The following is a 72,089-nucleotide window of genomic DNA, read 5'->3' on the forward strand; positions in this document are numbered from 1 at the left end:
AATTAAATAGCACAAGAAGAGTCATGTTACAAGGCAAATGTTAATAAAAAAGAGAATTCAAAATTACAGATAAGCATTATCATGATGATCCTGATTTTATAAACTAAAATATGAAAGAAACAAAACAGGAAGAAAAATGTTGTTTAACACCTACGATTCTTTGAATCTATGGCTTTTTACCACCTATATTCAAGTATGTTCTGTTTGCTTATATGTGCTTAGCTTTTGCTTGAATATAAATTATATTAAGGGAGGGGAAAAGAACTGATACTAATTTTTGGATATCCTAGTGGACTTATAGAATTTGGGTGCACTGTTTTATTGATTCTAATGAAAGTAGGATCAATATCTTAACCATAGACTAAGTAAGCTCTTTTTTTTTTTTTTAATAAATTTATTTATTTTAGTTGGGGGCTAATTACTTTACAATATTGTAGTGGTTTTTGCCATACATTGACATGAATCAGCCATGGGTTTACATGTGTTCCCCATCCTGAACCCCCCTCCCACCTCCCTCCCCATCCCATCCCTCTGGGTCATCCTGTTGCCCCAGCCCTGAGCATTTGTCTCATGCACTGAATCTGGAATGGTGTTCTGTTTCACACATGATAATATACATGTTTCAATGCTATTCTCCCAGAACGTCCCACCCTCTCTTTAAAGGGCAACGGACATGAGTTTGAGCAAACTCCTGAAGACAGTGAAGGTCAGGGAAGCCCGGGGTGCTGCAGTCCATGGGGTTGCAAAGAGTCGGACATAACTGAGCAACTGAACAACAACAAAAATGGCAAGCACAATCTCTATTCTCCATAGATAATTGATGTCCAAAAATTAAGCATCTTTATTTGACCTCTCCATGAATAAAATTCAATTATGCCTGGAGAAATATATATATATATGTGTGTGTGTGTATATATATATATATGTGTGTATATATATATGTGTGTATATATATATATGTGTGTGTGTGTATATATATGTGTGTATATATATACATATATATATATGAGGCTGTGCTCACACACTGTTTAGAAGGAATCATCCTAGAACTCAAATAATGCTGTCATGCCTTAACTGCAGTGTTCAGAAACAGGAAGGCATTTTTAACATAATAAAGGAAATTTTCTTTTTTCTTCTACAAGAAAATTCCTTTTAGCACTAATTGTAATGGAATATGGATCCCTTTGGGCTTCCCAGCTGGCTCAGCTGGTAAAGAACACACTTGTCAATGCAGGAGACCTAAAAACTGTGGGTTCGATCCCTGGATTGGGAAGGTCCCCTGAAGAAGGGCATGGCTCCCCACTCCAGTATTCTTGCCTGGAGAATCCCATGGACAGAGAGGGAGCCTGGCAGGTTACAGGTCGCAAAGAGTCAGACACAACTGGGGCAACTTAGCATGTGAATGTGCATGGTAGCACCTTGTTTTATGGAAAACTATTTGGTCAAATATTCTAGGCTACAAGATAACTATAATTATTCTAAAAGTAAGATTTCTCAGTCAGCAATGTTAAATTCTTCATTCTAATCTAATGACCCAATTTTCTATATTCTGCTTCCTATACTGTGTTATGCTTCCCATGAAACAAAAATGTCTCCCACTAATGAGAAAATAGGAAATAAAATGGGTGTATGTTATTTGCTTTTGATTTACAGGATTATAATCTCCAGGTCAGTGACTAATTCTTTTGTGACTTCTCAAAAATGGACAGGACATTTCAGAGCTCTTAGTAAATCTGTAATCATAGAACAGATATTTGACAAGACCTGCTCTGTACAGCCAAGCTCTTACACAGGGACAAGATAAACTTATAAATCATTTATCCAAGCACCAAGGATGATAACCATCTCCAAATTCTCATTTTCCAGATCTGAGGGACATAACTAGAACCTACAGGGAAGCCTTGAGGAAAATGTTCATTTTCTAAGGAAGAATGACAGATGCTGAGGGCAGAGGTTGCAAGGAGAGAAACACCATCAATCTAACTTTCTGTACCATATATCTTGACTAAAACATTAAGGTGTTACAAGATGTTTAATGACTTTCTATTCCCGAGGACACAAGGAAAGCATTTGTTTTTCACACTTAACAAGATATGACTTGAGCAATTATGATGTAAGTAACACCCTGACAAAGTGATATACTAAGTTCTGGAACCAAGTAAATGTGTTTGGCTTTCTGCCCATCTTCAGGGAAACATCATGTTGGTTCCAGTTACAAATGAAGCACATTTTCTGTGGTGTAAACACTTAAGTCCATGGCAAATCTGCTGTGGTACTTAAAAAAAAAAAAGAGGGCCAGTGTGGTTCACTAGATTATACATAGTCCTCCAATAGAATGCTTATTATGCCAAGTGAAAAATGCCTAATCAAAACAAAGCAATGATGAGACACATTTAAAATGATTATTATATGCTAAATATACCCATTTTATTGTTTCAATTAATTATAACTTCACTGAAGGCCGAATTATAATAATACCCATTTTACAGATCAAGATAGAAAAAGTTGAAAGCAGCTTTTCACAATTTGTCTTAACAGAGTCAAGACAGATGTCTAAGTCAACGGTGCTCTTAACCACTTCTCTACCACCCCCAGTCAGCAGAAACTTCCTGAGGCAGGCTAGCCAACTTATCTAAAATATTCTCTTTGGACATTCAATTAGACTAAATTGTTGTATTAGACATTGCATAAGAACATGTTAAATAAGCATTTTTGTTCTTGTACACTGAGTAAAAATTACAAAGGAAGTTTTCTTAAAAAACAAAACTCCAATATTTTGCAGTTATTAAAAAATTGAAATTACTGGGCTTCCCAGGTGGCTCAGTGGTAAAGAATCCACCTGCCAATGCAGGAGACTCTGGTTTGTTTCTTAATCCAGGAAGACCCCACATGCCGCAGAGCAAATAAGCCCAAGTGCCACAATTACTGAGCCTGTGCTCTGAAGCCTGGGAGCCAAAACCAATTAAGACCTCATGTCCAAGAGCCTGAGCTCTGTAAAAGAGGAGCCTTTGCAATGAGAAGCCCACACTGCAACTACAGAGTAGCCTGCTTCAACTAGAGAAAAACAGAAACAAAGACCTTGCACAGCCAAAAAAAAAAAAAAAAGATTACTATGGGCTTCAGTTTTATGTATACATACATACATACATATATATATGTATATATATTCTTTTTCAGACTCTTTGCCATTATGTGTTATTACAAGATATTGAGTAGAATTGTTGTTGTTAAGTTGCTAAGTCATGTTCAACTCTTTGCAACCCTGTAGACTGTAGTCAGCCAGGCTCCTCTGTCCATGGAATTTCCCAGGCAGGAATACTGTAGTGGGTTGCCATTTCCTTCTCCAGGAGATCTTCCCAACCCAGGGATCAAACCTTTGTCTCCTGCATTGGCAGGTGGATTCTTTACTGCTGAGTCACCAGGGAAGTCTATTGAGTAGAATACCCTGTGCTACATAGTAGGCCTCTGTTATTCATATATTTTATATCTAGCATCTTGCATATGTCAATCCCAAACTCCTAATTTATCCCCTCCCCCACCTCCCACCCTGCTATTTGATGGTGTTCTTTGATGCACAAAGGTTTTAGTTTTGATGAAGTCTAAGTTATCTACTTTTACTTTATGGCTTGTGCTTTTGGTACTATATATAAGAATCCATTGCCAGATATGAGGTCATAAGAATTTAACCCTATATTTTCTTCTTAAAGTTTTATGGTTTGGTGGTTTAGTCACTAAGTCATGTCTGACTCTTGTGACTCCGTGGACTATAACCTGCCAAGCTCCTCTGTTCACGGAATTCTCCAGGCAAGAATACTGGAGTGGGTTGCCACTTCTTTCTCCAAAAGTTTTATAGTTTTACCTTTTTAGTTTAGGTCTTTGATCAATTTTGAATTAATTGTATATGGTGAGAGGTGAGGGTCCAGCTTCATTCTTTTGCATGTGACTATCTAGGTGTTCCAGTACCATTGTTTGAAAAGATTATTCTTTCTTTTTGAATTGTTTTGACATCCTTGTCAAAAATAAGTTGACAACAGACACATTGGTTTATTTCTCAACTCTCAATTCTATTCCATTGATTTATATATATGTCTGTCTCTATACAATGCCAGTACTGAAGTTTTTCAAAGAATAAAATTTTATAAATATTCATGATTGTCACAGTCCAGGACCTCACAATTTCAACATTTTTAATAAAAAAAAATTACCTAGCCTTGAGATTGGCAAGTTATTTGGCTCAAATAATCCAACTACCTATCAAGACTTACACTATATCAGTGGTGAACTGTTAAGAAGTTGCCTGCTATCTACTCTGTTTAGGATGAAAATTTATATGACAAAAATAAGTCACGTTTTCTGATCTGACTGTGCGTTTTGAAGATGAAAATCTCAAAATATATTACACAATTTTGGAACTGAAAAAACAGACCAATCTAGGCCAATCTATTTGTGTTTGTTTTACAGATTAAAAATTAAACCTTGGCTCTTTTCATAATAAAGATGTCACCTTTCCCTAACTGTGACCTATAAAGCATCTCCTTCATTAAATTTATTTGCAAACTAGAAATAATTCAGGTGTTTTGACAGACTGTGTACCTCTGCAAAGGGAACAAACAATTATTGGTGTGCACAGAGCTTAATCAACATCACTTTTATAGTCAAGACTCATCACACAGCGGTTGTGTCAGTAAATATTTAGATGAAAGACTTTTGCATTTGCCTTCTGGATACTTGGCATTATGTAGACTCAGAAAAAAAAATCGTATTAGTAAAGATTATTTTAAAATGGAAACACTGAAAGAACAACATCATGTTTTGAAACAAAATGCTGAAGAAATCAACTAATAAATCACGGAATGATTGATTCAGAAATAGTTTTGTATCCTACATATCTTATATATTTAAATTTTGTTAATATAATTAATATAGATTCATAGTGTGTTACTTTACAGGAATGTGGCTTTATTGATGTTTGATAAAAGTTCAAGCACTCTGTTAAGGACTGAATTGTGCCTCCCCAAAATCCATGTGTTGAAGCCATAACCTGCAATGTGACTATATCTGATGACGGGGCTTGTGAGAAGGTGACTGATACAGGTTAAATGTCCTAGTCCAGTAAGGCTGGTGTCCTTATAAGAAAAAGAACAGACACCAGAGCTCTCTTTCCACCATGTGACGACACAGCAAAAAGACACCCATCAGCGAGACAGGAAGAGAGTCCTCACCAGAAACTAAATCAGCCAGCAACAAGATATGGACTTCCCTGCCTCCCGATTGGGAGAAATACATTCCTGTTGTTAAAGTCACTCGGTCTGTGGCAGTTTGCTGTGGCAGTCCAAGCTGACTAACACGTGCTCTTACTGCTGAAAACCAGTCTATACAATTTCTTGGGACTGGACCCTAGCATAGCAGTTCACGCTGTATATACAATTGTTTTTCACTGAAGTTACATGTAAAAGGATTATAAGAAGATGTAAGAGGAATAAATCTGAAAGGAAGTCTCCCATTCACTATAGAAAATCATCACGTCACTTAGAGAATAAATGCTTTCACATTAGATGAATACCAAACTTGATCTCTAAGATGAATAAAGAGATTCAATCCATACCACATTTTTAATAGCAAAGAAACAGATTATTCTCTAGTTGAAATCTTTCTGGAAGAAGGAGAGGAATAAGAATAAGATTAAGGAAAAGAAGACTAGGAAGAAGTAGAAGAGAGGGAGGAGACCAAGAGAGAAAGAGAAAACAAATAAAGCAAATAACTGTGTTTCTTGTTTGTTTGTTTGTAAATATCAGAGGGCTATACTTTGGAAAAAGTTTAAAAATACATTGAATATTTAAGCAGAAATATAGAAAAGCTGATTCAATTAATATTAATGCTGTGTATACACTTAGGCTGAGAACTTAAATGTTTCACATGAGATCATGCATGGTTGAAATAAAAGAGCTCCAAGATTGGATATTTTTAAAGAAATTTAATCAATACCAAGAAAAATAATTTTAATCTTAAAAAAGGATACTATTTCTGGAACTACAACAATGTACTTGAATGAGTGTAAACCCAGCAAGAATCTTAATAATCAAAACTCTGGGAGCTAAACGCCATTTAAAAGTTCTTTAAAATATTAAACATTTTAAATTCTCAGCCAAGTTGTCCTTAAAAGGAGTTTAAGACTGTACAGGCCAGTTGAATAAAGCTATCCTATATACATTCCTTAAAAGCTTAATTCATTCATGTGTTAATCCATCTGCTTACCAATTGTTCTGGGGGACTTTGGTTAAACTCCCCCTCAGAGACCTGACTCCCCTAATACCCAATGAGTGAGAAACATTATCTTCCTCTGTGAGAAACAATCAGGATTAACAAATGGGATCGTGTGTAATTGCATTAAAGTTTCATTAACACATTTCCGGAGGACATTGAAACGTATGCTACTTGTGATAGAACTTATGGTCCTTTAAAATTCCCACTAAAACTCTTCCGGTGTCCAAGAGAAGGGCTTGCTCCTTGAGCTCATCTCCAAGGAGCCTAGAGAATTCTGACTGGTTGACTTAGAGCTCATCATTCTGCCAAGAAGAGGTAATCAGTGTTGACAATACCTTTCTTTTTTGAAGTAGTTTCTAGCTGTTCCTTGTGAGCATGACTCTATGGCTTTAGGACAAACCATTCTGTTTGCCCCATTTCCCCCGAAAATTACAAAATGGAAAGTGCAAAAAGTCACAGACATTGAAGGAGGAGAGGAGAATGGGAAGTTGGAAGAAACCACAACAGCAGAGGCCAGAATCTAGAGCAGATATCACCAGAAAGTGGTTTAATATTGGTTTTGGTGGAGAATAAAGGAGTACTGTGGGCTTGCCAGATGGTGCTTGTGGTAAAGAACCCTCTTGCCAGTGCAGGAGACGTAAGACACGGGTTTGATCCCTGGGTTGGGAAGATCCCCTGGAGGGAGGGCATAGCAACCCTCTCTAGTATTTTTGCTGGAGAATCCCATGGACAGAGGAGCCTGGTGGGCTACAGTCCATGGGGTCGCAGAGTCGGACACGACTGAAGCAACTCAGTACACACACAGACACAAAGGAGCATTAGAAGAAGACCTGATTCCCTGATTCTTTGTCTGAAAATTCCTCTATCATTATTATACAGATTTCAAATTAAGCCTAATCCAGAGAAGTTTGACCCCCTTGATTTTCACAAGGTCTTAACACTTATATTGTATACTAATACAAACACATATTGATAATCTACTTGCCAGGCTTTACTATGCTCCTTAAAATACCTAAACTGGTAACATCATATTATATTTAGATCACAGGGATTGAGATTTGGACTGACTTATTGTGCAGTATTTCTTCTTTATTATTTTTGAAGATGATATCAACTTTATAGTAATTTAAACAGTATTACAGTTTTCACTTGCACAGTCTAAGGTCCCAAACCTTCCTCCCACCTGTATCTTCAGACTCTGTGATCATACTTTGCTTAATGAACTTCAGGAACCATGAAAGAAGATTCTCTTAAAACTTGCAGGGTCTTGGAGTAAGATGCTCACAATGGAAAGCCAGATGCTGGTATGATCCAGCTCTTAAAGGTTTACCCTCAGGCCCGTTGCTTGGTGGCAGTTTCTGGTAATAGGCGCCTCCATTCCTGCTGTACCTGGTGGGCTGGGTGGCAACGACCTTAAGCCTTCTGAGATAAGAACATTTGCTTTTTCCTTGAGAAAGTTCTACGGGTCAAGTGATGGCAGGAGTAGAATGGAGGCAGCCTCTGCTAATCCAGGGCAACATAATCTTGAGCTGGAATCAAGGTCTGTGCATATATCCTAAGGGCCCAACAGATGTATTCCCAGGGTTAATGTTCTCTGTCTCTTATTCAGTGTGCTAAGGAGACAGAATGGAGTCTAGAGAAAGCTGCATGTCCAGCTTTGTTGCACTAGACTGTAATTACCTGAAAAGCTTGTCTAGATCTCTGCTTCTAAGTCAGATGCCGCCTGTGGAGGCAGAGGGCCTTAGTGTGAATCTAAGTTCATCACTTACTATTGGGTTGGCCAAAAAGTTCCTTTGGGTTTTTCTACATGAACTTATGGAAAAGCCCAAATGAGCTTTTTGGCTGACCCAATAATTATCTGGGCCTCAGTTCTGTTTGTGTCAACTGGAGGAGATTAGCATCTGCCTCCCAGGTTTGCTATGAACATAAAATGGTAGAAGACAAGCCTCAAAGGTAACAGTATGTGGTGGGTGCTCAGGAAGGCATGCTAAATCTGAAATTTGGTAGCTGTTCTTTCCACCGAAGAGTATCCCTCTCTTTATTTTGGCTTTGTGTCTCTTCTTACCTCCAGCAAATCTTCAGTAAATTATTAAAGTCTCAAGCTTAGTTTTTTCCCTTGTAATTGGAATCACAGGAGAAGACAGAATTATACAAACACACAAAGGGCTTTCTCTGTGTGATTCTCAAAATAAAATAAATGACTCTCAAAAGCACACTCTTAAAAAAAATTCCACTTTTAACTATCCTTTGAGCACGTGCATTTCCTCTGCCTACACGTCCCACAAATTTCTGACGCCAACTAGAAGGTAGTTCAAATCTGGTAAAAGTTGACTGAAGCCTTCCAATCTTTCTCCTTATTTTGGGGGGTTGGGATCAGGGTCACGACAGGACATGAGGTAGGAAGTGTTACCAGCCTGGATTAGTACAATGAAAAGGATAAAAGCTGAGTGAACAATCATATACGGACAAATCTTGGTGTACTCACTTCTAAATTAGGGGTAAAATGCCTAATTATATGAGGGATGTGAGAACTGAACTAGGTAATTCATGAAAGCTGCCTAACACAGTGCCAGATACATGGTATGTGTTCAAGTCAGTTATTTTCACTCCTAAATTCAGAGATTTGCCCATCTTCTGAGTTCCCACAGCCTTCTCTTTCCCATGCATTATGTCCTGATTTGCATTATAATAACAACGGAATAGCATCCTCTCCCTGGTCCTTAAAGACAAGGACTCTGATTCCTCAGGACATTCCAGAGAGCTAACCCAGTCATGAAAAACATTTACTTATGGAATGAATAAGACATCCCATATAATTCAGAGGGGACTGTGTAGGATTTTAGAGAAAGCTAGTTCTATTTGCCAGTTATCAGTATTAGACTGTAAAGGCAAATGTACCAGAGAGCAGGAATATTAGTTAAGAGGAAGGGGAAGGATTCTCTACCTGGTCTTGCAGCCAGCAGGGAAGGAGGTTTTGCCGGGGGCAGATCAAGGACTGTCTCTTTCCCGGAAGCTCACTGAAGATTGAGGCTCTCTACTGTAGAAATGAAACTTAAGTCTCCCAGTTGAAGGGAGCATGCGTGTGTGCTCAGTCACTTCAGTTGTGTCCGACTCTGTGACCCAGTGGACTGTAGCCCGTCAGGCTCCTCTGTTCATGGGATTCTTCAGGCAAGAATACTGAGGTGGGTTGCCATGCTCTCCTCCAGAGGATCTTCTTGATCCAGGGATAGAACCCGTGTCTCTTGCATCTCCTGCACTGCAGGTGGATAGAACCTGTGTCTCTTGCATCTCCTGCACTGCAGGTGGATTCTTTACCGCTGAGCCACAGGGAAGCCCCATTGAAGGGAGAAGGTACTTGCATACTCTAGTACTCCCTGGAGCCCAGAGGAGAATGGGGACCCTTTCAAAAGGCATAAGAGAAAGCAAAGTATTAAGTCTGTTATAAATACTGGCAAGTAATGGGACATTACCAACTTTTTAGTTAAAGGGTTACAACATTTGGAGATATTCTGGTAAAATAATGTACTCTGAAGTGACTTTCATATGAAGAAAATACAGATTTCTATTTGCTAATGTCTAACACATAGACTGTGATTAAAATCACTAGATAAACTTTCAGCCTAAATTACTATTTTGTTAAATAGAAACCACAAGAGATGTAGTGAATAGAAATGGTTGCTTCATTTTCTGCTCTAACATCATGGAATATGGAGGGATATATTCTCCTCCAAGACAGAAACCTAATGAACTACAGTGAAATGTGCCTTGAGACTCTTACTGAAATAGCACTTTAAAAAAATTCTATAGCAGAGCTTTCAGAATTTAAACAATCATGACTGTATTTGAAAGGCATGAGGAAATGAGACTACTGTTCATTGGACTGGAGGAATTGATCCCCTGTAGCAAGTTTGGCAGAAGTGTCTCTTGTATAACAGAGACTTTATCAAATAATTCCAGGTTTATGCTGGGCTTGGTGCAGTGTTGGCCACATAACAAGTGTTAAGTAAAATAATAGCAACATGTGACATGGGAGCCTGATTCTCTCATTCTTACTGCTAAACCCACATACCAGATGGTTATACACACCCGTAATCAAGTGCAGAGCCGTGTGGGTTGGGGGCTGGCGTGGCAGCTCTGAGTCAGACCGGCTGCCTTTTCTCTCCCTTTTGTGGAAGAGCTTCACGACCTCCACAAACAGTTATTAGGAGCCATGCTGGGGTCCTTGAGAGCTCATAGAGCCTTGTGCTGTGCTGTGCTTAGTCCCTCAGTCATGTCCAGCTCTTCTGCAACCCCATGAACTGTAGCCTGCTCCTCTGTCCATGGGATTTCTCAGGCAAGACTACTGGAGTGGGTTGTCATTTCCTTCTCCAGGAGATCTTCCCGACCCAGGGATCAAATGCGAATCTCCTGTGTTTTCCTGCATTGCAGGCAGATTCTTTACCCTTGGAGCCACTGGGGAAGCTTTGGATGGGTTCAGACATTTCCTGAGTGAGGCCAGTTTCCCTCAGCTATGCACAGAATATCTTATCAGTACCTCTTACCATTGAGAGAAGCAGCTTCCTATTAAGATGTGTAGCCATCTTGGCTAGGACAAGTACAATTGATTGTTTATGAATACTTGAAAATATTAGCTCTCTAAAAAAACTCAACCTTGAGGACACTACACTGAATGAAATAAATCTGTTATGAAAGGACAAATACTAAATGATTCCACTAATATGAGGTCCCCAGAATAGTCAAATTCATAGAGACAGAGAGTAGGATGGTGGTTGCCAGAAGCTGGGGAAGGAGCAATGGGGAGTTACTGCTGAATGGATGCAGAGTTTCGGTTTTACAAAATGAAAAGAGTTTTGTGCATGGATGGTGGTGATGGCTGCACAACAGTGTGAATGTTCTAATGCCACTAAAGAAAGTGAAAGTGAAAGTTGCTCAGTTGTGTCTAACTCTTTGTGACCCCATGGACTAGAATTCTCCAGGCCAGAATACTGGAGTAGGTAGCCTTTCCCTTCTCTAGGGGTTCTTCCTAACACAGGGATCGAACCCAGGTCTCCCACATTGCAGGCGGATTCTTTACCAGCTGAGCCACAAGGGAAGCCCTAATGCCACTAAACTGTACACTTAAAAATGGTTAGAATGATAAACTTTGTTATGTGTATTTTGCCACAATTTAACAAAATATAAAGACATATAAATTAAATTGAAAGATTCACTGACATAGAAAACAAATTTGTGGTTACCAAAAGGGAAAGGGCAAATTATTGTTGTTCAGTCACTAAATTGTGTCCAATTCTTTGTGACCCCATGGACTGCAGCACACCAAGCTTTCCTGTCCTTCACCACCTCCTGGAGTTTGCTCAAACTCATGTCCATTGAGTCGGTAATGCCATTCAACCATCTTGTCCTCTATCTCCCCCTTCTCCTCCTGTCCTCAATCTTTCCCAGCATCGGGGTCTTTTTCAATGAGTCGGCTCTTTGCATCAGGTGGCCAAAGAGAGAAAATTAGGAATTTGGGATTAACAGATACACACTACTATGTACAAAGTGGGTGAGCAACAAGGACCTACTGAATAGAACAGGGAGCTATGTTCAATGTCTTGCAATAACCTATAATGGAAAAGAATCTGAACTGTGTATATATAGAGTGAGCTGAATCACTTTGCTATATGCCTGAAACATTGTAAATCAGCTATACTTCAATTAAAATAAATATAAAAAGATATATACATATAAATAAAAATCAAATAAGCATTTATTTCTTCTGAGGGTCAGTGAAAACCTTAGAGATGTTCCTTCTATCATAAAAAGCCAGTAGAGGCATGTTGAAGTATTTAAGAGGCGGTCCTTCGCAACACTCTTTTGTGTGGGAGCTGATTCTCCCTAGAGCAAGTCCTTCTAGGTCAATGAGATACCATCTTCATCTTTGTGTCCCTGTGGCTCAAAATATGAGGTTCACAGTGTCCCTGGGTTTATATTACTAAGATAACCCAAATGCTAAGTAGACTCTTCAGTTCTTCCAAAATCTAATTTTTAAAAAAAATCACATTGCTTCTAAAGCAACTGAATTCAGTGGGAGGAAAAATGCATTTCTCTTTGAAATTTGAAGTTACATAAGTCAAACTTCAAAGAACACGAGCACATTCTTTCATGCTGCATGTTTGTTTTTGTTTTTTTGGTGGAGGGGTGCTGAAGAGCTCAAACCTTTGCTACTCTGACATCATGTTTCCCTGAAACCATATAGCTTTGGAAATCAAACTTCACACTGGACCAACCTCTGCCATGTGTTGGCTATTGACTCACCAGAGAGCAGCCTGGTCAATAATTACCTGAAAGAAAATGCTAGTTTGATCTAAAAATGAAGCTCGTGTTTTCATGATCAAAGCAGCTTCTCAGGGAGAAGCGTACCCTCACATTGATTTTACTCCCAAATGGAGATGCAGAAGGCTCCCGAAACCTTCCTCACTTGACGTTCACGTGAGGCTGCTTCTCTTACATTTATAAGCCTCTGTCGTGTAGTCATGTCTGACTCATTGCGACCATACAGACTGTAGCCTGCCAGGCTCCTCTGTCCACGGGATTCTCCAGGCAAGAATACTGAAGTGAGTTGCCATGCCCTCCTCTAGGGGATGTTCCCAACCCAGGGATTGAACCTAGGTCTCCCACATTGCAGGCGGATTCTTTACTGTCTTTAGCCACCAGGGAAACCCTTATAAGTCTCTACCAGGCAATAAAGAGAAGTCTTATGGAGTATCTTTGCATCTTCAGGGTCTTGTCTCCCCAGTAATACTCGAAGTTCCTTACTCAGAGAGTATCATATTTTGTTAGTAAACTTGGGTCAGAGCCTATCCTGGACACATTGTCCTTGTTAACTACAAGCTATTACCCAATACTTTCTGGGTGAAATGTGCTTGCAATTCATAATCAAGTGATTGGCTGAATGTCTATTGATTGTTTATTGAAGTGGATCTTAACGCAAATACAACTTCCCTCTTCACTGACAACCTTACCTGCAAAACTCACTTTACACGCTCTAAACTCAACCAAGTGGGGACAGAAGTGGTTGTTTGCCATCCTCTGAATCAGTGATTTACATGATAGATTGTTCATTTTCTTATCTCTCTTTGTTCATCTACTTAAAAAATGTTTTCTATTGCAGTAAAATACACATATACATAGCATTTGCCATCTTAACCATTTTTAAGTGTGCAACTGAGAGGCATTAAACACATCCATAATACTGTGCAGCCAACACCAACATCCATGCACAGAACTCTTTTCATCTTGCAAAAGTGAAACTCTGTACCCATTAAACAATACTTCCTCTCATCCCCAACATCCCCCTAGCCCCTGGCAACCACAATTCTATTTTCTGTCTCTATGACTGTAACTATTCTAAATACTTCATGTAAGTGGAATCATGCAGCTTTTTGTTTTTGTAACTGACATTTAATGTAGTAAGTGTCCTCAAGTTTCATCCATATTGTAACATACAAAGGAAACAGAATTTCCTTCCTTTTTAAGGTTGAGTAATATTCCATTATATGTATATACCACATTTTGCTTATCCATTCTTCTGTTGATGGACATTTGGGTTGCTTCCATGTTTTTGCTATTATGAATAATATTGCTATGAACTTGAATGTGTGTTTATCTACTTTTTAGCTCAATAAAAGCCCATAGTAACAATTCATTTGGAGGCATGAACACCATAAGAGGATTTGTAAAAGCAAAAGGATTCATGAACTATTTCAGCCACGAGCAAATATCCCTCAATCCATCTGTTTAAGCCAGTTCTAAACTCCATTGCATTATGTGGAAAATAAAATAGAATCTCCATTTTACTTGGTTAAAAGTCACTCAAGGGTTCTACACACTGCCTAACTGTTTTAGGATCATAGAAATGTTTACTAGAAGGGATATATACAAGACCATTTAGTGATTCCCATTCTTCGTTGTCCATCAGAATCACTGGAGGCTCTTGATAAAAATACTGATGCATAGATCCCATGCCCAGAGATTCTGATTTAACTGGCTAGTGGATAGGCATCAGTAGTTTTCAAAGTTTTTCAGGTAACTAATGTGTAGCCAGAATTGACAATCACTGATACAGCTTAACCCTCCTCCTCACTCCCATTTAGAGAGAGAAAGGGGAACGATTTGCTGAAAGTAATACAGAAGTTGGCGGAATGATACAAACAGGAATTTTAAAATCCTAAATCTAGTACTCTAAATCTCTTGAAACTTCTTTATACAGTACTCTGCCTTCAACTCTGATCTTTACAAAGTGTGAACACATAAAGTACTATCAAGTGGATAATTTTTATTCAACCAAGAAAGATGTAAATTGAGATTAAAGCCAAATTGGCAAGTTTATTTTAGTTTTCATTTCAGTATCTGAATGGTGATGAATCCAAAAGATGAAAGAATTCTACCTATTACCAGAAATCTGCCAAAGGAAGACAAAGTCTGTGGGTGCTTTGAGGTATTCAGTTCAGTTCAGTTCAGTCGCTCAGTCGTGTCCGACTCTCTGCGACCCCATGAATTGCAGCACGCCAGGCCTCTCTGTCCATCACCAACTCCCGGAGTCTACCCAAACCCATGTTCATCGAGTCGGTGATGCCATCCAACCATCTCATCCTCTGTCGTCCCCTTCTCTTCCCGCCCCCAATCCTACCCAGCATTAGGGTCTTTTCCAATTAGTCAACCCTTCGCATGAGGTGGCCAAAGTATTGGAGCTTCAGCTTCAACATCAGATCTTCCAATGAACACCCAGGATTGATCTCTTTTAGGATGGATTGATTGGATCTCCTTGCAGTCCAAGGGACTCTCAAGAGTCTTCTCTAACACCACAGTTCAAAACCATCAATTCTGCGGCACTCAGCTTTCTTCACCGTCCAACTCTCACATCCATACACGACCACTGGAAAAACCATAGCCTTGACTAGACGGACTTTGGTTGGCAAAGTAATGTCTCTGCTTTTAAACATGCTATCTAGGTTGGCCATAACCTTCCTTCCAAGGAGTAAGCGTCTTTTAATTTCATGGCTGCAGTCACCATCAGCAGTGATTCTGGAGCCCAAAAAAGTAAAGTCTGACACTGTTTCCACTGTTTCCCCATCTATTTCCCATGAAGTGATGGGACCAGATGCCATGATCTTAGTTTTCTGAATGTTGAGCTTTAAGCCAACTTTTTCACTCTCCTCCTTCACCTTCATCAAGAGGCTCTTTAGTTCTTTTTCACTTTCTGCCATAAGGGTGGTGTCATCCGCATATCTGAGGTTATTGATATTTCTCCCGGCAATCTTGATTCCAGCTTGTGTTTCTTCCAGCCCAGCGTTCCTCATGATGTACTCTGCATATAAGTTAAATAAGCAGGGTGACAATATACAGCCTTGATGTACTCCTTTTCCTATTTGGAACCAGTCTGTTGTTCCATGTCCAGTTCTAACTGTTGCTTCCTGACCTGCATACAGGTTTCTCAAGAGACAGGTCAGATGGTCTGGTATTCCCATCTCTTTCAGAATTTTCCACAGTTTATTGTGATCCACACAGTCAAAGGCTTTCGCATAGTCAATAAAGCAGAAATAGATGTTTTTCTGGAACTCTCTTGCTTTTTCGATGATCCAGCGGATATTGGCAATTTGATCTCTGGTTCCTCTGCCTTTTCTAAGACCAGCTTGAACATATGGTATTATACACTCCTAAAAGAGGTTCATCAGAGACAAAGTTTAAAGCAGAGGAGAAAACAGAAATGAAATAACAGGAGAGATTCTAAAGATGATTATATTCTGTTGTAAAAGTCAAGTAATGGAAATCTAAGAGGACATACAAATGGGCAATAAACATTTGAAAACAGCCTCAGTCTTACCAGTGGTCAGGAAGCTGAAAATTAAACTACAGCTTGATTTATCAGATTAGGAAATGTGAAAAATGGATAACATGCAGGGCTGGCAAAGATATGGGAAAAATGGAACCCAAGGCATATTTGGGACATGTGTTGCTTCCAAACAGCCTCTGAGGAGGAATGTACAAAAGTCCTGGCAAGGAAGTCATTGGGAAAGATCCACTGTTCTTCATTAACTCCGTTACTTTTGCCTTCCACTCAGATCTTGACAGAGAGAATACCAAGGAGGGAGTTCCTAGCTTTGGACCAGTCTTCTGTTGCTTTTTCCATGCTTCAGATACAGGAGACTTAAATTCCTATTTCCAACTTAAGTGAGTTTGAATCCATTTTGCTACGTGCTGTTGATGAGTCCACATTAATTCAGAAAGTAAGCTCTTCATGTAAAAGTTTCTTAGGTTGACTGGGCTGCTGGGGCTTATTTTCCAATGAACCCACTGAAGCTCTGATTTTCTTCCTCAATCTCCTTAAAGCAAAATTTCTGTACACAAAGTACCTAATTCTTGTCCTCGGTCTCTGCTGAGTGTGAATGGATCACCTCCTGAGAAGCTCAGCAGTGTTTGGGCTACTCGTTCTCCCACATGCTCTTGCATGCATCCAGAGCCCACTCCAGCAATGGATCTCAGTGTTCTCAACTGCAGAAAGCAATGCTCACCCACTCCCCAGCCTGGATTCCTCGTCACCAGGTAGCAAGTCCTCAGGTTCTATACTCCTGGGTGGTAACCTTTTCACCAGCTCAGTTGCAGGCTGTGCGTCTCACACTATTTCTTGAGTACTTGCTGGTACCAGGCTAGCACTTCATTCTCTCATATTTGCATTTTAACCTCCAACAATCCAGTAAGGTAATTATTATTTTTATTCCTATTTACATATGAGAAAGATGAGGTTTAGAGAGTCCAAATGTCTTTCGTGAGGACACGTAGCTTGTAATTGGCAGTACAGTGTCACCTGCATGTAAATGAGTTTTGAAGAGTGAAAACGTATTCTTCCACCAGTTTCCTCTTTTAGGAGACACTGTGACTGACACATCCCTGAGGAACCAGCTAATGTGTGGGATGCTGACCCCAGGCTGGTGACTCCAATGACTAAGCCGAAATACCTGAGCTATACCTTCACTGGAGGAAGAGGCCTCTGCTGTCCCTGCTGCCCCCTGCTGGAACCTGGTCTCTCTGCCAAGCTGAAGTCAGGGGCCATGCCACGCCTGTCCCTGGTGCTCTAACTGGTCCATTGCACCCTCTCTTTCTTCTGGGAAAACAATCAAAACCTCAGGGAGTCTGCCCCAATATATCTTCTGAAATTGGGACCCTAAAGGCTGCCAGCTATCAGTTCCCCCTTTATCCCTTTGGGAAGAAGAGAGAACAACCTCCTTCCTCCTAGAGCAGAATATTTACAATCCTGTCCCATAGACTGTCCCAGAAAAGCAGGCAATGTTCCATGGAGATGAGCAAGACTCGAACTCCACAAAGATCCCCAGCCTCCAGGGAGAAGGTTGGGGGTGGAAAGGGATGGTTAGGAAGTTTGGGATGGACATGTACACACTGCTATATTTAAAATGGATAACAAACAAAGATCTACTGTACAGCATATGGAACTCTGCTCAATGTTACATGGCAGCCTGGATGGGAGGGGAATTTGAGGGAGAATGGATACATGTATATGAATGGCTGAGTCCCTTTGCTGTTCACAGGAAACTAGCACAACATTGTTCGTTAATTGGCTATATCCCAATACAACATAAAAAGTTTAAAAAAGATTCCCAGCCTCTTCATATGATGCAATATGGTAACTTCTTCGACATCTGGTATGGGCATTCGCCAGTCAGAACTTCAGGAATCTCTCATGAATATGAATCAACAATGAAGACTTGATCATCAGGACTGATGGCATCCCCTTCCTCCCACTGACCTCAGACAAAGAATTTGTGTACTTTGTGTACAGAAATTTTGCTTTAAGGAGATTAAGGAAGGAAATCAGAACTTCAGTGGATTCACTGGAAGATATGCCCAGGCAGCCCAGCCACCTTAAGACAATTTTATAGCATGAAGTGCTTGGTTTCTGTTAATGTGGACTCATTATTAGCAAGTGGCAGAAATGAACTCAAATTCACTTAAGCTGGAAATAGGAATTTACAGTCTATATCTGAACCATGGAAAAATCCATGAAGACTGATCCAAAGCCAGGAACTCCCACTGGGATTCTCTTGTCTTTGCCTCTCTCTGCAGGCTGGCTTCACTCCGTTCAAGTTTAGAGGTGCCAGTGGGGAACTTGAGGGGAGAAGAGGAATGAGTATGGAAAACAGCATCTCAAACTCACATCCCCTCCCCTCTAAGATCAACAAGGACAAAATCTTCCCAGCAGCAAATCCTGGAGGATTCAAATTGTCCTCTTTTGGATTACATCACCATTTCTGAGAGCTGCAGTGGGCTTTGTTACCATAAGAAACAGAAGTGCTGGGCATAAAATGAAAAGTGGCCATTACAGTATAATGAAAATGTGTTTGTAAGATTTACATTTGTTATGGTTTTCATCAATATTAGTTTTTTAAAAAATAGTTTAAATAGATTCCCAAAGAGAGAATCCTAACTAATAAAATTGTAACCATTGGAAATTAGGTCTTAATTTATCCATAATTTTTTCCTTTATCCCATTTGTTACTATTTTTATGCTTATTGTATGATCATTTGATAATTGCTTGTCTGCCCAAGTGGAATGTAAACTTCATGAAGGCAGGGATATTTCTTTATTCACCATGATTTCCATAGCACTTAGAACATTCCTGGCATACAGCTGGCATCCAATACATCCTGTGAAGGACTGAATAAAGAATCAACTCAACCTTTTCTAGCTCAATGTAAGTCACCACCAGATGATTCCAAAGTTAGCTGAAGAATCATAGGTTAAGAAACACTGACAGAAAGAAAGAAAGATGGATACCTGGAATTGGAAGATCCAACTAGCTTCACCATTTATGGTCTGACAGGAAACTCCCAGAACAGAAACATGATAAATCAGAAAAATAATGATCTGATGAGCTAAACATTAAAAATGTAAGATGGTCATAAAAGAAAAAGGTTCAAAATTCTAGCTAATTCTGAAATTTTTAAAGTTTACAGAAAAAGCTAATATTTGTAGTATGTGAAAAACCAAATTTGGCTTAAGAAATCTACCACCTATCATTCTATTTGTATTTGATCCAATTTTTGGATGGAAATACCATCAAGCCAGACATCCAGAGAGATCTCATTACTGGCCTGTGTTTAATGGAGCAACACACTCATGAAAACACACCACTTGGGTACTTCACTGGGTTGTGCTAAAAATTATAGCCTTTCAAAGACTCTTGAATACACATGCTCTTGCCCTATGTACACTTTAATAAAATACAACTATTTGAATTTCTGTTAATTAAGCTTACAGCTTCTGGTGACCAGGACTTCCTGTGCCTGAGGCCAGGCCAGGACACTGGCTCCAGTGTGGTTGTTAACATGCAGAGAGAAGCATGTTAAGAAAGGTGGAGAATGAGAAATTTTGAGGCTGATGGGCACCCTGTAGGAAACCAAGATTTCTCTGAGGTCGGAGGAGGGGCCCAATGACATTGTGATTTATAATAGGAAATACATATTTGGGCTTTTTCCCCATCCCTGACACAGGGCTCCTAAAACCCTTGTAAATTCATAAGTGACAGGCACACTAGGGGCATCTTTATTTCTAATGAGGTGACTCTGGGTGGCTCCTGAATGGAGACTGGTCACCAGAAAGAGCAAGCCATGAGTAGAAGCTTTGAATTTTCAGCCCACCCTATCACTTCACTAGAGAAGGAAGCAGGGCTGGAAGTGGAGTTAATCATTGATCTTGTTATGTGAGGAAGCCTCCACAATATAAAAGCCTACTCATATAAAAATAGTAGGGGGCTTAAAGAGCTTCCAGATGGGTGAGTATGTAGAGATGAGGGGAGAGTGGCAGCCTTGGAGAGGGCACGGAAGGTCTGCGCTCTTTCCCCATATCTTACCCTAATCATTTCTTCCATTGGGCTGTTCCTGAGTTATATCCTTTTATAATAAACTGGTGATCTAGTAATTAAAGTGTGTCTCTGAGTTCTGTAAGCCACTTTAGCAAATTAATTGAATCCAAGGAGAGGGTAGTTGGAACCTCCATCTACAGCTGATGCATCAGAAGCCCAGCTGACAACCTGGACCTCTGACTGGCATCTGGAGAAGAAGGGTGGGAGGTGGGGGGTGGCAGTCTTGTAGGACTGAGCCCTTAGCTGTGGGGTCTGATGCTATCCCCAAGGAAATAGTGTCAGAACTGAGTCGAGTTGTAGGACCTCCAGATGGTGACTGAGAATTGCCTGGTGGTATGGGCTTCCCAGGTGGCACTAGTGGTAAAGAACCTGCCTGCCAGTGCAGGAGACTTAAGAGATGTGGGTTCGATCCCTAGGTCAGGAAGATCCCCGGAGGAGGGCATGGCACCCACTCCAGTATTCTTGCCTGGAGAATCCCATGGATAGAGGAGCCTAGCTAGTTACAGTCCATAGGGTTGGTAAGGGTTGGACATGACTGAAGCAACTTAGCACATGCACACACATGCACACATGGGAAACCCCATCCCACGTTGGAATTGGTACTAGAACCATCTTAGGCCCCCACCCCCCTCTCGCTAGAGACTCACACAGAGGGAAGGGGGCAGTGATTGACTCATGTGACTCCCTAGCAGGCAGTTCCATGCTTTCCTCCAAGAAATTGGGATGACAATCAGCATCGACACAGGTGAGCTCAGGGCCAGCATTTTGCTGATGCTTCGTCACCTTGCCTGACCTCAAACACCAGTCAAGAGGGCTGGCCAGGACAGTTTCCCATAAGAATCCACTTTCCATCCCACAATGTAACACCTCCATAAGTCAAGGTATGTTCAACACAAGGATTACTTCACAATGAAAGACTTAATTCCATGAACAGGAAAAAAGTATGCCCTAAGGAGAAATGTGAGGAATTTATCTGATAAAAGAGTTCTTGACTTCAGAAAGAGAAAATGGAAAGCACCAACTCTTCTGCGTCAGCAATAAAATGGTCTTTGGGGATTCAGGCAGCAAAGCAGAAAGAGCTCAGTCTACGGGGCAAAGCAGTTACCTTGAGTGATGGGTCTGGTGCACACAGCTCAGTGGCTTTCCTGGTGGGTTGCCCTCTGGTTCCGTCTCCCCATCTGTAAAAGAATGAAAGGTTATCTTAAGTTCTCATCCAGGTTTAATTTTCTAACTTTCATATAAGTTTCTCAGTTAAAAATGATAAAACTTGCTAACTGTACCATTGTTAGGATGTTTTTCTACTCTTTAAGGGACGATATAGGGAGCATTTTCCAACATTGATGAGGGAATGAAATGACTACGAGACTGTACTTGTCTCACTAAAGCAACAGCTCACAGCGTATTCTTTCAGAAGACAACTGTACTTTGTCTCTCTTTCAATCACTCGTGCCCCACTCACTTTTCCCTTGTGACCCTTACTCCTCCGGAAGCAGTTTTAGAGCTGCTTCTTATGAGAACTCTTTTTTAAAGGAGAAAACTATTCTTCCTACACAAATCCAAACAGGATTTACTAAATGGTAAATTTGGCTAGAGCACTGACAAAATTGGGTTTCGCTCGTGGCTTAGTGATAAAAGAATCTGCCAGCCAGTGCAGGAGACAGGGTTAGATCCTTGGGTGGGGAAGATCCCCTGGACAAGGGCAACCCACTCCAGTACTCTTGCCTGGGAAATCCCACGGACAGAGGAGACTGGTGGGCTACAGCCCATGGGGTTGCTAAAAAGTCAGACATGACTTAGCAACTAAAACAGCAATAACGATTGACAAAATCAGTTTTTAAATTCAGTGTTGAGCAGTGGTCTCCATCACCTTTGCATATAATCATATTAGCATCCCAGTGTATCTTGTTTTCTTTTTCATTCCCAGGTCATAGTTACCCCAGACCCCAGGCTCCTCCCACCAAGCTTAGCTCCACCCATTGCACACACACATCACAACACACTTTGCTTCCATACTCCAATGTCTTTACCCTGACTGCAGGATAAAGTCTAAAGATTTGACTCAACCCTGGAATCCATTCTCACTGGTTCATGTCTGTCTGAGCACCCCAGCTACCATTACTCCCTCACACAGTCCGTGGTCCTGTCTCTGGGAAGATTCCCAGTTCCAGGCACATCCCAGACCCTTCCCACTTTGCTCATTCTCTTTACTGACTTGGACCATCTTTCCTCCTTTTTTCTGGCATTTGAATCCTATCAGTTTTTCAAAACCCAGTGGAGGTCCCCTTTTCGCTATGGAGCTTTCCCAGAACTTCACATCTTGGAGGGCACTATCCTCACCTTGTATAGTCCACTGCCTGGCACAGCAAGAGAAAATTACCTCAGTAGTCTCAAAAGTATTCCTCATGGGTCCGTGATCTCCTTAGCAGGGCTGAGTCCACTTTCAGTCAGCACTTAAAAGCTTACAGGCCCCCTAGAGCATGGTCAGGTGAGATAGGACTCAAAGTACAAAGGTAGTCCCCTGACTAGTCTCAACAGAACAGGACTAGGAGGCCCAAGGGTGAGCCAACTTCCAGTGAGATGAAGAACCCCAAGAAGGGCCAGAGGCACCTTCTCTTATCAGGTGCAGTCTGCTGAGTCCTGAATACTGCGTCCTTCTATTTTTTACTACCGTCTCCTTCCCTCTCTCTGCTAATCTTTTGGGGTGATTAGAAGGGGATGGGTAAAAGTTGAATTCCCTAAGACCTGGGTTTTTTCTCCTGAGCCTAAGGCAGTTTAACCTAATTCTTGCCCCAGTGGGTCAAAGTGAACTTTTGACCCAGGTGTGAACAAGGTCTCTGCAAGTAGAGGTTTGATGGAGGCCTGATAACCACATCACTGCTGATGGTGATTGCAGCCATGAAATTAAAAGATGCTTACTCCTTGGAAGGAAGGTTATGACCAACCTAGATAGCATATTGAAAAGCAGAGACATTACTTTGCCAACAAAGGTCTGTCTAGTCAAGGCTATGGTTTTTCCAGTGGTCATGTGTGGATGTGAGAGTTGGACGGTGAAGAAAGCTGAGAACTGAAGAATTGATGCTTTTGAACTGTGGTGTTGGAGGAAACTCTTGAGAATCCCTTGGACTGCAAGGAGATCCAACCAGTCCATCCTAAAGGAGATCAGTCCTGGATATTCATTGGAAAGAGTCATGTTGAAGCTGAAACTCCAATACTTTGGCCACCTCATGCGAAGAGTTGACTCATTGGAAAAGACCCTAATGCTGGGAAGGATTGGGGGCAGGAGGAGAAGGGGGCAGGAGGAGAAGGGGACGACAGAGGATGAGATGGTTGGATGGCATCACTAACTCGATGGACATGGGTTTGGGTAAACTCCGAGAGTTGGTGATGGACAGGGAGGCCTGGCGTGCTGCGATTCATGGGGTCGCAAAGAGTTGGACATGACTGAGCGACTGAACTGAACTGAACTGAACTGAACTGATAACCACAACATTCAGAAGGTGATTTGCTCAGGGTGATAATGAAAGTGATAACATAATTCATTCACACTGTTATCTTTTTTTTTTTTTTTTTGCCATACCACAGCATGCAGGATCTTAGTTCCCTGACCAGGGATTGAACCTAGGCCCTTGGTGGTGAAAGCACGGAGTCCTAACCACTGGACCACCAGGGAAGTTCTCTAATTCATTCACATTGATTGAACTCTTATCCTGTGGCAGGCCTTCTTGTTTGTACCTTTCATTCATGCATGTAATTCTCACAACAGTTGTCTAAGTTGGACATTATTCTCTGCCTTTTACAATGAGAAAAACTTTCATGTCCAAAGGTGAGCTGCCTTTCTCCAAGTCACACAGCTAGTGAGTGGCAAAGTTGTTTTCATTTAGGGGAAGAACCTTAGCTTAACTTACTTTACCATAAAATCAGAGGAGAGAAACTCACGTGTTTGCAGGAAGCAGTCTTCAACACATTCCAGGCTTCTCGAATGGTACCTCTGGGATCTCTGGGCCTCTCATTACCTGAAATAAGAAAATGGCAAAAGTTTAATTATTCATTTTCCATCACCCTTAATGAGGGGATTAACTGCCATGTGAAACAAAAGGAAATAGTCTGACCTTCTGGCTGTCAGGAAGTGATAATTAACTAAAACCTCTAGTCAGTGGAAACAGACAAATGAAAGTGTTTTACTGATCTTGATGCAAATGAGCTGTCAGGGTCACTAATTGAAGTCACATAATAGAGCAATGACAATGAAAAAATAAACACATGCCCAAAATAGACATTTTCTGAAGTACAGTTTGTTTACAGATGCTCTTCAGGAGTTTCCAAAACTCTGCTGACCCACTTTATGTCTTAGGGTTTTGAATATTTTGAAAGGGTAGGGTTTGCAGGGCCCTAGTTTGCTGGGAGGGCAACAGAGGGGAGGCTGTGTGTATGGCGGGGATGGGGAAGTTGTCAACTAAAATAATCAATAATAAGAACAGAAAAGAGTTTTATTTGAACCAAACTAGCCCAGAAATCAGCTTCCCAGATTACTCTGGAAAAACTGCTCCAGAAAAGGTTTCCAGCACAGTTTTTTATCTTGTCAGAACAAAAACATTAAACAAGTCAGGGTTAAATTTTTTTCAAGGTTTAAAAAAAAAAAAAAAAAAAGAACAGACCAGCATGTACACAATGAGTCAGTATGGCCTTGGCTCCTGGGAAGGCAGTCTTATCATGGAAGGAAGACCAGAATTGCATACCAGGATGGAGGGCATTAGGCCTTAATTTTTAACATGGACATTCTTTACCTTTGGTCAATATGCCCTTTTCCTTAATAATTAAAGTCCATGTGCAGTGTACATTTGATAGGCCACAAACAAGCTATTTTAGTTAGCCTCAAGTTTAAATTAAATCATGGGTAAGCCAGAACGACTTCCCCAAACCTCAACATGTGAACATTTCTCAGAGTCTGTTTAGCCTCAGATTTGAGGAGCATCAAGTAAGTGGAGACTAATTTGGAGACCTGTTCATCTCAGCCTCAGGATCAACTGGTTGGTTTTTCATCGCTTGGTTGATTGGTTTGACCAAAAGTTACTGCAGGAATGATTCATGGAACCATTCTGCTGCACGGCATGTAAACACAGCCTTCTAATCTAGACTTTAGCTATTAAAATGGTCATAAATAGCTGCAAATTACTACTGTTGCGTAACTGGTGACTTCATCATGGCTCTTGCCGAACAGATGGAGCCGCGTTCCAGGCAGTGCTGCAGGGCCGGGCTGGTCCACAGCCTGTAACGAGTGCAGCCTGGTAGATGTGACATGGATGACAACCTGGCATCCTCCTTGTTCCAGAGTAACACATTTTTCAAAAGGCTATCAAGCCTTCAAAGCCTCACACATGCTGAATGATATATAAGTATATAACTGCCCCAAATATGGCAAAAAGAGTTGCTATTAATAACCCTAAGAGTCATGGGGATTTGGGCAGTCCAGTTTCTCTGCCAAAAGTTAAGAATGTTTGCTCGGTGTTTTGATTTTTTTTTTTTTAAACTCTGTTCTTGATTTGCTTTAGTACATTTCCTATTTAGCTACTCCACTAAGTATATGTCAGACTTTATCTGTGACCTTACTAGGACATACCAACGCATACAGGACGGGAATAGAAGGCCTTTTAAAGCTATTGGGGCTTTCAAAATCGTGTCTAGTAAACATTTTCCATTTCTCTCTACCATAGCGACTATCACCTTTGCCATATATGCAGAAATTGCTAAAGGGCCAGGGAAGAAACTCCCTAAGTTACTTATATTGATTATAATATTGTACCATTAACTATTTCTTGAACATTTATTCTCACCAGACAGTGTTTCTATACATTCCTAAGCTTTGCATCAACCTTCCAAAGTGAGTGTTATTCCTACTTCACAAACCAAGACTCAGACATTAAGTAACTGCCCTGAGCTGATATGCAAGTGACTCTCAGGGCTGGAATGCACACTCAAAGCCCCTTGACTTGAGCCATATGAAACTGCTAGTGGTCAATCATTTCTGACCATCAGTGGCGATTTTATGGTTTAGCCCATTACTACAATGTGTTGGTTCTGAAAGGAAATCTAGAATCTCCTTCTGACATCACTGCTCATTTGATTGGAATTTTTTCAATGCAGAACTGGGAGGAGAGGGAGGGGAAGTGGTCAAATGATCTCTTTTCCTTCCACTGATGATTATTATTATGACAAGTAAAGACATGATGTGAAACTGTACCAAAAAAAAAAAGGCAAAACATGTCAAAAACTCTCTGTTCTACTCACATTCTCTGACACATTCTATGTGAAAATCTCCACATGGAAATATGCTCATCAAACTTTTCCAAGCACTGAAATGATTCCTAGCATTTAAAAGCTAATGATGTTAAGATACAATTTTGATAGATCATGTGTTTTAGTAAGCAGGTAGGCTATGAGTCTATAATACCTATATATTAAAAAGATAATTTGGCAAGAGCAATTAAAATTTCTTGTGAATTACCAGAACGTCAATAACATAGTGGCTTAGATAGGAACTATTGTCTATAACAAATTATTTCTCTGAGATTTTTTTTTAGAAATAATTAATAAGAAACTTTTTAATTCAGTTTTATCCAATGATAAAGTAAGAAAAGGAAATATTATGGCAACCAATAATAATTATTGTATTTAATTCAAGATAGCCACTGAATGGTAAATTGTTAAATGCATCATAATTGGGATGTTTAGTGTCACATGTTTGGGTCAAAAGATAAATAATAAAAAAAAGGTTAATGAGACTTAGAGTGAGATTTCAGTCAGAAGAAGAATCTCATTTTACTGAAGGGGAAACTGAGGCAGAAGAAAACTAAATTAAATAGCAGAACCATTCAACTCACTGGCAATACCTCAGTGACTAGCATTCAGTTCTCTTCTCAGTTAATGCTTTCCCTCCCTAAAATCACAGTCTGCTGCTGCTGTTGCTAAGTTGCTTCAGTCATGTCCGACTCTTCGTGACCCCATGGACTGCAGCCTACTGGGCTCCTCCGTCCATGGGACTTTCCAGGCAAGAGTACTGGAGTGGGGTGCCATTGCCTTCTCCAGTGCATGAAAGGGAAAAGTGAAAGTGAAGTCGCTCAGTCGTGTCCGACTCTTCGAGACCCCATGGACTGCAGCCCACCAGGCTCCTCCGTCCATGGGATTTTCCAGGCAGGAGTACTGAAGTGGGGTGCCCTTGCCTTCTCCGAAAATCACAGTCTAGCTCTATGTAATATTGTTTATTGTACTCTACATTTCTTTTCCTTGAAGATATCTGGGACAAATAATGAGATGTGCCTAACAAGTTAATACATTAAAATGAACTCAATATCCTGGATGATTATATTCTAAGATGGGATAAACTAGATTCTTATTGAAACAAGATGATCAAATAACTTTAAAAGTAAATTTCTGTAGATCTACTACTAGACTTCAAAGTCTGATTGGCCTTTCTCATGGTCAGAAAAAGTTTCCTTTCTATCTGACCCTTTCCAGACTCTCTGTTTACCTCTCATATGGGAGGCATCTGATTTCACATACTGGAGGATTTAACAAGACTCAAGGTTTTAACTCAATATTATGAATAGAAATCTGAAACATCACAAAGTTTATAATAGCTTTACCATATTACTTGCGAACCAAATGACACAACCAAAGGGGAGAAGTACCCACAATGAAAGAATTTCTAATATTTTTCTAATATAGTGATAAACATATAGAGAAAGAAAAGGAAAATAAGTGTATTAACTGATGGATGAATGATTCAGCTTCTACATTAACAATGACTCAGTCTGTAAAAACTGGCAAGTTTACAAAATAAATCATACTACTGGACCAGAAAAGACAGGCACATAATATGCAAGTGAGCCAAACATGCTCACAAAATAATTTTCTTTTATTTCCATATATGATTTTCTTGAGTGTTCTGAATATTACTCTGGCCTTTAATGACATGGAAAAGGGAAATAAAATGTTAACAATTGCTAGAAAAAACAGTTCTTTATGCACGAAAATAACTTGCCTTAAACAGTATTTATGAATAGCACTGGATTCAAGAGTTTCTATTAATAATCCTTCATTGGCCATAGGTCAAGTCTGTGAGAATGGCCCCTTTTCCAAGGAAGGAGTGGAAAATTGCACTGTAGCCCGTCCTTCGGAGCCACTGGGTTTATGTGCTGACACCTGCATTGATGAACATGTGCTGAGCGTCCTCATTGGAAATTCAGCTTTATGACTGGCAGGTAATGGACGTGACCTTGTGGATTTATGGACCAATGTTGGGAGTGTACGGATGGAACAAGAGGTTGTGCTGGCTCAGAAAATCCCTTCAAATACCTATATTGGCCTCGTTAACCATAACCTTGTGACTATGACTGGGCCACCTCTATGTCTTCTTTTCCTGGGCTAAGTAAACGCTGCTTTCCTGTCTTTCTCATCCTCTTCAAACTATTCTAGCAAAGTTCACATGGAAGTCCAGAAAGAGGAGCAAAAGGGAAAGTTCTGACATTCTAAAATTTAAGAGAGGTGGAGAAAGAGTATTTGTTCAATTTATGTATACGACAAGTATCCATCCAAGTGAATGCTATAGGGGTCAGCCTTCATATAGTACATTCATATACTAAGGTGCCAAGTATGCAAAGACAGTGAAGACATAATCCTTTCCTATTCTCAGGCACTTATAATTTGATAGAAGAGTTTTGTATGTGTGTGAGTGTGTGTGTATGTTATAGGGGAATGGAAAAATGTTTCTGCATAGTGATAAGCAGCCCTTTGAGGCAGAGAGCATGGTCAGCTACTGAGATAAAAGAACTTGCTCTGGGAAGATTCCTAAAATATATTCTAACTGATGCCCAAAATGGTATTGGGAATTATTATTCCTTGGTGTCTAATGCTGCACTCTCACAGCAGCGCTTTTTAAAGATATTGCTGGAGAGGTCAGACAATTTGATATGGGAGAGTTTTTCAGGTCACATTCTTTCCTCACAGGAGAGAGAAGGACTGCACCAAAGCAGGGTGCCGGTCGGGAAGGGAAACCCATCAGTCAAGAGACTGTTGGTTGCCAGGAATCTAATCTCATGTGAATTAACTCAAATTAAAAAGAGGAGTTACCTGTAAAGATAAAACTGGCAATCTTATGGACATCCAGAGGCAGGAAGCAAAGTCCAGGTGGATGTCATAGCAACCTAAGCTGGGAACTAGAATTTCAGTGGGTCTCTGATTCTCTCTCTCTTTTTTTCACTCTTTCTTTTTTGACTCTTCTCCCTGTTTTTTTAGCATATCTAATGCCTTCCCTCTGAAGAGTTGGCTTCCTCTGATTATTTATAATTTGGCTTTCAAGTAACTCTGGTTGTATTTGACTTTGGCATTCACTGGTGCCAACCTCAGTCCAGACTGGATGTGAGCTCTGAGCAGGAGCCCACAGCCACTGATGCCCAGGTCTGTAATTCGGTTCAGATTTTGAGAGAGTGGCTGTCCATGAGGCTGCTCCTGGTCTATTCAGATTGGGGCGAGATAGAGATGGCGTGGGGTCAGGGCCACTTAGGCCTATCCTTTATAGCAGAGACTGTGAACAGCAGGAATTCTCAGAGGTAGGAACTGGGGAGAAGGAACAAATGTCTGGCAGAATGTCAACCACTACTCCAAATCAAATGTTTCCTTCTCACAGTGTGGCAGGGGGCAAGCCTCACGTGAAGAGGAGAGGAACCCTGTCTGCTATGACACAAAGCAGGACACACTGAGTAGGACAGCATTTGGAGCATGGATAATAACGTGGTTTCTGAGTCTGCATCCTTTTCTCCCTCTACTACAAATTTAACAGAAAATAATTGCTGTTTCAGTGGTGGCGCTGCCACCCCTGTGAATGGGGCCAAGAGAATCTTTGGGTAAATTGATGAGACACTACTAGGTAAGTTAAGCAAGTAGGTGTTAGTTGCTCAGTCTTGTCTGACTCGTTGTGATCCCATGGGCTGTAGCCCACCAGGCTCCTCTGTCCCTAGAATTCTCCAGGCAAGAATACTGGAGTGGGTTGCCATGCCCTCCTCCAGGGGATCTTCTCTACTTAGGGATCGAACCCAGGTCTCCTGCATTGCAGGCAGATTCTTCACTGTCTGAGCCATCAAGGAAGCCCCCATGCAGCCATATACTGAGGTACTTTTCATTAATTCATTCAGTTAGTTAATGTTAGAAAGTACCTGTTCTGTCTTGTGCTAGAAGAGCTGCTGCTGCTGCTGCTAAGTCGCTTCAGTCGTGTCCAACTCTGTGCAACCCCATAGACGGTAGCACACCAGGCTCCCCCGTCCCTGGGATTCTCCAGGCAAGAACACTGGAGTGGGTTGCCATTTCCTTCTCCAATGCATGAAAGGGAAAAGTGAAAGTGAAGTCGCTCAGTTATGTCTGACCCTTAGCGAACCCATGGACTGCAGCCTACCAGGCTCCTCCATCCATGGGAGTTTCCAGGCAAGAGTACTGGAGTGGGGTGCCATTTCCTGCTAGAAGTGCAGGAGAGCCCTATATACTCCAGAAGTTTATTTTATTAATGGTTCTTTGGGGTATGTGTTTGTTGACTTTCCATTGAATACAATCTAGATATCACCAGTGAGAAGTTCCCAAAATACTCTTGGGATCTACTGTATCTAAAAATTTCTAAAAGCAAAATATTAATAAATAGTATTGATATATAATCAATGCTCATTACTGGTTCTTAAAACTAAGTTCAGTCCAGTGCCTGGAAAGAAAAACTAAGCAGAAAGACTAAAATAAACATAATATAATGCAACTCACTTTCTCTTTCTCGCTTCTGTGTGGCTTTAATGTGAGCTTCTAACTGGGAGGAAACTTACTGTGTTTGCTACAGGCAGATGTTTATGTGTGTTTTGAGTTTTAAAAATCTAGATAAGGAGCTATAAAAAGAAGGAAGAGGGTGTTCATTTAAGAAGTTTTCATTAAATTGTATATTTTGAGGGGTGTATCTTCCATAGCCATACTTTTCTTTATAGACATATAAGTTATTTTAGGAATTCCTAGTTGATACAATAATCAGAAACCTGAACCAGGCATCAGGGGACTTGGGTTCAGTGTACGGTGTGTAAATCTAAATGAGTTTCTTTCCTCCCATGATCCCCACTTTTTTGTCTTTTTGGCTTATCTATCAAGTTACTGGGGGCTTCCCCAATGGCTTAGTGGGAAAGAATCTGCCTGCAATGTAGGAGATGCAGGAGACTTGGGTTCAATCCTTGGGTCAGGAAAATCCCCTGGAGGAGGACATGGCAATCCACTCCAATATTTGTGCCTCAAAAATCCTGTGGACAGAGGAGCCTGGCGGGTTACAAAAGCAGAAGGCAAAAGAAGAAGGGGTGGCAGAGGATGAGATGGTTAGATAGTATCACTGACTCAATAGACAAGAATTTGAGCAAACTCTGAAAGATGGTGGAGGACAGAGGAGCCTGACAGGCTTCAGTCTATAATGTTGCGAAGAGTCTGACACAACTTAGTGACTGAAAAGTGAAAGTGAAAGTTGCTCAGCGGTGTCCTGCTTTTTGCGACCCTATGGAACTGTACAGTCCATGGAATTCTCCAGGCCAGAATACTGGAGTGGGTAGCCTTTCCCTTCTCCAGGGGATCTTCCCAACCCAACAACACAATCAAGTTATTAACAGTATCAACTGCGAGGTAAATGCTAACACTCTTTGAAAACTGGAGAACAACATTCAGTAAGTATTTGAATTTGACTGAGTAAATTCAGAACTTTACTGAAAAATCAGTATTATTGCCTGACCTTGATACTAAAGTTGTCTTACCCAAATTTACAATCTATTTTTGGTGATTATGTAATCAAAATTCCATCTCAAATATATTTAAACTAACATACTTAACTCACATAGTGGCTGCATGGCAAGTCTATTTTCAGAAAAAAAAAATGCTGGAAGGAATAAAAAACATTGAAAAGGGTAAGTACATGGATATTTATAAATTGCTATTAACTGTGCAAAACAGTAATTTTAATTTTTTTGGAGAGTAAAATCTATGTACAAGTAAAACGCAAAACAAGAACAGAAAAGGCAGGAAGGTTAAACAGCTTGAAAGGTTTAAGGATATAAAAATATCAGAGAAGTGGTAAAAATAATAATTTTTATAAGTCTGTAATAAACCTATATGTTGTAATCTCTAGGATAACTATTATCAGCATAAGAAACTAATGTATTATTTGTAAGTTATTAGAATAAAAACATTCAATAATTTAAAATTTTTGAATAATCTAAAAAAGGCAAAAAAGAGGGAAAAAAGCATAAAACAAGGAAAAAAGGAATATGAAAGAGACGAGCCTAATAGAAAATGAAAAATGAGATAATATCAAGAAACCTAATTATGCCAGCAACTACACTGAATGTAACTGAACTAAACTTGAAGTAAAAGACTATGATTTTCAGACTAGGTTTAAAAAACCCAACTGTATGCTTTAAATATATTAACAAAGAAATGTTTAATGTAAAAGGAAAGATAAATATATCATGCAACACTAACAACACCGAAAATCATTATATAAATTTACCAGTATCAGGCAATGTGAACTTTAAAGCAAGAAATATTATCAGAGATAAAGAGAGGTCAGTCCAATAGGAAGATATTACAGTCCTAAGTTTCTATACACCCAATAGCATTGTTTCAAAATAAATCAAACCAAAATGGACAGAATGAAAAGGAAAAATGTTCAAATCAACAATCACAATAGGCAGCATTAGCATAACATTCTCAACAGCTGGTAGAATAAGCTAAAAATAAAAAACCAGTAAGGATATAGAAGATAATAACAGTACAATTAGCAAACCTGATTTAATTGCTTTGCACATAAAATTACACTTACTAATGACCGTTTCATATTCATTTCAAGTGTACACGGAACATTTATTAAAACCCATGTATTGTAATATAGTCTCAGCAATCTCAAAATGTTGAAATATTTAAGAATATCTTCTCTGACCCCCTTGAATTGAACTAGAGATTAATAATGGAAACAGAAAAAAACCCAACTTCCTAAATAATACACTATAAATAATCCACAGGATAAAGAAAAAAACAGAGAATAGAAAATATTTTAAACTGAACAATTAATAATCATTTTAAAGCTTATGGGAAAAAAACTAAAATGATATTTGAAGGAAATATATAACTTTCAAAGAATATGGTAGAAAAAGTCTAAAAATCAACGATTTACGTATTAATCTCAAGAAACTAGAAAAAGAGCAGCAGTCAAACCTAAGGAAATAAATGATAGAGATAAAAACCAAATCAAGGAAATAATAATCCAACATATATAATACAGAAAATCAACAAACTCAAAAATTGGTTTTGAAAAGATCAGCAACTTAATACAACCAAGACTGTTCAAGAAAAGTAAAAAAACAAAAACAAAAATTAGCAACAACCGCAATGAAAGGGAGCTATCACTATAGATGGCACAATAAAAGCATGCTGAAAATAACTTTATTCAGAAAAACTTGACAATTTGGGTGATACAGACAAATTTGTTAAAAAAAAAAACACAACTTACCAAAGCTGAGAGAAAAAGAAAGAATATATGACTAGTTCTGTGTATGTTTTAAAAATTTGAACCCATTATTTAAAAGCCTTTCCCCAAAAAAAATCTAGGCCCAGAGAGCTTATCAATGAATTTTCCAAAAATTTAAGGAAAAATAACCCTTACATAATTTAAACAGAAGTAGAACTTCTCAGACTTAAAAAAACAACAACAGCATAAACTTGATTTTAAAACTCTGATAAGCATTCTGAGAAAACTGCAAACCCACCTTTCTCATAAACATTGTTGAAAAATTCTTAACAAAATATTAGGAAATCAAATCCAGTGATATAGTAAGCTGAGCGCTGTTCAGTCTAGGTTTGCAAGTAGGTTTGACATTTAAAAATCATAAACTTAGTTAACCACATTCACAAAAAGAGTAAAATCACATGATCATCTTGAAAGTTTTTGATAAATTAATTCAACATTCACTTGTGATGAAAATTTTTAGCCAACCAAGAATAGAACTTCCTTAATGTGATAAAGAATATCTACAAATTACCCACAGAAAACATCATTCTCACCGGTAGAATACTGAAATCTTCTCCTTAATACTGGGACTGGGTTAAGCATGCCCACATTGCAACTGGGCTTCCCCGGTGGTTCAGTGGTAAAGAGTCAGCCTGCCATTGCAGGAGATGAGAATTCAGTCCCTGGGTCAGGAAGATCCCCTGGAGAAGGAAACGACAACCCACACCAGTACTCTTGCCTGGAGAATCCCATGGATGGAGGAGCCTGGCGGGCTACAATCCATGGGGTCACAAAGAGTCAGACACAATTAAGCAACTCAACAAAACAAAACAACAAATAACGTTATAACTAGAGGTCTAGCCAGAGCAAAAGGCAAGTGAAATTGAAAGTCGCTCAGTCATGTCTGACTCTGCGAACCCTTGGACTATACAGTCCATAGAATTCTCGAGCAGCCTTTCCCTTCTCCAGGGGATCTTCCCAACCCAGGGATTGAAACCCGGTCTCCCACATTGCAGGCAGATTCTTTACCAGCTGAGCCACAAGGGAAGCCCGCAAAAGGGAAGGGGAAGAAATAAAAGTCATGGAGATTAAAAAGGGAGAAAGGAAACTGTCATTTCTAGACAATAAGATCATGTACATGGAAAATTTCTAAAGAATTTACAGATACATTTTTAGAATTAATAAGAGAATATAAGAACACTGGATATAAAATCAGCATATAAAAGTTAGTTGCTGTAGAATGAATGTTTGTGTTCCCTCCAAAATTCGTATTTTGAAATCCTAACTTCAACGATGAAGGTATTCGGAGATGGGGTCTTTGGGCTCTGACCTCATGAATGGGATTAGTGCTTTTACAAAAGTGTCCAGAGGAATCCCTGACCCCTTCTACCATGTGAGAACACAGAAAAAACCCACTGTGTATGTATGACGAAGATAGCCCTCACCAGACACCAAATCTGCCAGTACCTTGATCTTGCACTTTTCAGCTTCTAGAACTGTGAGATATAAATTTATGTTATAAATTTATAGCTCAGTGGGTAAAGAATCCACCTGCAATGCAGGAGACCCTGGTTCAGTTCCTGGGTCGGGAAGATCCGCTGGAGAAGGGATAGACTACTCACGACAGTGTTCTTGGGCTTCCCTGGTGGCTCATCTGGTAAAGAATCCACCTGCAATGCGGGAGACCTAGGTTAGATCCTTGGGTTGGGAAGATCCCCTGGAGAAGGGAATGGCTACCCACTCGAGTATTCTGGCCTGGAGAATTCCATGGACTGTATAGTCCATGAGGTCACAAAGAATCGGACACAACTGGGTGACTTTCACTTTCATAAGCCACCCAGTTTATGGTATTTTATTTAGCAATCTGAGCTATGACATAAGTCATATTTATTTGTCTATGCTGGCAATAAACAAATAGAAAATAAAACATTTATAATAGTATCCCAAAACCCAAACACTTAAATCTAATTGAAGATGTACAGGACTAACAATTACAAAATTTTATTGAGAAAAAATAAAGGAAAGCTAAACAAGTGGACTTGTTATGGATTGGATGACTCAGTATTACAAAGATATAAGTTTTCTTCAGATTATTACATACTTCCATGCAATCTCAACCAAAATCCAAGATGTGAGATTATTTTTTTCCCAGCAATGTACAAATCAATACAAATCAATTCTAAAATTCATATGGAAATGCAAAGGCCAAGAAAAGCCAAGTTTTTCTTGAAGAAGAACAAATACGAAGGACTCACACTACAGCAGGAACTATTATTATAAAGCTATGGATAATCAAAACTGTGTGATACTAGTACAAGAACAGATAACTGTCCAATAGAACAGATCCACACATATATGATCACATGATTTATGACAAAATGACCATGAAATTCAGTAGAGAAAAGGGTCGTTTCAATAAATCATGCTGGGTGAGTAGGATATCCATATGGAAAAAAATGTTTATTGACCTCTACTTCACATTACACACAAGAATCAATTCCAGGTGTGTCTTAGTCCTTTTGGGTTGCTATAACAAAAATACCATAAATTTTGGCATCTGGTGAGGGTCTGCTTCCTCATTCATGGATGATGTTTTGTTGCTATGACCCCACCTAGCAGAAGAGGGTCTCTCCTGACTTTAATCTCATTCAGAAGGGTCCTGCCCTTATGAACTAATCATCTCTGCAATGCCCCACCTCTAATACCACTACCTTGGGGATTAAGATTTCAACATATGAGGTCAGGGCAGAATACAGATATTCAGACCATAGCAATATTTAATATTCAATATTTAATAGAAAGAGTAATTTTCTGATTGGGGCAGCATCATGATGCCGCTGTATTTCTTGTATAATTGAAGATTTCACTGATTAATGGCTTCAATAGCCTGCCCAGGGATGACAGTGTTGTGTTCAGCCAAACTGAATATGTGGTCTTGTTGACAGACATACCTCTCTTATGGCAAGAGGTTTGTCATGCTATAATCATTTGGTACCACTAAACATTAAACTCATCAAACTAACTACTCTTCTCTATTATTTCACACTCAGCAAGTTTGTTTGTGATTTTAAACTTGGCTTCCCAAAGCTTTCTAACAGGCAGAGTTCTAATCCACTTGATGTGTCATTCACCACCCATCAAATTAATTCTGGGGCATTAAAAATATCAAGTTTGAATCTAACATCTTGGGGTATGTTGATATTATCAAGGTAGTCTATCTGGAGAAGCCACTATTCAGCTTTCCTCCTAGACACACCCTGTTGTTCAGTTGGTAGGTTGTTTCCAACTCTTTGCAACCCCATGAACTCCAGCACACCAGGCTTCCCTGTGCTTTACTATCTCCCTGAGTTTCCTCAAACCCATGTATATTGAGTCAGATGCCATTCAAACTATTTCATCCTCTGACAAGCAAACAAACACATATGATATTCATCAGGTCAGTGTTATTCTGCTTGTGAAAACAGAATTAAGGTTCTCAGTGCCTTCCCAGAAAAGGGGATTTACGAAAGAGGAATTCAGATGTTCATAAATTCTAATAAATATCATTGAATAAGTGAAAAATTCCACTTTCAGATAAATGTGGACAGCTGCCACACTAGCTTGTTTTTCCATCATCTAGCTGTTTCTCCAAAGGAGGAAATGTCAGTGAGCAGACTCATCCTCCAGCAACTTGTTCAGATTTGCACATCACCTCTCCTACACAAAACTTCCTTGGTCTCCTACCGTGCATTTCTATCACAATGCAGGAGGCAAGCAGCAGCACATCAAAACTGCTCTCTGGAGAGAGTGATGATTATTGTTTTTTTAATTTTGTTTTTCCCTATAGTTCAGAAGCCCTCTGGGGACTCTCCAGTGTGTCACTGACATTGCCAGTCATCTCTCCTAACTAAAGGTCTTCACCCAGGATGCTCTCTGTAACCTGCCAGCTTCAAGTCCCCCGGGGCTTTGGGCAGCCCAGGCATGCAGACTGGTGGCTCATTCCCATCTGCAGCAGCTGAGAGTTCCATGGAGAGTAAGGCAGGGCTGAGCCAACAGCAGGTTCTCCAAACAAGGGCCAAATGAGGACCTGCTGTGCTCTGATGCAGCCTGGCTCAGGGGAGCCACATAATTAGTACAAACATCACTGTGGTGCAATACCTCTCCAGCTCTGTTTATTTTATACATAAGCCTAGCTTCGGTTCCAACTAGGTTCAACAAACATTTGTTAAACATCCGTGCTGTGTCAGATCACATCCAAAGCACAAGGGCAATAAGGATGAAGAATACACGAATAGGACTCACTCTAATACCCTTTTACAGCTTTAGAGCTCCCAAAGCACTTTTCACATGTCTCATCTCCATCAACCTTGTGAAATCAAACAGAGTATACATGGGTACTGCATTTCCATTTCACAACTGGGAGGGCTGAGAATCTGAAAGACTGGGTCAGTTCCATAAGATCACACAGTTAATAAATGTTAAGTTCTGGCACCAGAACCCAGGGATTTGAGTCTTTACTCAATGCTCAATTTCACCATATTGCCACCCCCTGCCCCGCCCTTTTTTACACATGGTCATTTAGCATACAGTTAGAGGATGTTTCAGACTGTTTGCATGTGCCAGGAAAGAGAGACTACTTTTCTGCCTTATAATTTTCCATTGGGAATGCCGTGGATAAAATGAGCCAGAAGGATTCATATTGTTGTTGTTTAGTCACTAAGTTTGACTCTTGTGACCCCATGGACTGTATGTAGCCCACCTGGCTCTTCTGTCCATGGGATTTCCCATGCAAGAATACTGGAGTGGATTGCCATTTCCTTCTCCAAGGATTCATACTACCATTGCTTAATTCTGAGAGATCATTTTCACCCCTGACCACTCAAATAGTTTCTTGTAAATTATGTTTCTGTGGTGCATCCAATTCAGTTTGTTGAATCAGCTACTTAGTCAACCAAGAACTGACTGACTTAAAATTAGAAGAAATGAGTAAGACCTAAAATTCTGCTTGTACTGGAATTTTCAATGCCCAAAGTACATATTTTCTGTTGCAAGTATTTTAGCTCTTGGTTATATCCAATTTGAAATTGAATTATATACTGTCTTATATCCTATAATTATTCTAATAACACTACAAATTCCTAGAGGAGAGCAACCATATCTTGGGTCTGGGAATGTGGCCAGAACTAACAGTATTTGCTGAATGGAATTTAAATTATGGCTGACCCTTCTACTCCCTAACAGGAAGTATCAGAGCTAATGGTTGAGCATGAAATCAGAGTGGGACAGACTTGGGTGAGAGATCTGGTTTGACCAGTAATCTTGGGCAAGTTATATACACCAGCTAAGCTCTACTGCCCTCCTTAGAAGATGGGGATGTTAACGGTCATCTTGTAGGATCTCTGCAGGAATTAAATGAGAAGCCTGGTAGATACTGAGAATGAATGTTTGGTCTTATTATCAAGCCCACTTCCTTGGATCTTTCCAGAGGTCCTTCTGTCTTTCTCCATTTAAATGTGATTTTTTTTTTCACTAGCACAGACTGAAAGGTCAGAGTTCCAGAGCCAATTATTACTCATGGAGCGTCCACCACAGAGGGCCTTGTATTTGCTAAAAATAATTGAGTAAGTATTTGCTGGTTATATAATAGTGTTTATTATAGTCTCTCAATTTTATTTTACTCTATTTTGTGTAAATGTTGACTAGCAAATAATGATTGCTTCCAATCAGATAGTTCCTTGAATAATCATATATCACCTTTACAAAGGTATGATAAATTAATTACTGCTACAGGAAATCATGTTTTTTAAAAGATATAAAATTGGATTCTGAATGCTTCATGTAGTTCTCTAAACTGAGTTGGTTAAAAATTATCCATATTTTTCAGAGAGATAAAATTAGCCTCAGTTTTGAGAAATATAATAGCATTTAAGAATTCAATTAGATGATCCCTTCAGGTTAATAATAAGCAAATGAAAACTAGAGCACCTACCATTTATGACCAAAATCATAAAATGAACCATAATACTAGATGCATGGCTTTAAGACTGAATTTTATAAAGCAAATTTTCATCTGTTTATTTCATTCCTAAGGCTGAGAATTCAGACTATTAAAAAAAGAAAAAAAGGTCTGTTTATTTCTCTTGTTACATAATTATGACAAAGAGAAAATCATCCTTTTGCAACCTTCTTAGGTTCCCCACAACAATGAATTTATTCTTTCAGCAGAAATAAAGTTACCAGTAAGATTATAAATGGGCTTCCCAGGTGGCACTAGTGGTAAAAAACCCACCTGCCAATGCAAAAGACGCAAGAAACACAGGTTCGATATCTGGGTCGGGAAGAACCCCTGGAATAGGAAATGACAATCTGTTCCAGTATTCCTGCCTGGAGAATTCCATGGACAGAGGAGCCTGGTGGGCTACAGTTCATGGGCCACAAAGAATTGGACATGGTTGAGTGACTGAACACAGAAGATTATAAATGACATTCTCTTGATTCTTTAGTTTTTCTGTATATTCCACTTTTTCTACAGGGAGTACATAGTACTTTTAGGATAAGGAAGAAAGGTTTTTAGTTGCTACTTTTATTTTTGTTTCTCAATGAAAAACCAGTGGTGTGTTTCTGGGGCAGGGGACCAGGCTCCCTTACAAAGGCTGGTCTACGAATATTGTTGTGAGAGGAAACGATTGCCAGATGCTGGGAGTTGATACAACCAAGAATGCTGAATTGCAAACCTGGGAATGGGGATGACTGGCCAATAAGAAATGTGTTAGTGACTACATGTGCCTAATCCTAACGTGACTTGTGAGCTACAGCAACTCTTATGTATTGCTAAAATTCTCAGATTAACAGACAGCACCCAGCACTTAGCAGATGCTCAGGAAATATTTTCCAGATAAATGACAGCTGTGCTAAGAGGGGACAGCAATTATAGTACCTCAAATCAGAGGAAATCAGAGTCACTTCCTGCCTGAGAAGTCAGAAGAATGTTTGCTCTCTGAAACTGAACTGTTAGTCACTCAGTCGTGTCCAACTCTTTGCAATCCCTTAGACTGCAGCCCGCCAGGCTCCTCTGTTACAGGATTCTCCAGGCAAGAATATTGGAGTGGGTTGCTATTTCTTCCTCCAGTGGATTGTCCCAACCCAAGGATTGAACCTAGGTGTCCTGCATTACAGGCACATTCTTTACTGTCTGAGCCACCAGAGAAACTAGAGTTGCAAAATATGAAGTCGGAGTCACAAAGAAGAAATACTGATGCACGTGACTTAATAGTCAATAACTTGAAACAATGATAAGTTCTCACTGTAATTTTTCTTATCACAAAAGCATTGCACACAAATAGAAAATGCAGATAAGAGAAGAAAAAATTTAAAACCACTGCTGTAAGTATATATTCTTTCAGACGATCTTCTATACATACAGATAATTCATATACATGTGTACTTTCTTTTGTAAAAATTGGAAGAACACTTTTTGGTAATTTTTTTGTTATGTCACAAGAGATATTTCCCTGTTATGTTATTTTCAATGACAATACAGCACAAAGCCGGATGGATGCACAATCATTTATTCACCCACATCCCTGTTGGACATTAAGGATGCATCTTTGTTTTTTTTTCCTTTGAGAAATGATGCTGTCCCTTTGTGATAGAATACTTAATAAATTAAAGTGATATCTTGACTATAGGCAACTTGCTCTTAGTTACTTTTCCTGAAACAGCAATAAGACTGACATCACTGGGGAAAAAGAAGAATTTGTGTCTACCCAGTGCTAATAACTGACCCAGAGGAAGGAACTAAACCCAGATGGGCTCTAACTGGTTAGTACCTCTGTTCTAATCATCTGTCTTCTTGGGTCCTGAGCAACAGCAGATCAGAAAATCAGATTCATGTTTTGATGTTAAAAGGAACTTAAATCATTAACTGTCATATCCTTAATTGATTCTTAGGTTTTATGGAGAGATGAAAGCATTTTTGCCTAGGACTAGAACTTAGATCTTCTCAACTCAGAAAGCTGCTAGTTTTCTGTAATCACACAGGAGCTTGACACTTTTATAATTGAAGACTCTGAATAAGTAGAACTTCGGGTCTCAAGGTTGACAATAACAGGAACAGATGGCCCATGTTAAACTCAAGTGCAAGAAAACCAACTATGTATGACTTTCAAAGGGATGATCCCAACTGGTTCTACAACCTTTAGCTAGAATACCCCATCCAAACTTGAAAACAGTATGCTAAGTGAAAGAAGCTAGACACAAAGGCCACATCTTGTATGATTCCATTTATGCGAAATGTTTAGAATAGGCAAATCCACGGTGACAGAAAGTAAATTAGTGGCTGCCAGGGGCTGGGAGGAGGGAAATGGGAGTGACTGCTTACTGGGTCCAGGGCTTCCTTTTGGGACTAATGGAATTATTCTAGAATTAGACAGTGTTAAACACATAACAGTATATTTTTGAATGGTCAAAATGATGAATTTTGATTATGCAAATTTTATTTAAACTAAATTAAAAACATCAACAACAACAAAAATTCTATCCAGTCCATGTCAGTGAAGACAGGCGATAGAAAGAACAGATGGGGATGGGGGGGACTGGTGGTTCAGTGGTTGGGACTCTGTGCTTTCACTGCAAAGGGCATGGGTTTGATCCCTGGTTGGGGAAATAAGATCCTGCATGCTTTGCAACCTGTCCCCACCTCAGTCCCCACCCCCTCAAATAAAGGGAGGAGTGGTGATTGCTTAAATAGTTGCCCCACTGTGGGCTCTCCCTGGGGAGGGCATGTGGGTACTTGCTGCCTGTTCCATCCCCACTCCCTGCCCCATTCCTAGCTTATGGAGATTCCAGAGAACCCAGCCACAAGGTGACCCATGCCACCTGGAGTTCAGAGCACAGGGGCTGGAGCTTGAATCTGCATACAGCCAGAAGCACAGTATTGGGATCAAGATCTGGTTCTATCACAAGTCTTGGAGAACTGACAAAAACCAACTGGAGCAGGCCAAAAGGTTGTGGAGCGGAATGCGCTTGCAGAGCTGGTGGGCAACATTATGTGTTTTCTGTGACCTAAGCTGCAGTCACATTGCAAAATCCCTACCAAGAGGGCTGTCCCTAGAGTGTGCTTTCAACAGAAAGCTTCCACCTGCAACAATCAGGCCCTGCAGAGCTAGATACTCTTGTGAGCTGTCTCTGAAAATCACTCAAGTCCTCTCAGGTTAAAAAGAAAAAGAGGTAACTTTATTATTTTAATTTTTAGGCCACACCAGGCAGCATATGGGACCTTAGTTCCCTGACCAGCGATCAAACCCACACCCTCTGCACTGAAAGACAGAGTCTTAGCCACGTTATCACCAGGGAAATCAAAAAAGAGGCAACTTTAGATTAGTGTCCCAACTACACCTGATCACAGGATGTGTATTGGAATTAAATGAGATACAGAATGTGAAAGCCCCTCATGGCATATAAAGTTCTATTAAAGTGTTCATGATTAGTAAAAATGACTCCAAATTATCAAATTAGCCCTATAACAATTTTTTGTGTCCTAGGTCTAATTCCATAAGTCTTTGATTACAACCTGAGAAATTCTAGAAATCACAGGGCTAGGAGACCCCTGAGATTTCATTTACTCAAATCCCTGCCCCCAGGCAGGAGTTACTTCCAACCAACCAAAGGATCACACAGGCTAGATTCTGAATCCCATCAAATGTCAACCCACTTTCTCCTATCAGAGTTATTACTGGTCAAAAAAAAAAAAAAGAACCACAGCAACAACAACAAAACTGATTGTGCCGTGTAGAAAAGACCAGAGAAATATCTATCCGTCCTATTTTAAACTCCTGAGAAGGCAACTCAACCATCTGTCTTGGCAACCCATTCTAAGCTGGAACCACCCTGTCAAAAACATCTCTTTTGCTTTAATCTAAATCCTTCAAATGGAACCTCAAGCTAATTTTGTCCCATTCCATTTTCAAATAATTTGGAACACAGTTGTTTACCATCTGGGTTATACGATTATACAATATCACAGGGTTTTGGTGAGCAGTAAATGAAATAATGCATGTAAAACACAGAGCTCATACCTGACACATAGTAATAGCTAAGTACATATTTATTATTACCATCATACATACTAGAGTTCTTGTTTCAAGTGACATGAAATGCAACTCAAAATAATTGAGGAAGAAGAAGAGGAAGAATAAAAAAGGAAAAAGAAAAAGGGATGTGGGTAGAGAATTAATTAGAAGGGAAATAAAATTGTGCAGTGGCCTTCAGGCACTACTGGATCCAGGACTCAAATAATGTTCACAGGGCTCCTCTTTCCCTCTCTTTACAAGCGTTTGAAGTATAGAGAGCAGGAGGGCAATGAACAGATTCATGCTGCCTAGGATAGGTTCCTCATTCACCAGTCGATTCATCAAAAATTCCTTCAAAGACAACCTAAGTGGCAAGCACGGTTCTAGAAGCTAAGAACAGAGCAGTGTTAAAGATAAAACATTTCACCCTTGTGGAATATACCTTCTAGTGGAAAGGGTGGATCTGGTAGAAGAAGAAAGGATTCAAGAAAGATAAAACGTTACCCCCCACAAAGTAAGGTCCCACCTTATACCATCATTAAGATCAACTGGTGGCTTTCTCTCACCAAGTCAAGAAAACCCACCCTTTTCAAAACTCTTTTCCTCTTGGTAAATGTGCAGAATCCCAAAAATCAGGTCTTTAAATGGGTAAATAAACTTGCCTGGGGATTTTGAGTGCATTTAGTTTATTTAGGTTGTGTAATCTTTGCACAAAGTTTCTAAGATGTGCCTGCAGCCCTAATAACATAACATTGTGCTTCTATTTTCAAAAGCTACTTTTCTTTTTAGACCATTTTTGTTTGAAATACAGGTCTTTCTCCCATCTTCATTTTTTCCTTTGAATAGGATGTTATTTAGAAAAATACTGCAAAAGCCTGGTCATCTATTAGTTGTTTAAAAAGTGTTCCTCTGGATAATTTTAATCTATTTCTCTGTGTTAATCATTCTAACTGTAAAAATGAACCCCTGGACACTAAGTTTTTTTTGAGAACCCAAAGAAATGCGGCCTAAACTTTAGAAAATCTCAACCTTTGCCCTTCCCCTGGGAACTTGCAGTAAGAAATGTTTCCTGAAGCATTTCAGACTGTATTATGATAAACTTCAACTTTTCAGAAAACCAAAACTAATCTGAATCAAGCTGCTCTCACCTGAAAAACCTCAATTTACCAGTGCTATTTCAGGTTCATTCCACAAACAGCCTAGCTAAATTAATGATGCACACCATTCTATTTACGTTTGGCGCTGGCCTAACAGATCTGTGCCACCACAGGAATCCATTCATTTGACAATGTAGACAAACGCGCACTCAATTCAAGGCGGCCGAGGAGTTGGCCGTCTACGTCATCGCTTCTATTTTTCAAGTGCTATTACAAGTTATGTGCCCTGCCCCCAACTGTCTTTCTCAATTTGGTGCGTTTCAATGTCCCTGTCCCTTCTGCTTTGGTTAGTATCTCTTGTCAGGGCAGTAATTTAGTTCTTTAAATCCGGATATAATGTATAAATGGGTCATTTGGCTCAGTCAAATCCCATCATTAAAATTGATCTCGGAATTAAACAAAAATGGATTTTTAATCGAAAAGCTCATTAGCTCCACCCCCTGTCCCCTCACTTTGCCCGGCCTTGTCCACCCGGTCTCGCACCTTTCTTAGCTTGCCTCTTGGGAAAGGATGAAGAACCTCGGCAGACACCCCTTCCGGGATGTCTCTGTCCGGCGCGAACACATTTTGGGAAAAAAAAAAAAACGGCTGGCTTTGGGATTTTTTTTTTTTTTTTTTGCTTTTAAGCTTAATACTCTTATCTTTGCCTTCCAGGCAGAAGGTCGGCTCCAAACCTTCTTTCCTACGCTTCTCCTTCGCGAATGGGGCACGAACCCTGATGCTTCCTCCCGAGTTAGGAAAGGGACCGAACTTCCCCAGGAGGTGCGCAGTGTCCCCGCGGCGCTTTCGCGGTTCCTTCCTCCTAGCGGGAGACCCTGTTGCACCGGAGAACGCGCCCGATTTTTCTGCTTACCCCCCGCCCCCTTATGAGGGCGGAGACCAAAGGCGGCTTCGGTGTCTGCTTTGCAAACCTGTAAAACCCACTGCACTTAGCGCTGTGCAAGCCCCCTGGGCCTTCGCCCAAAGGTAGCGATAAGAGGTCGAGGAGCTCAGCGGATTCGGTGGGAGAAAGACGCGACCCGCGCGGTCGCGACACGTGGGTCTTCGGGGCTGCGACCTCTCGCTCCCCGGCTGGGGGGTGTCCCTTAACCTCCCACGACCCCCTCAGCCCGCGGGTCGGGGCTGGGCTCGCGGACGCGATTGGCAGCAGTGCGCGAGCGCGTCCTCACCCCGGGAGACGCGAGCCCGGCCTCCGGTGTGGGTCCCCCGCCTCGCCGCGCGGTCGCTCTCCCCAACCCAGAGGGGCAGGAAGAGGGCGGCGGCGGGGCCGCGGGGTGGGGGCGTGGGGGTGCGCCGGCCGCCGCTCCGATTGGCTGCCCCGTCGCCCCCTCCCCGCGCCGCGCGCGCCCAGCCGGCTCCCTCCCGTAGCCCGGGAGCAGGTTCACGCTGGAGGGAGGACGCGCAGGGGCGGGACTGGTCTCCTCGCCCCGCACCCGACCCCGAGCGCGCGGGGATAAAACCCTGCTGGTGGCGCCGGAGAGCCGGGGCCCTGCTGCCTCCCGTGAGCGGAGAGGTGGGGCCGGGTCCGATCCGCTTCCCGCGCCCCCGCCCCTCGGACCCGGCTCCAGGAGCCGGGCGCTCCGCGCGTGGGCACGCGACGACCGGATCGCCCAGGCGGTACCTTCAGCCGAGCAATGAAGAGAGCCCGGGTCGAGACGTTTCCTGCGGCCGGGGTTGCTGCTCCTGCCGCCGAAGCGGCGGCTTGAAACTCCCCAAAGTTGCTAGCCAGCGAGAGGCTGCCGCCCGCCGGGAGCAAAAGGGAAAGGAACTCCTAAGATGCCAGATTGACAGACAGAGACAGACGGACGCACAGACCTGCAGAACACAACGTCGGCGGCCTATCCGCGGAGCCCGTGAGGCGTCCCAGGTCTGTGAGTTGCTTTCTGGACGGGTGGCTTCCTAAGTATTTCCCTGTAATTGTTTATAAGACGCGTTTGTGTATTTTTGTGTCTCCTGGAGAGAGAGAGAAAAAACCCAACAACAACGCAGGATGCACCTTAAGAAACAAATGAGTTTCTGATATTGAGAAGGTTGTGCCGATAGAATGGAACTGTAAATGCCTGTAAGCAGGAGTAACCAAGGAAAAATTGACATCTAACATAGACTCCCCAGTGTGAAATAAACCTCCGTTTCAAAAGTTATTGGAAAGAAAGCCAGATATTACTCTTAAGGGTTAACTAGTGCTAGTGAATCTTTTTTCTTTTTTAAACCCCTCTTTAAATATTGATTGTTTACCAGGTTCACTGAGCTGGTGGAAAAGGCGCCTGGAAGAGCCTCAGAGGCGACCATAATGTCTTTACGTTTACACGCACTGCCCACCCTGCCTGGAGTTGTCAGATCGGGCTGCAAGGAACTGCTGTGTTTGTTGGTTATCACGGTGACTGTGAGCCGTGGCGCCTCCGGGGTGTGCCCCACCGCTTGCATCTGTGCCACTGACATCGTCAGCTGCACCAACAAAAATCTGTCCAGGGTGCCTGGGAACCTTTTCAGGCTGATCAAGAGACTGGATCTGAGTTACAACAGAATTGGGCTTCTGGATTCTGAGTGGATTCCAGTATCGTTGGTAAAGCTGAACACCCTCATTATTCGGCACAACAACATCACGAGCATTTCCACGGACAGTTTTTCCACCACTCCAAATCTGAAGTGTCTTGACTTGTCATCCAACAAGCTGAAGACCATGAAAAGTGCAGTGTTCCAAGAGCTGAAGGTTCTGGAAGTGCTCCTTCTTTACAACAATCACATTTCCTATCTGGATCCTTCAGCGTTTGGAGGGCTCTCCCAACTGCAAAAACTGTACTTAAGTGGAAACTTTCTCACACAGTTTCCCATGGATTTGTATGTTGGAAGGTTCAAGCTGGCAGAACTGATGTTTCTAGATGTTTCTTATAACCGGATCTCCTCTCTGCCAATGCATCATATAAATTTAGTGCCAGGAAAGCAACTGAGAGGTATCTTCCTTCATGGAAACCCCTTTGTCTGTGACTGTTCCCTCTACTCCTTGCTGATCTTTTGGTACCGTAGGCACTTCAGCTCAGTGATGGATTTTAAGAATGATTATACCTGTCGCCTATGGTCTGACACTAGGCACTTCCATCAGTTGCTTCTGCTCCAGGATAGCTTCCTGAACTGCTCTGACAGTATCATCAATGGTTCCTTCCGTGCCCTTGGCTTTATTCACGAGGCTCAGGTCGGGGAAAGGCTGATGGTCCACTGTGACGGCAAGACTGGTAGGGCAAATACCGATTTCATGTGGGTCGGTCCAGATAACAGAGTGCTGGAGCCCAATAAAGAGATGGAAAACTTTCACGTGTTTCCCAATGGAAGCCTGGTTATAGAAAGTCCTCGTTTTGAGGATGCTGGAGTGTATTCCTGTGTTGCAATGAATCGGCAACGTCTGTTAAATGAAACTGTGGATGTCACAATAAACGTGAGCAATTTCACCATAAACAAATCCCATGCACACGAGGCATTTAACACAGCTTTTACCACGCTTGCAGCCTGTGTGGCCAGCATTGTTTTGGTACTTCTGTACCTCTATCTGACACCGTGTCCCTGCAAGTGTAAACCCAAGAGACGAAAAAATATGCTAAACCAAAGCAATGTCCATGCATCTATTCTCTCTCCCGGCCCTGATAGCGATGCCCCCACTGATGAACGGAAGGCAGGGGCTGGGAAAAGAGTAGTGTTTTTGGAACCCCTGAAGGATACTGCAACAGGGCAGAATGGGAAAGTCAGGCTCTTTCCCAGTGAAACGGTCATAGCTGAGGGCATCTTAAAGTCCACGAGGGTGAAATCCGACTCAGATTCGGTCAATTCAGTGTTTTCAGACACACCCTTTGTGGCGTCCAGTTAATTTTGTGCCTGCATTTGTACGATGTAGTGATTGAATCTCTTTATATTCAACTTCGTGTGTGGTCTGCAAAAATAAACAGCAGGGCAGAAATAGGGTGGTTCTGTGTTTCGGAAATAAAACCAAAGGGTCTCTTTCACTGGTTCATAGGAAATGTGGTAAAGCGCTTAGGTTCATGCCAGAGAAAGATGGAGTTGTGTTTCAGAGTTCAAGTTCTAGGTGATATCTTCATCTTTAGCACCACTGATAATTTCAAAGCTGGTCTGGAGGTGACATGACTGACATTGTCCTTTCACTCAGGATTCTTGAAAGAAAAGCTAAATTTCAGGTATTAGAGATTTTACTAACTTATTGGGACCAAAGTTGAGTTATATTAAAGGAAAGTGTTCATTTTTAAAAGATGCAGAAGGAAAAACCAAGCAGCAGTTGTTTATAAAGCACAAAGTAAGGTTAGATTTGGGGATACTTCGGTTCATGTTATCATTGCAGACCAGAGTAAATAGACAGTCCTGATCAAATTTGCTGAGCAGTGCCACATCCCATATAGTGTTAGATAAATAGTACAGTAAAGGTACATTTGTTTGACTGTCTTCTTTCCATTCTGTACATCTCCTATCCTTGTACAAAAGATCTTATTGAAAGTTTAAAGCCATCATTATTTGTTGCCATAAATATGTAGGTGTCAGTGCCAAAATGTCTGAGTAACTTCTTCAGCCTTTGTTCTAGGAGACTAATATTTGTCTATATGCTTGTGTGTGTATAAGTCTTAAATGAACTGTTAAAGAGATGCCACTATATTGTACTTTGGACATTTGAATTCATGTAAATACATGTGTTCTGCGACTTGATGTTCTGTTTTATTTGGCTATTTAAAAATATAAATCTAAGTTGTTTTATGTGATCTGATTGTGCTGCTTTGTGTTAAACACCATCTATTGCAAATTTCTCTCCAAATTTCTTATATACAGTATAGATTTTTTTTTTAAAGAGGAAAAAAGGCTATGGAGTGTCCTACCCAGTGTATACCTTCAATGTCCCATTTTACCTGATACCATTATGCACTTCAGCCAGGTTTGAAAGTCACTTAAGCTCTGAATTTGGAACATGTAGGAGCCTCCTTATTGTCATCTCTACTGTGAGATAATCAACTACCCACTTTGAACCTAGGTTTTCTCAACTATGAAATTGAGATGTCAGAGGTTCCTTCCCACCCTGGAAGTGATGACTTCCCGGTGGTCTTCGCTCCATCACAGACTTTCACTGGCTTTCTGAAAATATACCAGGTACTGATAGAGGACAGGAATGGGATTAGGACAGACTAGCGTAGGACAGACTAGCGTAGCACTGCCTAGGTCTGAAGGACTATGATTTTGGATTATCAAGTCCAGCTGCTTTACTTTCTCAGGGATAAATGAAACCCAGAGAGGGCTGTGGGTTGTCTAAGACCACACAGTGAGTTAGTGACAGGAGAGCTCAGTTTCCAGATTCTTCCTGGTGAAGACAAGAGAGTCAAAAAGTGGCTATTTTTAATGATAAGGATGGTGAAAGAGCCAAAGAATGAGGCAAAACAGTGGTCAGAAAATGACAAAGGAGAATGAATCAGGGATGTGTTGTCACTGGGGCTGAGAGAGAAGATAACTAAAAGATGGAGGTAGGCCACAGTAACAAGTATTTAGAGAACTGGAGAGTGAGATGAAGAGGGAAGACTGACTTTGGTAATGGTGGTTTTGGGGGAACAGTGGATACTTGCTGACAGCTTGGTAACTGCCAAGCCAGGCACCTAGTGGCAGATACTGGTCAGCTGTGTATTAAGGAGTGGGTGAGTGAGTGGTCAGGATGTGTGCGTAGGAAATCGGATAGGATGTTGCCTATTGCTCAGTTGACTTGACAATTCCTTATTGCCTAGTTGGTGTTAAAAACTTACTGCCTCTACCTTTTAAACATAGACCTCACCTGTTAGATAAGATCCTTCAGTCCCAAGGGTATTACAGGAAAACGTTTTATTCCAGTTCCTGCCATTTAAGCAATTAGGAAGAATTCTGTGACCTGTGTGATCTTTAAAATCGTTCCTCTTTCTTCATATTTGGATGAAGAGATGCTGTGGTTCATTCAGGGTCACACAGGGAGTCAGGACACAGGGGGAAACTCCTGAACCACTGACACTTCAGCAAGGGGAAGGGCTGCCTCCAGGGGCCATGATCACCGGGGTGCTGAGTGTGAAAGAACATGGCCAGCAGTGGGGTTGCAGAAGATCTCTGAATTCAGACTTTTCTGGACCAGGTCTCTAGGGTCTTTCAACTCTCAAATCCTTGATCCTAGGAAATGCATGCTGCCTTTGGCAAGGGACTGTGGACAGTGCTGGCAGTGGGGAGTTTGGAGAGCCTGATCTTGGCTGGTCCTAATCCTGATGCTTGGTTAAAGGATGAGCTGAGTTGAGATCAAAACTTAACATATTTACAGCTCAAAAAAACATGCATATATACATATACATGTGTAGATATATGGATGTATGTATAACTGAATCACTCTGCTGTCACCTGAAACTAAAACAACATTGTAAATGAGCTATATTTCAATAAAAAATAATGCAAAAGCAAATCCTGAATGCTGCAAAGCAAAGCTTTGTTTTGGACAGGAATAGTAAGGCATGGTGATGTACAAGCATAGAAATGAATGTTATACTGTGGGATTTTAAGTTTTTAACGTGTATCTTTCCTTTTTCGAGGGGGTGGGGAGAGTAGAATCCTGGAGGCTTCCCAGGTGACACTAGTGGTAAAGAACCTGCCTGCCAACGCAGGAGGCCCGATGCTCGGGTTCGATCCCTAGGTCAGGAAGATCCCCTGGAGGTGGGCACGGCAACTCACTCTAGTAATTCTTGCCTGGAAAATCCCATGGACAGAGAAGTCTGGTGAGCTATAGTCTATAGGGTTGCAAAGAGTCAGACACGACTGACAAGACATAGCATGCACGTAGAAGCCTGATCACATGTATTTTAGATGTAGGAACAGAAGTAATTTGTACATTATAAATTTGTTTCGCTCAGAACTTTATATAATTTTCCTTCCAAGTAATAATTTGGATTTATGTAACTGGATTATTCTTTTAAGGTACCTAGTATTTTTTATTACTCAGTTATGAGAGAAGTGGATACTCTGGAAAAATCAAACAAAGATCACATATGTGAAATTTTCCTGGGCTTACAATATTTTTCACTATATTTGTAAGATACTAAGTTGATGATAACACACTCTATTAATCATGAGTTACATTTTTAAAATATACTTTCAAGACCTATTATCTGAACTAATGCCCTAAAACATTAATTTATAGTCAACTTCTGCATGAATCCTCACTGTTTGGCCTAGAGAGATTTAAATATACTTATTTTTAGCTTTAGTTACTTGAATTATTTGCCTGGAAAACATTTTATTTTTCATTTCTCTAAATAAATATTTTTCTAAAGTGTTAATCTGCAGGGATGTAGGTGAAGCTTACAGGGGTGGAAGCATAAGAGGGACAAGAAGATACACTGTCAGTCCAAATCCTAAAAAGACATCTGATTTGGATCATCCTGCTAAGCACTGTTAAAGCAGGATACAGCCTAAACATCCTCCAATATTGCTGGCTTTTCCTTGGCCAGGACTGCTGCTTGCTGATTGTCACCTTTTAGTTTCATCTGCTTTACCTAGCAGTAAGTAGGTCTAAATCAGCATCTCTGTGGGATCACAGGGGAAAGTTAGATAAACAGGGGTTTCTAGTAGCTACCCTCTATATACTCCCCAACCAGAAGTTCTGGTTCAGGCCATCTGGGGTAAGGCCTGCATGTGATTTTTTTTTTCCCTAAATAATTATGCTTCTGTGTATTTTGTTGAAACATATCCCCCCTGCCCCACCCCCACCCCCCCCACCCCCCCGCAAAATGAGGCTGTAGCAAATTTTGTGTTTGGGGCTATGTCAAAATACATATTATTATTACTTGCTAATAGATTTATTAATAAAAAGAAGAATTTAGTGCACACAAATTCTAATATGTTGGGAAAATGAAAGAGTTTGATTCTCTGTTACTAAATAAACTCTAGAGTAAATTGTTGGCTATAATTTATAATTTATGATTTTCAAAATTATGAAACACAGAGTAATTACTTTGAGATCAGTAGATCTCTGATTCTTTCATTTTTTAAAACTATTTTTGGCTTGAAAGCAGCGACGACAGATCCGGTTCATGACAATGAGCTTTGGGGCTTTCAAATTTGATTAGATCATAGTAACGTGAAGGCATATCCCGAGGATATCTGAGTGCAGATTTCAGCTACAGAGAACAAACATCTTTGTTTTTTCAGTATATTAGAATACTATTTTTAAAAGAGAGTACTGAAATTCTTTTCATTGTTCTCTATACCTCTTTGCCCAAGAACCAGCCCCCAAAGCCATATTTTTTTTATTTTTTATAATATGAAAGTTAGTGTTGAAAGATGATGGTAGTTTGCCCTTGCAAGTATTATTGGGTGGTAATATATAAAATGTAGAATCTAAAACTCTTATAATAACCTCCTGACTGATCCAGAGGACTGCTTATGGGACCATTATTATTTGTGAATTGATTCCAGAAGGGGTATCCTCTTATGGTGAGGGTCAGAGTAAACAGTATGGAAACATAGACTCTTTTATAAATTGTAAAAGGTGATATATCAGTATATGTATATATTAAATATTAAGTGCCCGTGAAGTGCCAGACATACTGTGAGAGATGGTGCTTATTATTCCTCATCACAGAATCTCTGAAATGGAAAATATTACCACCCTCTTCATTTCAGATAGGAAAAAGAGGCTTAAAAGGGATAAATAATTTTCCCAGGTGATTCAGTTAATAAGTCATTTTCATCATGAGAATCATTTTAAAAATATCTGCACAGAACTCTCAGAGCTGTTCTACCAACAGAATACATGAAGCACGGATCATAAGTAAACTTTTATAAAAGTAATTAGTGCTCACAGCAAATCTGGGAGAAGAAAGGAGGGTCAGGGGATCAGAAGTCATTCAAACATAATAAAGATAGAAATTATTATTGTTTTTTCCCTTAAAACACAAGATGTCACAAGTGGCAAAATTAGAAATCCATCTGAAAGGATTTGGTCTCATAGATGTAACCTCCCCAGTCTGCAGGGTCTTTTCATTCTGGTTGCTCTTCACACGTGAAATTGCTTAATATGCAAAGCAGATATCTGCTTTATCGTTATAACTGACATATTCAAGATTTTTAAATGAGTAAGTGCTTAAAATCTTTTTAAAATTAAAAATGGTCCAACTTACAAGATAAATATTTCTGTTGGAAGGGGTATCTGATAATTTATTTTAAATGTCTGGAAGAATGGTAGAGGCAACTCAAACCCAATGGGGGATATTTTCAACTAATTTTCAAATTAGATTTCTAAAAATTATTAAAAAATTACTGTGTAAGGTAGCTTCAACAGCTTACCTGATTAAATTTCTCTTTTGGGTAATATGTCAGCAGAGTATCAAATACTGAGAATTTTGCAGTGTCTATAGGTGTTGGAGGACAGAGGGAATGAAAAGTACCCACCAAAGTGAGAAGGTATCTTGAGACAGAAAAATGAGGCAGGCAGCTCTATATAATCAGTGGATTTTTTTTTTTTTATAGGGTAACTTACTTACAGGGTAGGATCGGAGTCCAGCAGGCAACTATGCAGAATTGGAGCCACACTCTGCACCTCCAAGGGGCCACTGAGGCAATTTTGTTGTTAACCCAGGGTATGGAGTAGGTGCTTGGAAACAGGACATGCATCCCTCAGTCAAGATTCACAAATGGGTCACTAGTCTCGTGGGCACCAGCAATACGTCAATGAAGGTTTCCATCATTGTTTGGGGACTAACAGAGCATGGAGGCCACCTGGTCCTAATGATTTTAAACAATACCTTTTAACTACAAAGCTCTTGACAACAGGGAAGTGATTTACTGTACAACACAGTTCTGAGTAGGGTCAGCAGAAGGACAGGAGAAGCTGTAAGGGCCCCAAGATGGCGTCAGTTATGCTAACAGCCATACTCTAGGATTTTGATGTCATGGAGTCAAGTGTCATAAGATCAAGGGTCAAACTCTTGATGATGAATGGCCAGTGGTAACCAAGAGAAGATTATGAAGTATTTCTAGGTAGTGTGAAGGCCATATGTGCTATATAATAACTACCCTCTCTGCTTAAGGAAGATTATAATACAACTGAGAGATGAAATGCAAAAATCTGAAACAATTCAAGAGTAAGTGTTGATTTGTCTACTAGTGACCAAACTGGCAAATAGGAGATGAGAAATGTATGATAATTAGCAGACCTTGCTTTACCCAAATGGGCTAATGTGACACAGGCTTGAACACTAGATAGCCATCCCATAGATGCTCTGAATGTTATCATAACTGGGATCCTTACCCTCAGAAAGGTTATACCTTAAGGAGGTGGTTCAAACTAATTAACAGTGTTCTAAAATTTACATCATAGACTCTATTTAAAATTTGACTGTTCATCTATTATCATTTGTGATCACATCTAGAGGAGAAAAGATTTTAATACTTAACACTGGTCCTCTACACTCACAGTTCCAAACTTCACCTCCATTACAGTTATGATGAAGACTTCTGAAATGTCCTAGCTGTCTAGAGAAATGAGAACAGTAACAATAATAAGGGTTTGTATATTTTGTCTTATATCTATGAGAAAGTTATTATTTTTGCATCCATTTTACAGTGGCAGAACTGAGGTACAGTGGGAGAACTGAGGCCTAAAAATGATTTGTCTAAAGAACATTGGATCATTGAAAAAGCAAGGGAGTTCCAGTAAAACATCTACTGCTTTATTGACTAGGCCAAAGCCTACGACTGTGTGGATCACAATAAATTGTGGAAAATTCTGAAAGAGATGGGAATACCAGACCACCTGACATGCCTCCTGAGAAATCTGTATGTAAGTGAAGAAGCAACAGTTAGAACTAGACATGGAACAACAGACTGGTTGCAAATTGGGAAAGAAGTACTTCAAGGCTGTATGTCGTCACCCTGCTTATTTGACTTCTCTGCAGAGTACATCATGAGAAATGCTAGGCTGGATGAAGCACAAGCTGGAATCAAGACTGCCAGGCAAAATATCAATCACCTCAGATATGCAGATGACACCACCCTTATGGCAGAAAGTGAAGAAGAACTAAAGAGCCTCTTGATGAAAGTGAAAGAGGAGAGTGAAAAGGTTGGCTTAAAGCTCAACATTCAAAAAACTGAGATCATGGCATCTGGTCCCATCACTTCATGGCAAATAGATGGGGAAACAGTGGCTGACTTTATTTTTTGGGCTCCAAAATCACTGCAGATGGTGATTGCAGCCATGAAATTACAAGACGCTTACTCCTTGGAAGGAAAGTTATGACCAACCTAGACAGGATATTAAAAAGCAGAGACATTACTTTGCCAACAAAGGTCCATCTAGTCAAGGCTATGGTTTTTCCAGTAGTCATGCATGGATGTGAGAGTTGGAGTATAAAGAAAGCTGAGCACCAAAGAATTGATATTTTTGAACTGTAGTGTTGGAGAAGACTCTTGAGAGTCCCTTGGACTGCAAGGAGATACAACCAGTCCATCCTAAAGGAAATCATTCCTGAATATTCATTGGAAGGACTGATGCTGAAACTGAAACTCCAATTCTTTGGCCACCTGATGTGGAGAACTGACTCATTTGAAAAGACCCTGATGCTGGGAAGGATTGGGGGCAGGAGGAGAAGGGGATGACAGAGGATGATATGGTTGGATGGCATCACTGACTTGATGGACATGAGTTTGAGTAAGCTCCAGGAGTTGGTGATGGACAGGGAAGCCTGGCATGCTGCAGTCCATGGGGTTGCAGAGTTAGACACAACTGAGTGACTGAACTGAACTGGAAGAACATTTATTAAGAGTCAGGATTTGAATCCAGTTGTCTGGATCCATCCAGAACTCAGCCTCATAATGTCTGTGCTATAATATACTACACTATATGCTTTCCAGCTCTGTAAGAGGGCTTTAGTCGTCATGTCCCTTTTGTCCTCCTGCTTATCTGGCCTCAGGTGACCTTTCCTCCAGTGGTCTGGCTCTGCTTGCAAGATTCTGAACCCTTGTCCCTCTCCCTGGCACACGCTGCTTTGACCCTTAACCAGTGCTGGGCTTTTATTGTTCTGTCTCTATTCAAATTCCTCATCTTCCTGACCAGATCCTCAGAAGCTCGAGGAGATGTCTTCTATCTCTTTGTTCAGCATCTAGCCTATAGTAGGTGTTGGCATGTCTTAGCTGTTCAATTATATTCATTCATTTAACACACGGTATTGAATACCTAATATGTGCCAGTCCCTGAGCTTGACTCAGAGATCAACAACCATCCAGCTGTTCCTGGTATTTGAAGAGAGGCAGAAACACAGTTTTAATGAGGCAGTTGTGCTGCTAGAGAAGTGCCCAAAGGCAGGGAGATCAAGGAAGTCTCCTGGAAGAAAGGCTACCCCAGCAGACGTTTCAAGGAAGTCTATGATTAGAGAGGTCTGGTTAGCTTTCCACAGCTGGACATATAGACAGGGTGGACGGAAGGACAGTGAAAGTTCCTTGGGGCCCTGAGCGTTCAATCAGCAGCTGAAGGAAGCAGCATTGGTGTCCTAGGAACTACCCGGCAGTATGCTTTTCAGTATCTTGATCACTTGGTCCTCTGGATGCGGCCCAGCATGAACCTTTCTGATTCCAAATAACACCCTTGCTGAACATGTAGCTGCAGCATAGTCCTATTTCATAGTTCTTCAAGGACACTTAGTAAATTGGCTCATGTAAAGGCTTATAGTATATTTTACCAGGCTAAAAAGAGATAGAAATATTAGCTTCTCTTGTGTAACAGTGTGGGCGTAGTATGGTAATGGTGAAATAATGCTACTTAATTCAGTTATCACTCTATGGACCAAGGAATATCTCAGAACTAATGTTTATCCAAGCCTCACTGTAATTAAATTCACATTGCTAGCCTAGATATTGATTTGACTAAGCTGGTTTAATAAGAGTAAATGATTTGAGTGGGAAGAGAGAGAAAGATGTGATTTTCAAGGGAAAAGAAAAAGAAAGGCACAACAAACTGACCTGCAGAATTGAATTACAACCATTCTGGCTGCTTACTGGGCATTTCTGTGCATTTTTGCCGCAACTCTGCCTGGTTAAATACTTCTCCAAAGCTTTCATGCTTGAATGAGTCCGTCTAGAAGTCTAGACTTCAAGAGCTATGCACAGGATTTCTTTTCTTTTTTTTTCAACTGTATTCTTTTTCCAAAGAAAAGGATCTTGCCCCAGGCACAAACATAATGGAAGGTCTGTGATGTGGAAGTCTGAAAGAAGTTGTTTATTTTTTATTTGTTCTCAAATTTTTAATATTCATGCTTAATTACCACCTTAGGGAAGCTTTGAGCTCTCAATCTGACCTACTTCAAATCAGTGGAGAAAACAGCCATATCTCCCCTAAGCAGCCATTTATAATAACTTTGACTCTTTCCTAAAACCCAGAGGAAATGTCTTTCTTGATCCTGAGCCAAGTTTGTCAGGAACTATTTGTGTTAATAAATCTTATTCATGTAAGGATTCAATTGAAAAAATCATATCATTAATCATAATATATAATTTGAATAAGGAACTTAAAAAGAACCTTAATTAGCTATTAGTGTGAAGTGATTTGAATGACAAATGTGTTATTGCATTTTTTTTCTTATTTAATTGGTCAGTGTTAAACATCTTACGCATTTGGCAGAGTTTTGGAAAATGAAATTATATGCAGCCCTGTACAGGATCTGGGATGTCCCTAAGGAAGTCGGTTTAGGTATTGCTGTTTTCAGTTCAGTGCAGTCACTCAGTCGTCTCCGACTCTTTGCGACCCCATGAACCGCAGTATGCCTCCCTGTCGGTCACCAACTCCCAGAGTTTACCCAAACACATGTCCATTGAGTCGGTGATGCCATCCAACCATCTCATCCTCTGTCGTCCCCTTCTCCTCCTGCCCTCAATCTTTCCCAGCATCAGGGTCTTTTCAAATGAGTCAGTTCTTCACATCAGGTGGCCAAAGTATTGGAGTTTCAGCTTCAACATCAGTCCTTCCAATGAACACCCGGGACAGATCTCCTTTAGGATGGACTGGTTGGGTCTCCTTGCAGTCCAGGGGACTCTCAAGAGTTTTCTCCAACACCACAGTTCAAACACATTAATTCTTCAGTGCTCAGCTTTCTTTATGGTCCAACTCTCACATCTGTACATGACTACTGGAAAAACCATAGCCTTGACTAGACAGACCTTTGTTGACAAAGTAATGTCTCTGGTTTTTAATATCCTGTCTAGGTTGGTCATAACTTTCCTTCCAAGGAGTAAGCGTCTTTTAATTTCATGGCTGCATTCACCATCTGCAGTGATTTTGGAGCCCAGAAAAATAGTCAGCCACTGTTTCCACTGCTTCCCCATCTATTTGCCATGAAGTGATGGGACTGGATGCCATGATTTTAGTTTTCTGAATGTTGAGCTTTAAGCCAACCTTTTCACTCTCCTCTTTCACTTTCATCAAGAGGCTCTTTAGTTCTTCTTCACTTTCTGCCATAAGGATGGTGTCATCTGCATATCTGAGGTTATTGATATTTCTCCTGGCAATCTTGATTCCAGCTTGTGCTTCATCCAGCCCAGCGTTTCTCATGATGTACTCTGCATATAAGTTAAATAAGCAGGGTGACAATATACAGCTTTGACATACTCCTTGTCCTATTTGGAACCAGTCTGTTGTTCCATGTCCAGTTCTAACTGTTGCTTCCTGACCTGCATACAGGTTTCTCAAGAGACAGGTCAGGTGGTCTGGTATTCCCATCTCTTTCAGAATTTTCCACAATTTATTGTGATCACACAAAGGCTTTGGCATAGTCAATAAAGCAGAAGGAGATATTTTTCTGGAACTCTCTTGCTTTTCCAGTGATCCAGCAGATGTTGGCCATTTGATCTCTGGTTCCTCTGCCTTTTCTAAAACCAGCTTGAACATCTGGAAGTTCACGGTTCACGTATTGCTGAAGCCTAGCTTGGAGGATTTTGATCATTAATTTGCTAGCATGTGAGACGAGTACAATTGTGTGGTAGTTTGAGCATTCTTTGGCATTGCCTTTCTTAGGGATTGGAATGAAAACTGACCTTTTCCAGTCCTGTGGCCACTGCTGAGTTTTCCAAGTTTGCTGACATATTGAGTGCAGCACTTTCACAGCATCAACTTTTAGGATTTGAAATAGCTCAGCTGGAGTTCCACCACCTCCACTAGCTTTGTTCGTAGTGATGCTTCCTAAGGCCCACTTGGCTTCACATTCCAGGATGTGGGTCTGGGTGAGTGATCACACCATCATGATTATCTGAGTTGTGAAGATCTTTTTTGTACAGTTCTTCTGTGTATTCTTGCCATCTCTTCTTAATAACTTCTTCTTCTGTTAGGTCGCTACAATTTCTGTCCTTTATTGAGCCCATGTTTGCATGAAATGTTCCCTTGGTATCTCTAATTTTCTTGAAGAGAACTCTAGTCTTTCCCATTCTATTGTTTTCCTCTCTTTCTTTGCATTGATCACTGAGGAAGGCTTTCTTATCTCTCCTTGCTATTCTTTGGAACTCTGCATTCAAATGGGTATATCTTTCCTTTTCTCCTTTGCTTTTCTCTTCTCTTCTTTTCATAGCTATTTGTAAGGCCTCCTCAGACAGCCATTTTGCTTTTTTGCATTTCTTTTTCTTGGGGATGGTCTTGTTCCCTGTCTCCTATACAATGTCATGAACCTCCGTCCATAGTTCATCAGGCACTCTGTCTGTCAGATCTAGTCCCTTAAATCTATTTCTCACTTCCACTCTGTAATCATAAGGGATTTGATTTAGGTCATACCTGAATGGTCTAGTTTCCCAGAAACCCACCTGACAGTCAGGAGACTCAAGAGACTAGAGTTCGATCCTTTGGTCGGGAAGAGCCCCTGGAGCAGGAAATGGCAACCCACTCCAGTATTGCTGCCTGAAAAATTTCATGGGCAGAGGATTCTGGTGGGCTCCAGTCCATGGGGTCGAAAAGAGTCAGACATGACTGACTAAGTATTGCCTGCTTATCGTGTTGAGGTGGCTGACTAACTCCCCTGCTATTTGTCACTGAGAGTATTCTCTATTTCTGTTCAGTTTGCAGTACCACACACTTGGGGAGAAAGGAGAGGCATCTACCAGTGTCAAACATCCCATACATCTCTTGAATTTAGGGCCGTTGCCAGGATTCCTGCCAGGCAACGAAGCCTCTTCCCACAGAGTCCTAAAGATTTAGAGGAGATGGCGGCAGAGGCATTTATGGGAAGTTTTTCCTGGCTATGTCTTCATCGCCTCTATTTATTTTTGCAGAATGCTTAGAACACACGTTTTTATTTGCTATCAGACCATGTTAAAGATATTCTACTATGGAAACTTGCCCTCCAGCCCCAGCCCACTCTGTCTCTCTTAAAGGCATTCCTGACCCCTAGAAAGTGCCAGGTGTGGAGCGCTTTACTATCTATGGGTATTTCCATGCAATGTGTTTATATTTAGAAATGCTTTCTGGGTTGTTCCATAAATGTGGTTCTTCCCATGGTCTTTCTCATTTCAGTCAAAGGCAACCCCATCCTTACAATTGCTCAGCCCTTAAACTTGGTGTCGTGTTTGATTCTTCTTTGCTTTCATACGATAAATCAGCGTTCCCCAACCTATTTGGCACCAGAGACCAGTTTTGTGGAAGACAATTTTTCCATGGACTCCAAGTAAAGTGGCTCAGATAGTGAAGAATCTACCTACAATGCAGGAGATTTGGGTTCAATCCCTGGGTCAGGAAGATTCCCCTGGAGGAGGAAATGGCAACCCATTTCAGTATTCTTGTCTGGGAAATCCCATGGAGAGCGGAGCCTGGCAGGCTACAGTCCATGGGGCCACAAAGGGTTGGACACGACTGAGCAACTAACACATGGGTGGGGGATGGGGGATGATTTCAGGGTGATTCGAGCACATTACATTTATTGTGACTTTATTTCTATTATTACCATATTGTGATAATTTGGTAATGCCAGCAATGGGGAGTGGCTGTAAATGCAGATGAGGCTTTGCTTTCTTACTTCCTGCTGTGGGGCCCAGTTTCTAACTGGTTCTGGGGATTGGGGACTCCTTCCTCATATATATACTATCAGGGGAAAAATGCCCTTGGCTCCACCTTCAGAAATAGCTGGAGGAATCTAACCTCTTCTCGTCACCTCCACCCCATCCTCATCCCAGCACCCTCACTGGATCATTACTGTACCCCACCCCCATCTCCCCACTCCCACCTTGTCCTCTTGCCTTGTCTGTTCTTAAAACTTCAGGCACCTGTGATCCTTCTGAAGCATAAGCCAGCTCCTGTCCTTCCTCTGGACTCAGTGTGGCTCAAGCCCTGACTGCTGGAGGCACACGTGGGGACATGGAAAACGCTCTCAGTCCTGGGCTCCAGCTATGGAGACTTGGATTCACTGGGTTTTAAAAGTTCCATAGGTGACTGCAAAGCCATGATTGAATCCTCAGGAAGACCTACCAGCCCTTCCCCACCCTCTGCCAGCTCTCTGGCTTCATTTCTACGGCCCTCTCCCACCCTCACTCTCTGCACCCTCTCTTTGGCCTCTCTGCTCACCAGGAATGCTCCCACTTTGTGCTTGGAATTTTCTTCCCAAGTCCTGTCTGACTGGCTTTGTCTCCTTCAGATCTTCACTCAAAAGTCACCTAAGTGAGGCCTCTGACCAGTTTATTTAAAATCAGATCCCCTGTACTGCCCCAAGCCCACCCTTCCTCTCCCTCTTTCCTGTTTTATTTTCCTGCGTAACCTTCATCACCAGCTGACATCCCTTGTATTTTGAATGTTACTATGGAGTTCCACGAGGGCAGGAATTTTTAGCAGTTTTTTTTTTTTTTTTTGAGTTGTGTTCCTGGTGCCAAGAATGGTAGAAATAAATACTTGCAAATAAATATTCAATGAATGAAACACAGGCAGGAAGGAGCTGTAAGGCTGCCCACGGAGGTGAGGAAAGGCCGGGACAGGCACACAGTGCTGGCAACGATTGGCTTCCCTGAGGCACGTTTTCTACTTTGTCCCACAGTTGGCAACATTCTTCTTCACCCCCAAAAGAGCACAAGAAAAGCTTGGCCATATTACATCTAAGTCCCATTTCACGTATTTTCCTTTTAGTTAAGGCATCCTGTTTGGTGTTTACAGAACGATGTCCTGCTGGGCACAGGAGAAGCAGGAAGCGAGCCTGTCTCCTCTCAGCATCTGCTAACCGGGTGAGTGATGCCAATTATTGGTGTGTCAAGGGCCTGAAAAGAATCAGACTGGGCTTAAAAGGGATCAGGCAGTAAGCCTGACACAGATTTAATAAGCTGTCTCCTACCTTCGGAGCAGTTTTTTTTTTTTTTAATTTTTTGAACGTACTTCTGTCAAGAGGCATCCCAACTACTCTAGTGGATACACAGCAGAGGTGCTATGTTTACTCATTGACTCCCGAGTGCAGTCAAAGGTGACCTCTGGGGGCGGGGGGGTGTCATGTGGTCCAACAGGCTAGTTAACTCTTCTCCTTTTCAATACGTGGAAACTTCCCGCAACTTCCATGGCAACGTATTTTCTGAATCAATTCCTGGTATGAGGAGAAGGTAACATTGCCACAGAGAACACCAGGCAAAAGGAGCAGCCTGAAAGTGGTGGGGTGGGTACCACGAGGCTTGGTCACTCCGAAAACCCGCCTGCTCCAGGTGACGGTCAGCCGTGTGGCGGTGGATGGGAGGTGCTTGGTGAACTGTGAAACACAAGATGACCTTGATGACCAAGGATGGTGGCTGGGCCAGTGGCTACCCCTGCCCAGTGGCCCCCTCCTCCGTCAGTCTTTTCCAGAATCTCGCCTCCTTCCTTCTCTACCTGGACTCTTCTTTCTGCTCCCTTGAGAGTCTGTGTAATACTAAAACCAAGAGAGCAGAGGCCAGTGCACTGCCTTTGGGAGATGATTACTTCTGCCATTTTATACTCTATATTGTTAAAGCACTTTTTTCAGGTCTGTGCCATGTCATCAAACTTAATTTCTGGTTATTAATACTAACACTGAGGAATAAGAAATGAGGATGAAAAATGAACAGCTAACATTTGGTGAGCACTTGCCAAAGCACAGCCTCTTTTTTAAGTGTTTTCCAGGTAGTCCTCCTAACGACTTCTGAGTTAGGGATTACTTTGAAAGCCCCTGGCCTGCACTCAGACTGAAGCACAGAAATTCAGAAACTTGCTGAAGGTCATCCAGTCGGTCAAGGGTAGAGCCACTGCTCATACACATTTCATTTAATCTAGGCAACACTGCACTGAAGTGAGCGCTGTGAAGCCATCTTACCTAGGAGAAAATTGAAAGAAATGAATTACTCACCCAAGGCCATATGGCTATTAACTAAGAAGTTAAGATCCGAACCTGTTTGTCTGGCTTCAAAGCCCTTGGCTGTACTTTAATTGGTTTCTTGGGTAAAGCCAACGCTTTTTGATTCATTGTTAATATTCTGAGTTTGGTATTACCATAAGTTTTGCAGCAAGCAGGCATCCAGATATCCCTAGATATTAGGTAAAGAGTCTGTCATTCTTAGCTTCATTTTAGAAACAGTTAGTCATCAAAGTCTGAGTAGCAGCACCTTTGAGTTGAAAAGAATGATGACTCTAGGCACCTGAGACTGATCTGTGCACGGGTCACAGTGCCAGGTTCTTGCTGATAGAGTGCAAAGAAGTGCACCATCTCTGTGAGGCAGGCATCAAAAGACCCATTCTCAGATGGGAAAATTTGCCTGAGGCTACGTAATGGAGCTTGCACATAGTTGAGAGGGAATATGATTTTACATCCCTAGACCAAAGCACAAGGTCCTCTTTCTACCTGTGGTTTGTGCAAAAGCCATGTGCTGCAGGGTACCCCAGGTATCTTAGCCACATCATTATTTTTTCTTTATAACAAAAGAACTAAGAATGCTTGTCATTGCATTGGGGAGCTTTTGAGTGTGACTCCCTTTCTGGGCTTGTCTGAATCCTTCTGAACAGGCAGCAGGTTGTTCACTGGTCCCAGGTAACTATCTCAGGAAAAATGCTACTATTGGCCACCAGGAAGCCTCTTGAAAATGGAAGATATTCATCATAAACCTAGCTTTTCTGTTGGGAGACAATTCTGATAGCATATCCTACACAAACTAGGTCTAGGAACACCTGGATTCCTGTGCCAAAAAGCAGATATAGAATCCATTTGGCCCATAGGCCCTTCTTTATGCTCATGGATGGATTAAGTTTATTTATTCATTGTTTTAAATGTTCATATTCAATTCACTTTCTGGAAACTTCCAGAAAGTGTTTATTGACAGCTGGATAAAAATCAACTGAATGTGTCCAATAAAAGTATTTCTGAAAATATAAGCAGCATCTTTTTCTTCCCATGTCCCTCCCTCCTTCTCTCCCTCCCTTCCTTCCTTTTTCTCACTCTTTCTCTCTTTTTCTTCTTTCTTTTTAAATTAAATCACTACATGTTTAATAATTACTTTGGTTCTAGTCTAGAAAAACTTTAGTACTACTCTCCTAGACTAATACATTCTTTAGAATCTCATTTTTGGACTCTGCTAATGTATGCCATTTATAGTCTGAAAACACATTGTGTTTTATCATTCAGCTCCATTTCTAATGTTAAATTCGACTCATTACTATCACTAGTCTTTCTTTTTTATAATTTATTTTATTGAACTATAGTTGATATACAATGTTGTGTTAGTTTCTGCTGTACAGCAAAGTGATTCAATTACACATACATGTGTATATATATATTGTCATATTCTTTTCCTTTATGGTTTATTACAGGATATTTAATATAATTTCTTCTGTTAGCCATGAAATTAAAAGACACTTACTCCTTGGAAGGAAAGTTATGGCCAACCTAGATAGCATATTTAAAAGCAGAGACATTACTTTGCCAACAAAAGTCCGTCTAGTCAAGGCTATGGTTTTTCCAGTGGTCACGTATGGATGTGAGAGTTGGACAGTGAAGAAAGCTGAGCGCCGCAGAATTGATGCTTTTGAGCTGTGGTGTTGGAGAAGACTCTTGAGAGTCCCTTGGACTGCAAGGAGATCCAATCAATCCATCCTAAAAGAGATCAGTCCTGGGTGTTCATTGGAAGGTCTGATGCTGAAGCTGAAACTCCAATACTTTGGCCACCTCATGCGAAGGGTTGACTCACTGGAAAAGACCCTAATGCTGGGTAGGATTGGGGGTGGGAGGAGAAGGGGACGACAGAGGATGAGATGGTTGGATGGCATCACCGACTCGATGAACATGGGTTTGGGTAGACTCTGGGAGTTGGTGATGGACAGAGAGGCCTGGCGTGCTGCAATTCATGGGGTCGCAAAGAGTCGGACAGGACTGAGCGACTGAACTGAACTGAACTTCTGTTATACAGCAGGACCTTGTTTATCCATTCTATATATAATAGTTTGCATCTGCGTCCATCCTAAAGGAGATCAGTCCTGGGTGTTCATTGGGAGGACTGATGTTGAAGCTGAGATTCCAATACTTTGGCCACCTGATGCAAAGAGCTGACTCATTTGAAAAGACCCTGATGCTGGGAAAGATTGAAGGTGGGAGGAGAAGGGGACGACAGAGGATGAGATGGTTGGATGGCATCACCGACTCAATGGACATGGGTTTGGGTCGACTCCGGGAGTTGGTGATGGACAGGGAGGCCTGGTGTGTGTGGTTCATGGGGTTGCAAAGAGTTGGACACGACTGAGCGACTGAACTGAACTGAACTGAATTCTAAATTCCCAATCCATCTTTCCCCCACCCTCTCTCTCTCTTGGTAACCGCAAGTCTGTTCTCTATGTCTGTGAGTCTGTTTCTGCTTCATGGATAAGTTTACTTATGTCATATTTTAGATTCCACATTTAAGTGGTATCATATGGTCTTTGTCTTTCTCTTTGTGACTTACTTCACTTAGTATGATAACTCTAGGTCCATCTATGTTGTTGCAGATGGTATTATTTCATTCTTTTTTATGGCTGACCACCTTTCTTTAATGGTATGCAACCAGTAGAGATCTCCTTTCCTATTTCCTAAAGTTGCTGCCTTGTCAGAGTGAGAGGGAGATACTTACATTCAGTTCACTCAACCTCCTTTTCACTAACTTAAATATTCCTTTAGATATCATAAAATATCCCACAATATTGTTACAATCCACATTCAAAATCATGATAGCTAATATTTGATATGTTCCTGAGAAACAATTATATGACTTAAACTTGGTTTACAAAATATGTAGATCACACTATACTCAGTTTTTTGTTTGTTTTCAGGAACAAGATGGATTTGTTCACTGACTGACATAACACAATGGAAGTCCTTGAATCATTGTAGGTCTGAAACTTTAATCCAGGCATTCTCATTCTCAGTTCATTGCTTTAAAAGCCTTTAAGAATAATAACAGCATATATAATAACTCAATATTTCCCAGCCTCAAAGTAGTTTTAAAAATTAAAAAGCACTGGCTTTAAAAATTAAAAATCACAGCCAGTCACAGATGATCTGTACCATTGAGGGGAAACGTTCCCTAATGTAAACTATTTATTTTTGTGACACAAAAGACATCCTTCCCTGAAGCATCTGATAACCAAGATTTTACATGATGGAACAACCTCTTATGGTTTCTCTGGAGACAAAATTTTTGTAACATATTCTTTTCTTTTTAAATAATGACATTTTCTCCCTAATTTTTCCTATTTTTATTGGTTAGATTCTTCTATAAGAATATGATTATCTTATAATGGTACTGATATACATTTAAAAATTAAGCACTCAAACAGGCACTGGCTTCTGGGTAAAGATGAAAATAACTGATAGCTATCTTTTAAACAGTGTTTCCTAGGTCAGTCTATATCTCAGTGATTTTCATAGCAGAACATTAAAATTGCGGGTCTTAGAATTATTTCATTCTGCTCTCTCAGGTTTCTTGACTTCTCTTTTGGCAGAGAGTGAGGTGGCCTTGCTGTGACCTTGAGGTTTCAGTCGGTCTTTTGAGATCAACCATATAACCTGTCACCTAAAAATAATTAAAAACAATTCCTTTCACTTCCCATATAAGTTTCCTAAACTGTATTAGTCTGAAGAAGGGGAATTAGAGGCAGAACCCAATTTTGTCCTGCATAAAGCACATTTAATGGTGTAACCCTTTAGGACTGCGCTCAAAATTCTCCTTAGATTGCCTCCAGGCAATTTTTCCAGTGTCCATGCCCACAATTCTCTCTCAACAATGCATTCCAAAATGGCCTAGCCAGGGTCCTTAAAGAGGCACCCAGAATATTCTCCCTGGTATTTTCCACTGATTGATAGTCTATGAATCCTAAAATGATTTAGTAAAAATCTCACTTCTATGAAGCCATCTTTGACTTCATTCATTCATATGTGAAAGTAACATTTTCTGAACTAGTTCTGATTTAAGCCCTCCTTTAAAGATTCCTTTGAAGCAGAGAAGGCAAATTAATTTAATCTGCATCTAGAAAAGATCTTTATGGTAATGATGCTGAGATGGATTGGGTGTGGAGAAGGCAAGAATGGAAGTAGGGGGACTGAGAGAGGACTTTGCAGTGGACCAATAGCAAAAGCAGGACAGGTTTCTTTTTCTTTTTTTCTTTCAAGCTTTAAACTTTTTCTTTTGCATTGGGGTATAGCCAATTAGGGGTTTCCCTAGTGGCTAAGTGATAAAGAATCCGGCTGCAATGGAGGAGATGCTGGTTCAATACCTGGGTCAGGAAGATCCCCTAGGAGAAGGACATAACAACCCACTCCAGTATTCTTGCCTGGAGAATCCCATGGACAGAGGAGCCTGGCGGGCTGCAGTCCATAGGGTTGCAAAGAGTCACATATGACTGAAGTAACTGAGCACGCACACATAGCTGATTAGGGCTTCCCAAGCAGTGCTAGTGGTAAAGAACCCGCCTTCCAATGCAGGAGATGTAAGAAACATAGGTTCGATCCCTGGGTTTGGAAGATCCTCTTGGAGGAGGTCATGGCAACCCACTCCAGTATTCTTGCCTGGAGAAACCTATGGACAGGGGAGCCTGGTGGGCTATAGTCCACAGGGTCGCAAACAGTCTGACATGACTGAAGCAACTTAGGGTGCACATGGGTGATGAAAAATGTTGTGGTAGTTTCAGGTGAACAGTGAAGGGACTCAGCCATTCATATACATGTATCCATTTCCCCCCACAGGACAGGGCTTTTTTTAAAAAATTATTTTTTAATTGATACATAGTAAATAAACAAATTTTTAATCATGTCTTGGTACATACACACACCACTGAAGTGCAAACAAAAGCATCATAGGATAATACCCTTAGCATTATGCGGCCTAATGTTTTGTATTATTTACTATTTTATTCCACTTATTTGTTTTAGAAAATCATCAACACTTTAATTTAGTTCACACTAAGTATACATTCTCATTCTAAGTCAGTTGTGGTTCCACTACATGTTGTCTTCAGCCAGGACCTAAGATGACGAAGCTGATTCTATCTAGAACATTCCCATTTCTTGTGGCACATGAAGAAACCATATGCTGGTTTGTAAGGCTTCTGCCTCAAATGAAACACATTCCACTCACATACAATGAAAGCAAGTTAAGACACATGGCTCAGCAGGACAGGTTTTTAGAGATATTAAAAAGGCGCAGTTTTCAGGACTTCATTGATTGAAATTAGACAAACCATTTCTAGCTCACATAAGGGTAATAATAAAGATATGCACAAAGTATATTAGAATAACAAAGAAGAGTGGGTTATACTGAGTATCCAGAAAAGCTTTCCTAAGGATGTAATACCCCATGACAATCCTTGGAGCATGAGTTTGTGAGATGGAGCATAGGTTTGTGAGGTGAAGTGGAATGGGAGGAAGGGGATTCCAGTTCAGTTGGAGGGAGTAGCATGGGTAAAAGCCTAGAGATTTGAGAGAATCTGAAACTTCAGTACCAGGAGTTTTGTTTTGCCAGAGCCATAGTAGAGGATGGATAGAGAGGTAGGAATTCCACAAAGGGGACGCTAGAAAGATAGGCAGAAGTCAGATCCTGAAGGTCTCCAAGTCATTTCAACAGTATTCTGAAAGATATAAGATCAACCTGTGGATTTCAGCTGCTCAAGTGATAGGAACAGATGTGTATGAAGGGTAGCAGAATATGCCACTCCCAAAATGCCACTTTGGCACAAGGATTATTTTGTGCTAAAGGCAATTGAGAAGAAGTAGATACCAGAAATCTCTCTACTTTCCTCCAATTTATCTAAAACAGAACATAAATTTCTGAAGGTGTCCCCCTCCCCTTTACCAGGAAGGACAGAAGTTAAAATCACTGGAAACAACTCTAAACCCTTATTAGCCCAGAGACAGTACCAGAGGAATCTACATAACAAACTTTGTTAACTCGTCCTTATCTTCTATCAGTTCTCCCACAGTTCTCAAAGTCCTTTTCCTTTGTCTTGTGACTTCACTAAAAATTTATAGTTCTTCTGTTAAGAAGTGATATAAGCCCAAATTCTAACCAACCCCTTGAGTTACTCGTCACTGAGAATTCCCATGTATATGTGTGATGTACATGTTGATACACTTCTGTTTGTTTTTCTCTTATTAATCTGCTTTTATTAGTCTAACTTGCAGTATATGAACCTAAGATAGGTAAAGACAATTTTTCTTCCCCTGCATAATTTAGAAAGAGCTTTCTGACTGCAGTGAGGAAGGAGTAACTGATTAGTTAGGGTACTATAAGAAAAACCCAAGGAAGAGATGATAAAGATTGAATTAAGATACGGTGATGGAGATGGAGAAGGGGCTATAGTTGGGAGACTTTAAGATGCAAGGATTGACAAGGTTGATGCCTGGTTAGATGAAGGAAGATTGAAGAGAGCATCAGACTTATTTTCTGATTTATAGTGTGGGTGGTACAGTAAAGGATGGTGCCAGTCTCCAAAATGGAGGATATATTTGAGGGAGAAGAAGATGAGTTTTGTTTTGGACATGTTGAATTTGAGTAGCCCGTAGGGCATCACAGCAGAAATGTCTGGTGCAAAGATGAATGAAGATGCTTGGAGCTCAGAAGAAAGAACTGAGCCAGAGATTTAGATTTTGGTGATGAGTCCACATTTAGTTAGTAGTTCAAGCAGTGGGAGTAGAAAAAACAAATCAGAGAATATCTAGCAAGAGAAGAGAAGATGATGGAGCAGAGGAGACAACAATATCTGAGTAGCTGGAAGAACAGGAGCCAGAAAAGAGCCAGAAGAGGCAAGAGCCAAAGCAGAGAAGGATGGTATCACTGATGCCAAGTGAGGAAAAGGAGATGGTTTCCAGCAGAGCCAAATACATCAGAGACATCAAGGAAGAGAAAGCTCATGAATGTTCACTGGATTTAGAAACAGGTGACCTTGGCAGAAGTAGTTAAGTGGAGGAGGAAGGCATATGGAAGTGGGCTGAGGAATACATAAGAAATAAAGATGTGCAGACATCTCTTTCAAGAAGTTTGGATGCTAGGGAAGGAGAACAAAAGATAAAGCCTGAGCTAGGCAGAGAGAATGCAGAACCAAGAGCCTTGAATCAAGAAATTCAAAAGATGTGGGTATATTTAAATGCTGGAGTGGAAAAAACAGAAGAGGAGAGAATGAGTATCTAGTTAAGACAGGGCATAAAAATAGCAAAGCAAAGGTGTGAGATAGAAGGAGGGAAAGGAGGGAAGAAGGGAGGGAGGGAAAGAGGCGGGCAGTGAATGCACGGGGCGGACAGAAGGGCTGTCTCTTCAAAGAAGGGAGACATGAAAAACAACAAGATTTGGAGGACTGGGTAGGAAGTTGAGGAAATCTTTTCCTGAAGATCTCAATTTCTAAGTGAAATCGGAAAGTGATAGATTGGGGACAAACTTACAGAAAGTTGAGAAGATTTGAAATATTCATTGGGATTGTAAGGGAGGAGAAACTTCCTCTACCCTCTTAGGTTCATTCACTGATTCTTATGAATTAAACTGACAAAAGACATAACAGCAAAAGAAAAGACAGATTTTTATTCACACACACACACAGAAGTTCACAGAAAAAAAAAAATATGTGACTCAGGGCGGTGATTAGAATTTGGAGCTTATATACTATCTTATAGGGGAAGGGGAGATGGAGAAAGGAAGACTT

The 72,089-nt window shown here is 40.8% G+C and overlaps 2 protein-coding genes and 1 non-coding gene across 3 annotated transcripts; 1 reads left to right on the forward strand and 2 right to left on the reverse strand.

The window, feature by feature from the left end:
• Positions 1-14,561: 14,561 nt before the first annotated feature.
• Positions 14,562-47,239, reverse strand: LOC145545664 (uncharacterized). The gene is made up of 6 exons (XM_081590498.1): positions 47,186-47,239; positions 46,766-46,788; positions 46,120-46,571; positions 24,120-24,196; positions 21,289-21,361; positions 14,562-15,962 (listed from the first exon to the last, which is right to left on the reverse strand). Exons 1-5 carry the CDS (start codon positions 47,237-47,239, stop codon positions 21,317-21,319), a joined length of 651 nt encoding a protein of 216 aa, XP_081446624.1. The 3' UTR covers positions 14,562-15,962; positions 21,289-21,316.
• Positions 23,781-23,853, reverse strand: TRNAE-UUC (transfer RNA glutamic acid (anticodon UUC)). Its single transcript has one exon. It is a non-coding gene; the product is annotated as a tRNA-Glu (tRNA).
• AMIGO2 (adhesion molecule with Ig like domain 2) lies at positions 46,315-49,704 on the forward strand. The gene is made up of 2 exons (XM_081484335.1): positions 46,315-46,817; positions 47,189-49,704. Exon 2 carries the CDS (start codon positions 47,241-47,243, stop codon positions 48,804-48,806), a length of 1,566 nt encoding a protein of 521 aa, XP_081340461.1. The 5' UTR covers positions 46,315-46,817; positions 47,189-47,240; the 3' UTR covers positions 48,807-49,704.
• The last annotated feature ends 22,385 nt before the right edge of the window (positions 49,705-72,089 follow it).

The sequence above is a fragment of the Giraffa tippelskirchi genome, chromosome 4, assembly GCF_054371585.1.
Source record: "Giraffa tippelskirchi isolate mGirTip1 chromosome 4, T2T-mGirTip1v1.2.pri, whole genome shotgun sequence".
NCBI lineage: Eukaryota > Metazoa > Chordata > Mammalia > Artiodactyla > Giraffidae > Giraffa > Giraffa tippelskirchi.

Coding starts and splice junctions, on each gene's coding strand:
- LOC145545664 (XM_081590498.1), bottom strand. CDS start 47,239: ATGGTCGCCTCTGAGGCTCTTCCAGGCGCCTTTTCCACCAGCTCAGTG. Junction 46,572..46,765: donor GCCGACGTTGTGTTCTGCAG/GTCTGTGCGTCC, acceptor GCTCGGCTGAAG/GTACCGCCTGGGCGATCCGG. Junction 21,362..24,119: donor AGACTGCTTCCTGCAAACAC/GTGAGTTTCTCT, acceptor ATTCTTTTACAG/ATGGGGAGACGGAACCAGAG.
- AMIGO2 (XM_081484335.1), top strand. CDS start 47,241: ATGTCTTTACGTTTACACGCACTGCCCACCCTGCCTGGAGTTGTCAGA.